At 36.7% G+C, this 72,089-nt stretch overlaps 1 protein-coding gene across 3 annotated transcripts; it reads left to right on the top strand.

Annotated features, from left to right (window-relative positions):
• The first annotated feature begins 12,053 nt into the window (after nt 1-12,053).
• Nucleotides 12,054-70,996, top strand: LOC126366527 (carbonic anhydrase-related protein 10). 3 transcript variants are annotated; one of them, XM_050009671.1, is made up of 11 exons: nt 12,054-12,262; nt 45,587-45,831; nt 52,532-52,582; nt 60,639-60,775; nt 61,140-61,331; nt 62,778-62,873; nt 64,186-64,252; nt 64,882-65,036; nt 68,946-69,077; nt 69,833-69,881; nt 70,148-70,996. In XM_050009671.1, the coding sequence occupies exons 2-11, from the start codon at nt 45,768-45,770 to the stop codon at nt 70,168-70,170; spliced, it is 966 nt and encodes a 321-aa protein (XP_049865628.1). In that variant the 5' UTR covers nt 12,054-12,262; nt 45,587-45,767; the 3' UTR covers nt 70,171-70,996. The 3 variants fall into 3 exon arrangements, with proteins under 3 accessions (XP_049865628.1, XP_049865627.1, XP_049865629.1); XM_050009670.1 differs by lacking the exon at nt 12,054-12,262 and adding an exon at nt 41,099-41,336; XM_050009672.1 differs by lacking the exon at nt 12,054-12,262 and adding an exon at nt 45,350-45,432.
• Nucleotides 70,997-72,089: the final 1,093 nt, after the last annotated feature.

Here is a 72,089-nt window from a genome sequence, read left to right as displayed (position 1 = left end):
TTTGTTTGACGTGACTTATTTAGATTTGACATTATCTATTTGGCCGGACAAATAGGAAGCGCTGAGGATTTCAAACGGTAAAAATAATAATTAGACCTCGGCTTGGAGAATTATGTTTGAAAGAATTAATCAACACTAGTCGGCCGATAGCTACGCTGAATGATCGAAATCGTTAACCACGCCGACGGGGTCGGTATCGTGGTATGAAGATAGTTGCAACGCCGGAACATATTTGTTGCCGCCTTAAATGTGAATATGTCACTAATCATAACAGTGATATGGTACATAAAAGGGCTCGATGGGTATATATTTATTTTATATGTGCCCCAGAAAGTTATGTAACACCAGAAAAAAAAATATGAACGTAAAAAAGCTGTTCCGTCGATTGAGTTAATTTTCACCGAATCGTTTTTACGGGTTTCCTCACTTGCTGTTACAGTTTATATCACCCCGTGGTATCATCTCAGCGAAATTGTTTCCGGAATCCTTTTTCAGCTCTGCGAGAAAGAAGCCGTGGATGTTGTTCCTGCGTGGGTAGTATAAGGTAGTATAAGTGAATCATTTCAGAATTTTCCTTTTTCGTGTGGAAAACTTTTTAGAGGCAACATATGTGATGCTAATTTTAGTTTTAGCCTTTGTAGCACAATGTAGTCATGTCATGAAATCTACTCCAGTTATTATATGAAAAATATGTGATATAAAAAGCTGAAGTAAGTAAGTTTTTTTTTTCGGATGTCGTCTGGAGTCTATTTCTCCTATCAACCTAACCAAACCTAACCTGTATTGGGCTGGTTTTCCCTTCGCGGGTTGGAAGGTCAGACAGGCAGTCGCTTCTGTGAAAAAATCGGACCTGTCAAAAAATTGGTGAAAGACTATATTGTAAGACGTACTCAGTACTTACTGCACACTAGTTTATTATCTAGTTTATGTAAGACCTTCGATTAAAGAGTTACAGTACTATACAATTTGATAAGATATTACAAACGCAAAAGCTAGGTGTTCTTTTACCTCACTGCCCCAGATTTTTTGAGTTTCGTTTTCCCCTTTCAACGCCGCGCGGTGCAATGTCGCGCATTATCAAACTTTGTTTACGGTATCACGTACTGCGGATATCAGTTGAACAAATGAGCGCGCCTCCAGATAGCAGGAGCGTTGCGCGCGAATCATTTCCGAGTGTCAATCAACGTCCGCCGTCGTCCAAGCCCGTTGACGTGTGCTCGTCGACAGGCGCTCGTCTGCCTGTGTGTGCGCTAATGAGTTCGCCCGAATCGCATCTAGATCGAACTTGGATAGTTAATTATTATTTCTAAGATTGGAAATGCACTGGAACACTGATACAAGAGGTGAGCGCCGGAACGGGAGGCCCGGTTCGAACCCCGGTACTGGACTTGCACCAATGAGTTATTAATTTATATTATGTGCACTTTCACAAACACAGTTGACTCGAGCATTATAGATGGCGATACGGCTCACCACCTATCGCGTAGGTATAACTACTAACGTACAGTCATGAGCAATATAATGTACCCACTTAACCTCTCATCTGCCGAGATACCAGACACAATAGATTTTACATTGTGTCTGGTCGAGATCCGCGTTCCGGCAGATGAGAGGTTAAGGACTCTGTCGCACTAACATATTTGACATTTAGTGAGACTTACAGTTCAATTTGTCAAAAAAGTTAATGTGACATGGTACCAAAGTGTATACATATTAGTGCTCGTGACCGTACTACTACGTACTTTATCTAGCGCTACTACCCCAAATGGGACATAATCGTGTGTTGTGTATTGTTAGAAATGCAAAGCAGAAAAGTTGGTAGGTAATCATTATAAAAATAAATAATATAAGGCAACTTTTACTAGACCGCTACTACACCGTTTATTTTTGAAAAAAAAATGATATAAGTACTTAATACTTAAATTATTGTAAAGTTGAATTTAACAATGTCATATTTTCTAACATAAGCAACTTTCTGCAAAATCCATCTAATGCAAAAATATAACGTATATGATAAAGGTGGGTCAGTTTACTGTTAAATAAGTTTTTTTGAAACATTAATGTGTATACACAAAAACAATAGTTATAATAATAATTATTATATAATATATTATAGTTATAATAAAAAATAATATAACCACCCACAACCCACCCACACTCAACTGACCCACCTCTATCATACACGTTACATTTTTGTATTAGATGAATTTTGCAAAAAGTGGCTTACCTACGTTCGAAAATATGACATGGTTAAATTCAACGTTACAATAATTTAAGTAAGTACTTACATCATTTCAAAAATAAACGATATAGCAGCGGTCTAGTAAAAGTTGCTTTTACCCAAGTAATAGTAAAAATAAAAACCCTAACACACTCGCCCGAGATAGTGTCGTGTCCTATTTGTCACAGTATTATTGGAGGGTAAGTTTTATAGGCAACACATCGAAGGCCCGCTGGCCGCAAGTGGTGGGCCAAGTCGGAAACATTAAGGTTCCATCAGCGGCCATATTTTCCGGCGGAATTTTCACGTCGGCCGGCGCCTGTCGACCGACACGCCTTTGCACTCAGACACTGGCATCGGATGAAGTGGAATTGTGTACCCTAATGCCTATCCGCGCCGATATTTTCCCAACTTTTAAGAAGTGCAGTTTAAGAGATCGAACTGCCTAGATCACAGGTTTCAATACTAAACGACAGACTAGAAATAAAATCATAAAATGTTAAGTTAAATACTAAACATTTTTTTTTTTCAGAATAAAAGCTTGTCAACAAACGTAATATTATCACGAGGCTGTGACATTCGCACGCCATAATTGACATAACCGTAATTACACGACTAAAGAAACCTGGAAAAGACTTGAAGAAAGTAAAGTCTAATATAAAAAAATAAACATCTCATGAGTTCGGGTAGCTTTCAGTGAAATGACACCTCTGGGCATCTTTGTCGCCCAACAAACGCCCCGTGAAATTGAAACAAACTTTGGGCCATTCCTTCGAGAAATTTCGCAACGTCAAATACTTTCTTTTTGATCTTTTAATCCAGACAAAGAAGTCAGGTTTAAACCGTAATAATTAAATTTAGAACAATTAACATAAGCTGTAGAATGCCATTGTTTTGAAGGTGCGCAAAGGGTTAAAGAAAAAGATTTTAAAACAGGCTAATCATGAACTACTTAAAATTTTATATTAATAAATTAATGTACTAAAGTACATGCTCCATACCTGGTTGATTAAGTTGAGACCTGGCTGTTTATAATAATGATAATTAGCACTAAGTCAAATAAAAATGTAAATTTCCGCACTTTAAATTGCTTTTCCCTCAGTAGTCAGCAACTAAACAAATATGAGGGCCGCACAATCACACGTAATGAATATGTCTACGATCTATCAGAATTAGAGACCCCTTCTGTCGGCGATGATCGATGCGCGGAAATGAAGACGATCTTTTTCTTAGAAGCCCGAGATGTACGGAATCGGCACTTCATCACTTGTGACGTCACACGAGGCATGATTGCTCAGGAAATAAGCAAGTACTTTGTAACCAATGCTTTTTACGACCTGGTTGAGTTTGTTAGAGGAATGGAATTTTTATCTCAAGATCCATATTAATATTATAAGCAAAAGTAGCTCTATCCGTTATCTTTTAAAGAAACACAGACAAAAATAGTTAGAGTAATACCCGAGATACATGAAATATGTATAACTTCCTACTCTAACAATTGCTACCTGCCTTATTTTGTTTATTTTTACTGAACTTATCAAATGAAATAGAATCCATTATCTAGCACTTAGCACACCGTTTTGTAATGGAGCAGTTCTGAAAGAAAAGTAAAGCGGAAAATTTCACCTCCCACGAAAAATAGTGAGAGAAATTGTTTCTTACGCTCTCAGCCGTTAGATACGTTGGGAATAATTTATTACGGAAAGGATTTTAAAAACACATATCGCCTGAGCCGCCGGATAAAGCTGTTTTAAGAATATGTGGGAATTTCTCCAGGTGCCTCGAAAAGTATTATGTGTGAATGGAATGTAATATAAAGTTGCGCTAATATACGATACTGCGATCGCGACAATATTTAACTAGGGTGTGTCCCGCGAAATGTACACGCACGTAATAACCGAACAATATCCGCGTAATATTTGTCGAGAGCGGCACAAAAGAAACAAAATATTATTTACCCGATGCTCTCATCTCCCCGTTCGCGGTTCGATCGTCCCATTCAAGTCCGCTGCAGTCGCTATTGTATTTGCCGAGGGCTCTACCGCTCGTGTCCATTGCCAATCGAACGGAATGCGAGTGCCGGCCGTTTGCCGCGAATGAAAAGCTACATCGATTCACCGCTAATCATGATCCCGTCACGACTCCTCTAATGAAAATGCCTGCGAACCGCGAACGAGAATCGGAAGGATTCATCTTTGTAATTAGAAAATACTACCACAGCACTTTAGTTAATTTAAAAAAAATATGCAGCTCGAAGTGAGCAAGTAGATCCTGTGAGAATAGAGCGTGACTGCGACTGGAGTAATTGCCTTCACATCGTAGAGGTATCTATCTACGTCGGATTAATTAGCTGGCTCGCAACCTGCAGGTTTTAATCTTTATAATGCGCCTGTACCTATACGCAGAGGTGAGTGGAATAAAAATACAACAACATTTTTCAATCTGGCATGCAGCTGGAAACTGAATCGAATGGGGTATTTGGTCATCGGCGGGCCTATTCCGCGAATGCCACATGTAATTGAATACACTATTGAACTGATGACAGCTCTCAGCGTACGAAATTGAATAACTAAATTATTTGTGCGCCTCTTTCGGTCGGGCATGTTTTGATAAATGATTCATAATACGGGAAAGTGATTGCATGCTGAGCGCTCTTTGAAAATTCGATTATGTGTGGCTATAATGTCTGAAATGTAGACATAGGTAGGGCATCATAATGGGTTCAGGTAGAATATAATAAAAGGGTAATTTATGTGTAGGTTTTGGCCGCAAGTTTGCGGTGTAGTGAAGACGCAGCACCTCTCCCGGCCGGGAACATAAATCGCGGGTACTGCCCTCTGCGGCGGCGGCTAACTAGTAACTACTGCCATTTGTTTTCCGCCTCCTTGATTACAAATTGCCATTATCAAAAATCACTGGAAAGTTATTGACATAATCAGAATGCACGCTCAGAAAGTGAATTCTAAAATGGAAATACCATCCGCATCGGATATTTCACGAATTTTGTTTTTTTGCGTAAACTGCGTGAGAGATCAAACAACACAGAACGCGGTAGTTACCAACGTTTATCCGCGTGGAAAGTAACAATACAACAAATATACTATGCTGGGGCACGTGCCTTCTCTATGGATGGATAGGGAGATCGGGCCTTAAACCATCACGCGGGCCTAGTGCGGATTGATAGTTATTAACGACTATTTATTATTTATTTATTTATTTATTTATTCCAAAAAAGGTACAATTTTTCTTAAAAAAATAATTTCGCCAAACTTATACCAGTTTGTTGGCGGGCGCTCTTATAACTAAATGAGTATGCACCTTTTGTTGCTTAAAAGAAATTGCTAAATACTTAACAACTATTACAATGGCACAATGGACTGCTAATGCAGCCGGGACCAATGGCTTAACGTGCCTTCCAAAGCACGGAGGAGCTCGAGATGAAAACTTTATTTTAGTGGTCACCCATCCTATGACCGGCCTTTGCGAAAGTTGCTTAACTTCAACAATCGCAGACCGAGCGCGTTTACCGCTGCGCCACCGAGCTCCTCTATAAATGATTAAAAAAATATATACATATTATTAGCAATCAACTATTGCAGAGCAAATCTCATTTATTTACTAACAACTCACATCGTTTATTACATTTCATCATAGCAATGTTTCAAATTAAAATTCGGTTAGCTGTAGAGCTTGCAGATGCAGAATTTTGTAATTTATTTGTAACTCTACAATTGTATTATTTCTGATAATAAACTTATTTTTAATTTGATTTGATTTGAAAGACAATTTAGACAAAATATTACAAACAAAGGCATAATTTCTTGAAAACAAAAAATCTTTTTTATGATCTTTTATTAGTGAATGTATGTTTATCGATTCATAAAACACATGTTTATTCACTTTATAAATAAAAGGTACATTCATAAAAAAAATGTGACGCACAACCTCTAAACTTGTTTGCTCTGATCTGTAATGATAGCGAGGTGACCTTTCAGAGCGCAGCGAGCAAATAGCGGCCGGCGCGGGTTGACTCAGCTCTTGAAGCCGCGTGTTGTGAACGCGGAGCTCTCGAGCGCTCTCTTGTCGCTCGTCCAATAGCCCAGTTGGCTATCCAATCTGATGTATTTAATCATATCATTCTCTCTTGTTACCCGCATTCCCGAGAAATGTGTTTCGGAGGTATGTGACCTAAACTGTATTGGGCTGGTTTTCCCTTCGCGGGTTGACAGGCAAGACAGGCAGTCCCTTATGTAAAAAACCGAACCTGTGAAATCTTTAGATTAGGTGGGGATGATGGTTCTTTCTTGTTACTTACTCCTGTTTAGGCGATTTATCTTGTTTTATCGGTGTACTATATTTTACCTAAATTTTACTGAGTCTTCATATTTATTTATTTTTTCACTCTACCCGCTTGATCGACTAGGCCTTGGCCGGAGCGTATTCCATACTTTATTTTCTTCTATTGATTTATTGCCTTTCAACTTTAACTGTACTTTGCCTAATAATGCCACAATTTGACTATTATTTATTTCTTAATAACGTAAGGAAAGTTACTAATAAAGTAAGATGTACGTGTCTAAAAATCATCGTGTATGAATTGGTAAACAGGCGCTGAAAATAAGGTTATAATTATTCATAGAGATCTCTAGATTCAATAACTTGAAAGAACTTGGCAAAGATAGCAGGGAATACTTACAATATCATCATCTTTTCACGACACATTAATATTTATTTGTGTACCGAATTTATCGTTACGAAATTCAATTTAGCCGACGACAGTCGAACGTCCTTTATCTATGCACAGAAGGTCTTTTTATTTGATGGGCCCTCTGGGACACTGTCCCAATGAAATACGAAACGTATTGGAAACATATGGATAAGGTGGCAAAAGTATAACAATATATTCCGTGAGTTTTAATAATATTTAAAGGCTAGTTAAAGAAGATAATATAAAGAATGCTTTATCATTTAACTACTTACATATATTTTCTACGCGGCACGCTTAAAATATTATCAAGTTATTAATTTATAAAGTAAGTAAGTAAGTACGTATATACATAAATATACTGTAACTGAGTTTGTGTGTACTGTGTATATGTGTATAAAATAAAAAAAAATCATAACAACCATATATAGTACAAACAGTAGTACACACAGAACAGTAGTAGTAGTGGTGTATACGTATAGTATATACAACCATTCCTGGCCAGCTATAAAAATAACGTTACTTACATTCCAAAGCAATATATTTATAGACCACACTAATAAACATTTCAACTTTGGACAGTCGAAGCGTATCATTGCAAATCCAACGCGTTGAATATTCATCACATTTAGATAGTAGCGCGCGATAGACCCACATCAGAAAAACATCAAAAATGCATCAAGCGGAAATATTCGACGATATTGTAGAACAATATTGCGTCTCACGCGCCGACACTGGGTTTATTCACGATCTATGTCGTCTTACATTCGGGATCATCTCTACACTTAGCAACATTTTTTTAAACTCTTTAAATACTTATAATCATAAGATTCATCAATTCATGATAAGATTTCGCAGATTACTTATGTCATGATTCCCTTCTCCACTCACAATTTCCAATAATTATACGCAAACTGACAAATACTTATTTCCGGCCAAGTAGTTATGCCATCTGCGGCAAATCTACAATAAGTCACGTCCAAAAAAAAGAAACACAAATCCTAACACGGCAATATAAATAAAAAAACAACTTAAAATCGCTTTAAATAATAACTTAGCGCAAACACCATTAACAATTACTTTTCTCAACAGTTGAAACCCGAGATGCCCTAAATTACAAACACACATTAATCGCACTCAGTGCCGTCATTAATGTGTAGCGGAACAAAAGTGGCGAATTAAATTAATTTATGAATACAATGTTGACCCGCCACACGCGACGAAGTATTGTCCGTCCCACACGCGGCGAGATGACCGCCGGTTTGCGAAAGTATTATAATAATTTATCTATATTGTATTCCATGTGGGCCTACCTATTTTTTCGTGTATTACAACTCATGTTTAAATATAACTGGCTGGTTAAAAAGGCCACATCTAACAAAGCAATATTGCAATTTGACATTTGCGCATATAAAAGTAAACTAAGTGCGCAATGCACACAAATTTCAAATAATCAATACTGCTTTTTTAGATGAATTGCTTCGATGTGGCCTTATTAACCCCCCTGGAGAGGAGTGGATGTGTCTACTATGGGGAATACGGGCGTGATACCACGTTATATTTTTATACATTTACATATTAGTATTAGGTAGTTATGTATTCTACTCATATTTCCGTGGTAAATTTACTTATCTTTGTCACAGGATCATAAATATAATATAAAATTAAACAATACATAAAACTACACAAAACAATCTAATCAAAAAATGTACCAAATCTGATCTCCTTCGAATAAATATTGCTAGGTCGCAATATTGTTTTGTGGCGAGTCGGGATACACAATATCGTACGTAGCACTTGGCTACGGGCCGCAGCTACGGAAAGCGCACTATTCAAAATATTCGCTACGAAACGACTACAAACACGTGTGCACGCCCCAATGATTATTACTTCTTACGGAGATACCGCGAATATCTACAACATATGAAAATGGAAAACATTTTTATTTTCAAACACAAAGTATGTTTTATTATTAAAGTATCGATCATTCGGTTTGTATTACACTTTTATGCAGTTTATTTCTTCAATAAAAAATAGTCCAAAGCATTAAGTAAATTTTTGGGATAGCTAAACACACTGTTCCCTACTTGTTATTAATAATTTAAAGCCGTCATTTGTCGATGTAGCCCACAGTGCGGTTGGAGGGTTGATCAACTAATATTAACAAGCTTGTATCGCAAACCGCAAGATCATGAAAACGTACCCGGATCCCTCCCAGTATGGCATGGATAACTTCCATGTTTGGCCTCCATACATTATTTATGTTAGTTGTACCTTGTTTACGTTGGCTTGGCCTTTTACTAACCTACCTAACCCCAGGATATGGGTAAATAATTTTGTATTCATTACTGATCGCATCTATTGATATCATGTTTCGAGGTATGGCTAAAAATATTTAAGCCACTCGACCGCCTAATTTTTTGAAAATAATTATGTATTTATGAATATTTATGAAAGTTTTAACATTTCAGCATCAAAATTAACTGCCTCCGTGGTCCAGTGGTTGAGCGTTGGCTTCAAGATTCGGAGGTCCGGGTTCGAATCCCGGTGGGATTATCACAAAAACCACTTTGTTTTTTTTTAATTACAGGCTGATCACCTGATTGTCCGAAAGTAAGATGATCCGTGCTTCAAAGGCACGTTAAGCCATTGGTCCCCGTTAACTATGTAGTCGTTACATGAGCCATGTCAGGGGCCTTTGATGACTCAGTAATAACCCTGATGGGTTGATGAGGTTCGTTCTCCACCTCGCTACCCATACGATAAATGAAGAGTATCACCAAAATAAACGTTCAAACTTTCGGTTATAATCTCTTTCAGTCTAAAGCTTCATCTATCTACTTTTAATAATCACAATTCAAAATAAGATTATATTCCATGGACACGTTTTGATTCATCGCCCATCATGTTGAGCACGACATTATCCCTTGTACAGCTCGTACGACATGTCTGAGTAATTAGTAACATGGAACTTCCATAGACCGTAATACAAAAATAACATAGGTACAGTCATGAGCAATATCATGTACCCACTTTAGAACCCTGTCGCACTATCATATTTGACATTTAACGAGACTTACGGTTTAAATTGTTCAAAAAGTTAATGTGACATGGTTTCAAAGTGTAAACATATTAGTACTCGTACTTGTACTCGTACATACATATATAAGATCACGCCTATTTCTCGTTAGGGTAGGCAGATACCACGGAATTCCACTTACTACGATCATGACACACCATTTTCGCTTCCTCCATTGTCATCGAGGACTTTATGCATGCTCGCCGGTTTAGAGTCCTCTTGACCTGGCTTTCTTTGAAACATCCTGGATCTGATCATGGTATGTACGGTCACGAGCATTAATTCGTATACACTTTGATACCATATCACATTAACTTTTTTGACAAATTGAACTGTAAGTCGCACTAAATGTCAAATATGTTAGTGCGACAGAGTCCTAAAGTGGGTACATTATATTGCTCATGACTGTACGCCTAGGGTTTCCACTACTAAAATAAACCAGGATTTTAATAAGTAGCCGCCTTTCTCAGATTAAGTCAGTCAATTCTGAAGTTGCTGTGTCTCAAGTTAAGTGGTTACATTTTACAAAGTCCACCATGCTCGCAGGGCACCGACGCTTGGCTGGGTACAAGCTGTCGTTCGGAGATATTCAGGTTACCTTTGTAAAGTTAATGGTGTCAAGCAAAAATGCGGCTAAAAGGTAAGAGGAAAGAATTCTTCTTGTACGGAAACGGAAAATCGTCGACATATCGCGGAACATGTATCAAGGCCTACTTTTAAAAGTTCGCTTTGTATGACAAGGTGCTTTAAGTGTTTTATTAAAATATTTAAATGCATTTTATGGAATCAATTTATTGTTAGATTGAAGTTTGATTTTGATTTTAAAAGATTTATGGTCTATTTGAAAAACGAATGCATATAGCTACCAGTATTTCTTAAGCCATTGAAGAAAAAAAAATTACCAGTATTTCTAAGACAAATTTGCCTTCAGACAAGTCTTCTTTTGGTAATTGTGTCGCACATTTAGTCCCAGGTGTCCAATACTTACACCGTGTATCTATAATTAATATATCTATCGATACAAACCCGTTAATCGTATTCCACATGAATTGCTTAAGTAAAATACTTCTTCGTGTCCTACGTGTAACGTGAAATTGATTGTTCTCTCAGATAACATTTGCATTTTATAGGTAAAGCGCCATCATAAATTCCGCAGTAGGAAAGTCTGGATTGTAAATCAAATTGTATCGTGAAGATTAAGGCCGTAATAGACCAATACAAACAAACTAGAGTGCCGTATAAAGTGATTAAAGTTACATTTCCAAGAGTTGTCGGTGTTTGAGAGAATTATAACGTTGTTATCGGTCAGCACAAAGCGGCTGTCCAAATTATCCCAAGCCATGATGGTGCTTCATTGTTGCGATTACAGTAGTCATAATCTATTTCTAAGTACGAACAAGTTCCCAACAACTACCAAAATAAAGCAATTTTTACAATAACAAAGCCAATTTCTAAGAAATGTTGCTCAAAGCCTAGAAAGTTCCTGAAGTTGTTCTTTCGATCAAGTACACCTTTGGTTTTTACTTACAAAACAAAGTTCAAACTAAGGCTCATACCAAGTAGCATTACAATTTACGGTACAGTGAACGCCGCGTAAAACTCGTAAAAGTGCCTCATATGTCAATACCTTTTTGAAATACGATAATGGAAATGCGAAATAAAACAGAAAGCAAAGTATGATTAGTGAGTGCCATATGTCCCATTGGCAGACTTTACTGCCCCCGCCTCAGCAATATCCATTTCGATGCGAAACACATTTGAACGTCCACTGAAAAATGCTTAAGATTTCATATTCAGGTTATTACGAGCTATATTCAGCAAAAATAGAAAAGTTCATAAATCTGTCGCACGTTATTTACGTTATGCACCCGGTGTAATTTTGAAACTCATATCCAATAACAAAAGGCAATCTAAAAAGTAACCACAACGCAATCAGACGGCAAATAGAAATGTCTGGTTAGTATCCACTTACAACAGTTGATTGCAAGACCGGAGTATAAATTGGAAGTAGGGAAAACTCTAAACCATACATTTACTGAACACAAATAAATTGGAAATAAACAATCGTCATTGCAGATCGGGGTGCATCATTAGTTATACAGGTCGGAGTGACCAGTGCACGGCGGTGAGAGCTTTCCGTGTAGATAGGAGAACAAACGCGCGGTGTGAGTGTAATGCGGTCGGCGCGCCGCGAGCCAGGGAGCATGTGATCACGGCAGCGACGCTCGCAACCGCAAGTCTCCCGTTCGGTGCTCAGGTGAGATTAAAAGTCCGGCGCAGTTGTTTGCGGTGCAGCGGTCTGCTGAATGCACATGCACTCGCTGCACCACCCGCGCCTCCTGCTGGCGATGATTAATGCTCGCCGTATTCACCTAGTGCAAATAAATGTAGCCTACACGAGGGATATTGCACTGTAATTTCAGTTTTCATATTCATTTGTCTGTTGTACGAGATCAAAGCATGAACGTTCGCAGTTGGATTGTTTTTACGTTTGCCTTGTAGATTCATCTGTGCACGTTCGCTCTTTTAACCGTTTTAGGTTAATGATAGTTAATTAAGTGTTCATTACTTGCTTCAGCCGTGCAGAGTACACAAGTCAAAGAACACAAAGGTTGTGTTTCTGTGAACTCGAACCGTTTGTGAATTGTGCTAGTAGTTTGTTTTGGGCAATTAGTGATTTTGTGGTAGTATTAATACGGAAGCGATCATTGAACTGTTTTATTGCCGTGGCGTCGTGAAGGTGGCGCGGAGATTTATCGGTGTGGCCCCGACCGCTAACGACGCCGGCCCGCCCGCTGACTGATGCCCCACATTTGTTTCAACTGATTTACTTTCCGCATTCCCACACATTTGCACGACTCGACCCCCGATTTATCGATCCAAGTACTTATTAAGTCACCCCGAATTAGGTCCGCGTCTGCGAGGCACATTTTATGTAAAAAAGAAATGTGAAGTAACGAGAGAACACGTCGAAAAAAGCGATTCACTGAACTAATGACCATTCTCGTAATCGTTTTAGAAAGATGGATCGTTCAGATAATTACACATTTATTTATAACATATTTTAAACAGTTTTGTTTGTGAGTCAAGATTTCAAGATAATAACGAAGAGGTTTTGGTGAATGAGAATAGTATAAAACTGTGTGGGGAGTGGGTTCACCTCCGACAAAGTTTTCAATAGCAGTGCGAGTGGTGCGGCGGCGCAAGTTCGCGGCCGGGAACGTTTGGCACTCGCTGATAACACAACAAACAACTTGTTACAAACGTGTTTAGTTTTAGTTATTGCCCCGAGTTCGACTGTTTAACTCATTGCTCTAATAATGAACACAAGCTGCCGTAATTAAGCCCGCTCCTACCCGGCTTTGAAAGTTTAAACGTAATGACATTTTGAAGATCTATTTTGGTTTGCCTATATTATTTGTATTGAGTTATGTGCATCTATATTTTTTATGGATTTCAAAGCTGTAGGCACCCATCCATACGTGAGTTCTAAGCCTGTAAAACTAGGTATAACTTAATAACCGTCAATAATGACAATTTAAAGACAAATATATTTCACACTAGTAATTCGTTGCTGACATTCTCATCGTGGTAGTTGCACAGAAGCTTGTCACGTGAAAATTCAATTGTTTATTCAAGTAATATAAGGGGCTTAGCTAAGTTGCAACCGATTATGACAATAAAAATGTATGGGATTGACATAGCTGACATGTCAATCCCATATATTTTTGACACTGTCGCTGTCGATTGTAATAAATCGTTTGCAACTTGGCTAAAGCCACAACAATAGAATATGTATTGTACGAACACGGTGCAGTTTACGCCGGTGTATCGTATCCGTCACAAAGCTCGGATCACTTGGACAGAAGGCTATGTCAAAGTGACACAAGATTAAATTACGTGCGGGCGCGTCCGCGCTGTCGGCCTATCTTTTTTTTTTATTTCTATTTTTCCCTACATTCGTTTCCGGGCATCAAACAGTTCTGTAAGCCGATTCCGAAATCGGAAAATTTGAGTGGATTGGAATTAAGGTAGGTACGGCTGGAAAAAATATAATGACATCGCGAGGATAGTTAGGTAAGGAAATGATTTTGTACCTACTGAGCAAAGATGTGAGAAGAGCTAATCTCGTACTTGATAATATTATTAACAAGAATAAAACAATTTATACGAAGTATAGGTATACTTTAAAGCAGCGCAGACAAAAAATGTAGAATTTAACTTTTTATTTTTTGTTATAGGTACTTACATGTTTCGCAATATCATAAAAATATAAGCCAACCTGAATATTTGTTGTAAATGTTATACACCTTAAAACACTCACAAAGTTGTATGTCCCAAAGTTGCAGAATTTATGTCATATGAACTTCGCAGTAAAACAAAAAACTTTTCATTTACTACTACTTTCTTAGAGCTATAAAATATTTCTATACTTACATACCCACGTCGTATTTCTTTAAAACTACTTGCCTCATAACATATTTTATTTTTATTTTTTTTTATTTTATTTTGTTTGGGGAGCTTACAGCTTAATTCGCACAATGTTACACTTAGTAGTAAATAAAGGCCAATTACAAGCTACCACAAATAAATGAAAAAGAGTTATACAACAAGACAAGAGAGCGGAGATATAGAAAAAATATAAGAAAAAAAAAATTGGATGAAAAATAATAGCAAGAATACACATTAAAACACTAACAATAATTAACAACTATTACCAATTACCTCTAATAAGCTGACTCTTCAGCGAATTAATAGTACTGCTAAACAAATCACATTGAGAGGCATTAACCTCGTTAAATTGTTTAAGGGAACGAGGTAAATAACTATTGCTTCTATATTTGGTGCGGCAACGAGGAACATGAAGCAAACGATTGTGACGTAATTGTCTGATTGGAACCTGTAGCTTAATAGCGCAGAGGAGATCCGGACAATCTAATTTGGATTGAGCAATTTTGGCCAAAAAACAGATATCAGCTATCTTTCTGCGAAAGTGCAGTGGTAAAAGGTGGAACCTAGAGCATAAATGATCATAACCACAGCCAGATAAAGACGGGATAAACTTTTTACATAAAAATTGTATGAATTTCTTTTGGATAGCTTCAATTCTGTTCACGTGGATATCATAACAGGGATTCCAGATCTGGCAAGCATACTCAAGGTGACTTCGAACATAGGCACAGTAAATGGTCTTTATAGTTTTCATTCGCTTGAAGTCACCCGAGATACGCTTGACAAACCCTAGAGCCCTGTAAGCCTTATCCGCACAGGTTTCGACATGCTGGTCAAATTGAAGTTTGTTGTCCAGAATGACACCCAAGTCTTTGGCAGAGTTACATACAAGCAAGCACTGGCCCTTAAGAGAAAATGTATGGTTAAATACCTTCTTCTTTCTCGTAAAACTTACTACAAAGCATTTTGAGACATTCAAATCAAGCTTGTTTGCTTCGCAATAGGTGTCTAGTCTCAGCAAGTCCTCCTGAAGAAGCTTTGCATCATCAGAATTGTTCACAACCCTAAATATTTTCGCATCATCCGCAAATAAAAGAAAGTTTGAATTAGGGAAACATGAACCAATGTCGTTAATAAAGATGACGAAAAGTAGGGGACCAAGCAAAGAACCTTGTGGCACCCCAGAAGGTATGTCAACCCAATGCGATGTATAACCACCCAGTACCACAGCCTGCGTTCTATTGGTGACGTAGGAGGTGAACCATCTGAACAGATCACCTCTGATACCTAATGCATTGAGTTTACGCAAGAGTACATCATGGTCAATACGGTCAAACGCTTTAGCAAAGTCTGTGTATATTGCATCTATTTGGTTTCCATTTTCCATATTGGTCGTGATGTACTCATTCAGCACGACAAGGTTAGAGACCGTCGACCTGCCCTTTAAAAACCCGTGCTGTTGGGCTATAAATGTGTGTTTGATGCTGCAATAGAGCTGATTATAGACTAAACGTTCGAACACTTTGGCAATAGCACACAATTTCGATATAGGCCGATAATTTTGAACCTGGTTCTTGGCGCCTTTTTTGTGAATAGGCGTTATAAAAGCTGACTTCCAAACAGCAGGCAAAATTCCCTCCCTAAGTGATCGCTCGAATAGAATGGAGATCGGCACTGACAGCGGTTCGGCGCAGCGGGCAAGAAAAATAGCTGGGATATTATCAGGCCCTGCGGACTTGTTAACGTCCAGACGCTTGAGAAGACCATGTACTTGTGACTCGGTAACTTCAATTGTGTGGATGTCACAAGGAGTGCCTGGAATATCGTTATTGGTCACGGCTATGGCTGACACTAAGCGTGGGCTGTTACATTGAAATGTAGAAGAAAAGTATGAAGAGAACAGCTCACTAATACCTTCACCATTGTTACTGGTAATGGGACCATACATCATAGCGGCTGGATACGAACTACTATTGCGCTTACTTTTAAGGTAAGACCAAAACTGTTTGGGGTTTTTGGCTATGGCTTCTTCAACAGAACTTATGTACTTCTTGTAACAGAGACCTTCGTTCAATTTCACCCTATCTCGTAGTAGACGAAACGTGTTTTCATCAGACTTGTTACCATAAATTCTGTATTTAACATAAAACTTAAACTTTTCTTTAATTATTTTAATAAGGTAATTACTATACCAAGGTGGAAAAGCACGACGCCTGGTAAGTCTAGTGGGGATAAACCTATCTCTGAGTTCGTATATTATTTCATAAAACTTGGCGACCGCACTTTCAACCGAGATTTGACATAAGATGGTTGACCAATCGATCTCGGAGAGATGACTACATAGCTTATCATAGTCCCCCTTGTGATAAGAAAAAATGGTACGCTTAGGTGTTGCAAGCGGGTCCAAATCTACAAAACAGGGAGTAACAAGTAGAGTTTTATGGTGGATATCCTCAGGAGTAGCCAGAGAATCAGGACATTCAAAAACCGATACCGTATCAGTGCATAGCACTAGGTCCAATATAACACCCCGATCATTTAGAATTCCATTGTACTGTAATAAGTTGCAATCGTAGATTGAATCAATGAAGTCCGAAAAAGTTTGATTTTCTATTGAGAAAGATGGTTGAAATCCGACATCTGAGGGCAACCAACTGATGCCAGACATATTAAAAGTAAAAATAGTACCTTACTTTTACTACAAAAGGCTAAAAGGCCATAAAAACACATAAAACGAGGTGAAAACTGGTACATTAGGGGTGTATTTATACTTTGTCTTTTGTAGTGTGTCCGTTACACGATGTTAGGCAAAGGGGCAGGAAGGGGAAGCGGTTTATCTGAGCTCCGGAAGTCAGGAAGACGCACGCTCGCCGCGCCGCGCCGCTCCGCCCGCCACATTCCTTTAAGCTTTACATTCGGATTCCAATTACACTGATATACATAACATGTGCAAATATACCAGTTTATAATATTACATTACAGTAACATAGCGTTACGACAAAGCAATTAACGTTTCCGCTACCCAACAACGGTTGAGGGATTTTCCACTTCATTAGTTCTTCGCCATACTTTATAAAGTTTCCTTTAGAATCTGGACAGTCTAAGTTATTTTTTATAAGTTATTACAAAATAATCCCGAGTGTCTAAACGGATGTTTCCAAACCACTGACTTAATATAAGAAAGATAGTATAAGAAATGTGGTTTGCGGAATAGAAAGTATTCGTGTGCTTAGTTCACCGTTTTATTTTCTTATCTGTTGGAATGTACGGGCTTTGTCTCCTTTGTACTACAAAGATGCAGAGTAGTCGCAAGTCGATCTTTGGGGACCCATTTGACCGGGAACCTTACTGCGGGATTCTCCTGCACACAAAACATTTTTAAAACTTGTAGTGGTTCACAACCGAAGTGGTAGATAGTGTTAAAGATAATGGTTTTAGGTAATGGAAATCAAGTACTTACAGCAAAAAAGGTCATTAACCTGTGCAGAAAAAAAGATAAGTATGAAACATTTTAGACTTAGTAAAAATGTTCAACTTTGTAAAACAAAAGTGAAATATTGTTTGAGGTGTGCAAGGAAACTAATGGTAAGGATAGATATAGAGCGGTAGGTAACATTTTGTTGGTAGGTGTTGTAGTGGTTCTGTATGTACTCATCAATAAGTAAATACACAAAAATATTATTTTCCCTTAAGTAAATAAAATACCAAAAATATATATATTTTATTTTAATTTTATATTTTTTTTGATTTACGAACATTAAGAATGACTTCATTTCTTTTTATTGAGCTCGATAAATAGAACTGAGTTAAAGTGTGTATGAAAGAATGGCGTGCAGTTGCTTGCATTATGAACGATAAAAGGCACGCAAAATGCCATGCTGCATGTGTTGGTTTATTATCTACACATGATATACTCGAGGCTAACCAGAATGCTAAAGAGGTTACTACATTCTGCAAAGATATAGTGTGATGTATCTACAACTGTATCTCAAGAATAGACTACCAATCTCCGTAAAAAAATGTCCGCGGCGAATCTTGTCACTAGGCGACGTCGTGTCAAGATCAAATTTAGTCACAATGGAGGTAAATACGCCACTGTACAACAGACATTGTTCTTTATTTTAACAACCATAACATCTTAATTTAAGGGAACGAACTTATACTACCTTAATGTATACGTATTTACACAGTTCACACGATTCCGACGCTTTTTATAAAAAATACTTAGCGATTGTTAGTCTATTTTTTTATAGTATGTCAGTGCTCAAGAAGGAAACTTTTAAATTCGTAGCTAAAGGGAAAAATATTTGTTAGGAATATCAATTTCGCTTTCGAAGTAGGTAGATCGTTAATTAAATATTATCTATCGCCATAAAGCACTTATCAAAAGTGGCTGACATAATATGTCTTGTAAAAAATGTGTCTTTATTGTAAACTTGTTCACCAAAGTTCATGACTTTGAACGTTAACGGCGCTTAGAGCTTGATGCTAAGCGCGATGAATTGAAAGCCCGACCACTTGCGGCGATTAATTATACATATTTGAATGGTGTGCTCACATGTTCAACAACAACAAAATTGGCTAAGACACATTCAAACAAATGAACGTCGGAGTTGAAGCAGTCGCCGTAGCCGTAATCGGCTGGATCACATCATCATCATCAAACTTGTAGTCGAATTGGATTTCAGAAAAGGATTTCTGCGTCTAACTACGGATTTCTGAAAGGCAAAGTAGTGAATAGCCGCAACCCTCACAAGGTGCGCGTAAACGTCTACAGTAAGAAATACGAGAAAAGCTAATGACGCTATTTCCTTAAACCCGAGCCGCACTGCACCAACTTCAAATATAATTTCAAAGGTGGCTGCCGATAGCTAACACATAAATTTAAACCCCGATAGTAATAGGCTACTGAGAGTTTGATTTAAAGCAAGCCACTCCAAATGTGGCCGATAAAGATCTCTGTACTACTTAGTTACGAAAATTGAAATTGGACAAAGAATGTGTTTTTTTATTTATTTAAATAAACGGACAAATGCGTGATTGTAACTCTTGTCTGCTCACAGGAATATACGATTATTAAACAACCATTTGAAAGTATTTTAAGTGCAGTTAACCCCGAGAGACATGCCGGAGGCTTTCAGTCCCCGAGCGACATGATTTGTGTGCCGTGCTAAATTGTACAACTGGATGTGTGTTCAAAAACTACAAACAACAAATTACGTTTAGTGTTCGAAGTGTATCGAACTATTCTGATTTCAAAAATAGAATTTTGTATACCTCAGCGAATTCAAAGTTTATCAGACATATGCGATAACGGACTTTTTGGGTTCGGCCAATCACGCTCGCGCCATTTTAGGCGCAATATATTTTCTTGTATATTTTCTAAAGCACTTATTGTTAGGTTAGCAGACGGCTTATTCGCCTGCTAACACATTGCGCTTACAAGGATGGTCGTAAGTGGTGTTTTGTTCGGCAAACAAATACCCCGTGAAATTAACAGCGCCGCGCCCGGACCGTTTTGGACGCCTCGCTTTCCACCAGCGTAGATTAGTTTCCTAACTAGATATGACTAGAAAATCTGAGAAGTATCTTGGGCATTTTCGTATACTTATACGAATATGCATAGTTACAGTGGTTGTTTGCTATAAAAATAGGATAAAACGCGTGTCGTAAAATTTCAGCTCTTATTGTTTAGGTAGCTATATTATAGGTATAATTATCTAAATAAAATAAGTTACTTACTTGATAAACCTACTTACGCTATAAGTAATGAAATAGTATGACAGTTTACCACTTTTGAATCTAGACCGTGTTAGCTAAAATGACCTAAACAATGATTCAAACTAAAATGTACTGTATTTTCAATTGTATTTCAGACTCCTATCACTTTTACTACAGATTCTTAGTAAAGTTTGGAGGAATCTTTTTGAGGAATTAATGGAGGTCTTGATTTTTACCACAGATAGTATTTATACGTGAATGTTGATACCAATCAGGTTACTACTTATTTAGGTACACACAGATCGTAATGTTATACAGCGTGCCCAAGTCATATCCAGATACCGTACATTCATAACACATTTTCGAGAAATAATGTATACGAAGACGCTAGTCGTAAGCGTGTAGATATATTTTGTGTAACTAGCCGGCGAACAAAGGAACGGATCTGGACACGGGGTACTGTTAACACGTTACCGACTCCAGTTAGTGTGGACCTAAACGAACATTGCTTAACGTATATTGTTAAATTTGAACTAACAATTAGGCGTCGAGTAGAAGTACATCTTTCATTGATTATCGAGTACTTACAATTTGATATTTGCGCATATAAGTAAATGCGCAATGCACACAAATGTCATATAGCAATATTGCTTTTTTGGATGAAATAGGCCACATTTATATTTATTGGCTTTTGTAATCAAGTTGAAGTATAAAATAAGTTTGGTTGTATGTTATTGTAGGATTGTTCTTTTCTTAAATCTGTGTGATTTATGGCCAACGATAATAAATGTCTCGTGATCTGCCCTCGCGGCATGGCACCGTGCCGCGCGCGACGCGAATATTATATCGAGGGCTTCGACCACTAGTCGTACGACATCTGTCTACGTAGATAGCATTCGCTACGTCTATGGGTGGAATCCATCGATACAATCAGTGCCACGCGCGGCGCGTAGACCCTGCTGGTGATATAAATAATTATACAATGGCCTGTTGATATAAAATACCTACTTCAATGTTTTTTTCTCTTATTGCAGATTTGATTAGGTTTGACTGCCTCATAAGTCTAATAGTCTATCGTTATCTATCCAGCAAGGAATACCTACTTACTAAATGGATGCCTTGTGTTGGCGGCACTACACTAACATCCTAAATTAAAATTTATCACAGTTGGACGCCATAAAAAATGTTGGAAACTTATTGAGAGTTGAAAAAATTATTAGCAAAATTTTACCGAAAACGTTTTCATTTCTGAATTGCACTTACATTTCCAATGAGAACTCGTATTTTAACCCCTGGCAGAGCCATGGTGTGAGAAAAATGGACGTTGCAATAAATTAAACCTCCGAGGGACGGACCCGTCTCCAGCTTAATTAACTTTTCAACCAGGAATTTTCAAATAGAAAAAGACAAAGATAGCCACGAGTTTAGGAAGCACGGACCGAGTTACAGGCAACTTGATTGGAAGGAGAAGTAAAACACCTTCGGGCTCAGCATTAGGTGCACAACACGTCTTTAAGACTCTTAACATTAGATGCAATGTAATTCATGTGGATTAGTTACATATCTCCCACCAAATCTGATCGGGAACCCAAATTGTTTTTTTAATATACTTAATGAGTGAATACGCAATGAAATACGACGCGTACTATACAAGGCACAGATTCCAATTTTAATAGTCGTAATTTTCTAATGATTAAACGGAAGCTGACAGTAGAACATATGAGTCGGAAGGGTACAATGTGACGTCACGGGCACGACCCAACAGTGTTATTAACCGAAAAATGAGGGCTCATAATAAAAATGTCGGTAATATTGCACCTGTACGTTATGCCTGACGTGGGTCGACTTGCATGTATCACTCTGACAGCCTGAGTAAATTTCTGTCGTTTGAATAAATAATCTTGTCTCTACTGTCACTGGAATTTATTCAAACTCGGGTTGCAAAAAGTTATAAATAACTAAAATATGTTAGACACTGGTTTGCTAGGTAAGTTCAATATGAAACATGTTATGCCATATGAATACTACGTACTAAGTATACATGTGCCTTTTCACACTGCGAAGGCTTTAGTAGTGTGAACTCTAAGTCTAATGATCTAAGTCTAATGATAGATAAAATTCGAAATCAAAATCGTTAAGACGCTAATGATTAGTTAAGTGACGTCAGCTTACATAGTTGTTAATTTATTTCGTATTATTTTTCTTAAACATGTTTCACGATATCATCGATCATAGAAATGATACGCCAATTGTTTAATCACACATGAAATCTACGCGTATATGGGCCAATGATGCTTGTTATATTTGTTCTATTTATTAAGCTTATCAAAACACCGTCTCACTTAAATATTTTAACGATACTGTGAAACGAAGATTACATTTGCTATGCTTAAGTTGTTTGTTTGCATAAACTGTTCCAACTGAAGCCAACTACTACACAATACTATGCAGTGCCTCAGAGTTTTGTAGTAGCACTATATTGGTTTAAGCTACATAAGTAGTTTGGAGAGTGGAAACCAAGTACAAGGATAGTTCAATGGGATTATACAATATAGGAATATTATTTTATGTAATCGCCTCGAATATTTCCTGATAGTTCTTTTAAAATTCATGAGAGAACCTGGTTTACGAAACATAAATAATTTCTGAGATTGAGATCAATCAATCTTTATTTCACAAAACATATACACAGGGCAGCCTAATTGCTAATCAACAATTTCTGCCAGGTAAGCTCAGGGTGAAAGAAGAAGATCTGAGACTGCTTTAGTTTTAGGTGGAGATTTAAATTTTGATTTGATCTTTATTAGTTGCATGTTGATTTATCGAAGGGGTGGGAGACTTTGAAACAATATCCATAAAAAGTAGCTAATTATTACTTTCTGACCTTGACCAGTAATAGTAACATTTTACAATATCGATCTTGTAATGAAATGGGGCGTATTTGTTAGTAAACAGAGAGGGCAGTGGCAAACAAAGACGTTTTGGCTAAGGCCCCGTTATATATTAGGTGCGAGCACGCGACTCCGCAATAATTCTGCCTCGCCTAGCCTGCTAGATAACAATTATAAATCTCGCTAATACTTCTTACTGTCCACACCAACTATTGTAATGCACTTGTAATTTCACAGATAATCTCTAGATTATTTTGGACACTTTCTACATGATAAGGTAATTGATTTTTGGCGAAAGCCGGACTGCGTCTGTCACATATCGTTGCGTTTCAAACGTAGATCTAGGAGGAACAAAGATTTTCTTTCCAAGTTTTAGTTCAGTATTGTGCCAAGATTAAATAACGTGGTCCTCTTTTCCCTCATATCTTAAAACTTATCCATTATTGGAATCTTATTTTAACTGCCTATACGCCTATTAACATAAGTTATAAATGAAAAGTACAATAAATGACGAAAATGACGTTATAGTTACGGAATCTAAATAAAAAACTAACCAAAATACGTAATGTCTTCAGAGTCAGGATACGGCTGTGGCGGCGTTATAGCGTGTGTAAGAATAAATAATAGTAAGAGGATAAAAAATGATATAACGTTAGAGAATATTCGCATCCGTTGTCGTGGACACGACATCATAAAGGCATCAAGAAGCCATCAGAGGTAGTAACAGGTTGTCCCACACGAGATCCTTTGTACTTCCAGCCATTTTCTAAGGATGAATATGGATTTTTATGCTGCCGGCATTTCATGTCTAAACAAGTGGCTTCACAAAAGTTGAATAAAATTTTAAACAAAATAATTTTACTGTAGGTTTGATTAAGGTGCACTTTAGGATTTGTTTTGTTAAAGGTCTGCGCTCAGACATGCGGTCAAATTAGGAAAGAAAAACGATACTAGGTGTACCGCGGGACATAATTATATTAGGCTGCATACTTGCAGCCAAATGAATTTTGTCTTAGGCAGATAATGAAATAGTTATCAAAAACAACTCAAAGTTCGATTAATGGCTTTATAATTATAATGTATACCACGTATTGATCCGATAATAATAATGTTCATGTGAGGTGATGACATGAGGATTGAATGTATTGATGAGAAGTGAATGTTTTGAAATTGGATTTTTTATTTGGAATCAGATTTATGGAATGTCAAATAAGTGAATATGTTATTTCAGAAAAAGTTGAACGCAATAAAAGGCTCATTGATTCACAACCTAAGTGCACTAAGATGTCAAAGTTTGCGAGAATGTTACTTTTCATTTGAGTAAATATCTGGAGTGTCGTGCTGAATACTCCGGCAGCCGGCGCTACTGCGGCCTCCCAAGAGGACGGCCCTCCAACATTCATGGAGCACGCAATATTAAAAGACGTATCACTTTCAATAAATGCTGATTCAAATAATAAGTTGCTTCAGAGTCTTTTTCTTACGAGTAAGCTTATCTTTTTCTGCAGAACAGCTTTATTTAATAACCTATATCTTAACTACTGTATATATCTAATCTCTGTTGTAGGCTTTAGATAAATTCCTATACCTATGATAGTAACATATTATTACATATCAATGTAATTTTGTTTTCTCGGTGAAGACTGGATACTTATTTCATCATCCGATGGATGTACCTCTGACAACCCAATTGGGTTGTAATCAAGAACATAAAAAGAGCTTCTCTCTCTTTGTTTAAGAGCTGCGCTCTTGTCGGTGGAGTAATCGCCATTCCACTCAAAAAAAGAGAAGGTCGTATCAGGAGGTAAAGTATTTGGCGGGAAGAAAAAGAGCTTATGCTATGGTTTTTTGTTATAATTGTTACAGATAGATGAATATTGACCTTATAAGGAAAGGTAATTGTAAAAAGGAGCTTTTATTTATAAGTTATTTTTCTGTATAAATTATTGATTTTAATTGGTATAAAAGTATCCACATTTAGCACAAGGTGCCTGCCTACATGATTTATAGAACCGTCATGGACTCAAGGTTATCAATTTTCCTTGTTTATCTTGTTACTTTTAAATCAAATGAGGAAAATCCTGCGTATCCTCGAAAATATATTTAAAATATAATGTAATTTAAAGTACGCAGGTATTTTGTACGTTCTTTCTAAGTAGAAAGTACATAAAAATCATAAATATGTTTAACTTACTACTGAGCCAATTGCAACCGCGACAAAAATAACATAAAAAAGGCGCAATTGAAGTAGGGTAAGGTGGTGCAGGAGTGCGCACTTGAAGTTCGATTAGTTCTAAAAATAAAACAAAAGAAATTAGGAAAATCAACTCTATTAAATTATTATACAGTAACTATTAGCCTATTATTTGGAACTAGCTTTTGCCCGCGACTTCGTCCGCGTAGCGTGTTATAAAAGAGAGACCTTTGTGTGTGTGGGAGTGTATGTCAAATTTCAAGCATCTAACTTATGCAGTTTAGATTTTTTCATATGACATTTTTTCCCCGCTAACTCCCATTTTTCAAAATACAGCCATAACTAAACTTAGGTATGCATGCATGCTAGATTAAAAATATCTACTCGTATCTAACGCGGTTTAGATTTTTTCATACAAATGTTTTTTCCCGCTAACTCCCGTTCCCGTGGGAATTTTGCAATACCTTGTTGCAACTAAGCTTTAAGTTTACTAAGGTACCTGCATGCCAAATTTCAAACGTCTAACTTGAGTGGTTTAGATTTTTCATACAAAAGGATTTCCCCGCTAATTCCCGTTCCCGTGGGATTTCCGGGAATTCCTTTCTTAGTGCACCTTTACGGTACCTAAGCTACGTCTCTTCCAAATTTCAAGTGCCTACGTTTAGCCGTTTAGGCTGTGCGTTGATATGTCAGTCAGTCAGTTTCTCCTTTTATATATTTAGAAGATTAGATTAGATTAGATTTTTTTTATACAAATGTTTTTTCCCGCTAACACCCGTTCCCGTAGGAATTTTGCAATATCTTGTTGCAACTAAGCTTTAAGTTTACTAAGGTACCTGCATGTCAAATTTCAAACGTCTAACTTGAGTGGTTTAGATTTTTCATACAAAAGGATTTTCCCGTTAATTCCCGTTCCCGTGGGAATTTCGAGAATTCCTTTCTTAGTGCACCTCTACGGTACCCAAGGTACCTGCATGCCAAATTTCAAACGTCTAATTTGAGTGTTTTAGATTTTTCATACAAAAGGATTTTCCCGCTAATTCCCGTTCCCGTGAGAATTTCGGGAATTCCTTTCTTAGTGCACCTCTACGGTACCTAAGGTACCTGCATGCCAAATTTCAAACGTCTTGTAACGAAGCATTTCGGACCAACGAGCCTTGTAGCGACATCTTGTGGTTTCTGACGATATATCGTAGTTTTTATATTTTACCCGCAGGACATCACAGATGGCGCTGCAGGGTTATCGATGGGCCCGAACATTTTAATAATTTTCTTTTCGTTTTTTTAAATTTGGTATATTTAATTATCTGCAACATTTATTGAAATTATAATTATATTGTTTAAATTTTGGGATCAAACAAGTCGATCGATTGTTGTCGTTGATTCGGCGAATTTATGGTTTGGTAGATTTTTTCTAGTTTGGCAACTTTGTTCGTGGTTCTTGTGTCAGACTGACAGCTGGCTGAGCTGAGAGACAGGTTATGGAAAGTGGGGACGTCGCGAGAGCGCCGGAGACTCCACTGCCGTAACAATAATGTGGGCAAATTAAAAGCCACGATTTATCGGCGACATCAAGAGCCGATGTCTCGATTTAAATAAACAACTTAACCGAGATGGTGAGTCCTCGCAATTCTTCGTGCATATTTTTGCACCAACTTTGTGATAACCTCGAGGTCCTTGTTTTCAGCAACATCATTGAAATCCCATCGCCTAAGGTCCAGTGGGTGGGTTTAGGTTTCATCCGAGCGATGCCCAACTATCCCGGATGAACCTGTAAGTTATTTTCTTTGTTTTACACTCGTGAGTTGCCTTGCCACGCTGTCAGCTGAACCACATGCTAATCATTGCCATTCCTTGTTGCAGATGGGGTTTTTTTTGTTTTCTTTAAAGTTTTAACGTTTTAATTTTCTAACGTTTTGCAAGTTTAATGGAAGAAGAAGTTTATGATTGGATCAGATGATTTCAACAATGTTTTGTGAATGAAGATTCCTACTGTTTTCTTCTGCGTTTGCAAGTTATTTCAAGCTTCTTTACGGCGGAGCTTGCCTTGGTTGTTTGCACGTCGAAGCTTTTCTTTGTGCGGCGCGCATGTGGATGTGCCGCGCCTCTCCTTTTGTCAACACACCGGATAAGGCCCGGTGAAGGTCTGCGAGGTTGACCGGTGGACGTGCAGCCCGCCAGCTGCGTAACAGTTGGCCCACTGCGCCGCCATCGTCCAGCACGCCCTGGCCTGAGCCGGCCTCAACTCATCACCTGTACGGTATTCCGGGACGCCTCAGGTAGGCCTGATAGTCGGAGGTCCTCAGGTAAGTGAGGTGCCTAAAGATGGACGGAAAGATATTTTTAAAAACAGTGCTATCTTATGGTCATGTCACAGAGTGATACTTTACCTAACGGCCCACTAGTTTTCTTTGAATTCCATTCTCTAAGTAAAAGATTTTGTTTCAGTGGCGCCCTTCTTGGTGAAATTGTCGCTCTGTACAACCATTTTAGAATATAAGTGGTGTTGGCATAAACTTTAAGAATAAATTTTGTGAAAACAGTGTATTTTTTTTTTATTATTAAAAGTGATGGGATTTTGTGTGAATTGTTTGTGTTTATGTTGCATCCTAGGTTAAGTTGTGTCTGTTTGTCTTAGTATAAGTAAAGTTATAGGCCTCCTATTAGAGACCTAACTTATATACTTATTTTCTGCAATAAGATTAAATCCAAATTGAAGGCCTACATGGTTTATTCTAGGGCTTATTGATATTTTACTACTACATTTATGTTTTCTTTATTTTTTTTAACCTTGTTTATATAAATTACAGGTTAAAACCAATTTAGAACATTATTTGATGCTTACTAGCAATTATTATTACCAGTATTGTGTTTTTTTTGTAAATTTTGGACTTATAATAATTTACCAACAATAAAATTTTCTTAACATATTTAATTAAAAAAAAAAACAATTTCACATTTAAAAACAATTATAACATATTACTTTCTAGTTATTTTTTTTTTACATTTACAACAGGACATTGAGTGGAAATTGATATTAAGTAACTTAGTTTCATCATCATCTTGACAGGTTGTGCCGCTGCTTGGCAAACATTTTGCTTATTTGTTTTTGGAAATAATTTTATAGAACTGTCTGTCAATAACAACTTTATTGAGAAATATATAGTAGTACACTTGCTTTACAATCTTTATATAATTACAACAATATATTTACGTGACAATAAACATTTAATATATTTAAAACATAACCTCAAACAAAATTAATTAAAAAACACTGTTGTTTCTTTTATTGTTTTGAAAATTATTTACAGGGATAGACTGAGAATTGATGTTGTGTGATAATTACACTTATTTGGTTTATATTATATGAAAATTTTGTACATATTTTAGAAATTAAGTTTTGGAGGCAGACGGGTACATTTTGAAACATAAATTTACTTCAGTTTACTTCAAACCACTTTTCAATCTTAAAATTATAACTCTGAAACACAACCATGGATATCCAAACTGTTTATTTACATTCACTGCTCCGTGATGAATTAATATATGAAGTGAGTATTCGTGCAGAAGCACCGGCTGATACTGTTCTCAATTTGAAGAAACAGCTTAGGGAGTTGATCACTGGTTTCTCTCCGGATGAAATAATGGACGATGAACGAAAACCACAGGCAGAATTCCCAATCATCACCGAAAAGCTGAAGGAGCTGCAGGCAAAACTTGATTTAGCAGTGAAGTCTAGGGACCGTCATCACCTTATGCGTGCTAGGGCTTTATATAATCATCTTCATCACCGTCTTGAGCGTGTAGTATGCACGGAGTCTGTCGATAGGGACATAAAATTGAAGCTGAATAAAAATCTTATAGCTTGCGGTCACTCATTGGAGAAATTGTTGTCAACAAAAAACGTCATCGACCCAGAAGAGGAAAACAGGGGAAAAGGGACAGATGGTTCAACAATTAATTTAATGAAGTGGAACATTAAGTTCGACGGCCGTATGAGTCCACATACGTTCTTGCAATCGATAGGTGAACGCGCCTCAGCGTTCGGAGTTAGTGACAATGTACTTTTCAGGTCCGCCTTTTGTTTCTTTTCGGACCAAGGTCTTCTATGGTTCAGAGGTGTTAAGGAGCAGGTATCGTCTTGGCAGGAATTAAGTGAGCTTTTAGTCCAAGAATTCGCACCCGTTGATTTTGATTATCGTTTGCTGGGGGAGATTAGAGCTCGCACCCAAGGACAGGAATGTACCGCGACGTGCTTGATTTTGTCAACAAATGCCGTATTTGTTCCGCTTATAAGCACAGGACCAAACTCACTCCTGGGATCATGGGTCAGCCTAAGCAATGCTATAGGCCGTTTCAAGCTGTATCCGTAGATTTGGTAGGACCTCTTCCACGATCACGTTCGGGTTACATGCACCTTTTAGTAGTAACATGCTGTTTTTCAAAGTACACCATGTTATTTCCACTTCGTCGAGCGACTAGTGCTGCAGTAGCTAAAAACTTTGAGAATTATGTGCTTCTAGCTCACGGGATTCCTGAAACCGTAATTACCGACAATGGGGTTCAATTCACGGGATCAGAATTCAGTGGCCTTCTCAAGAAGTACAATATTCCACGAGTTCACTACGGGCCTAGGTATACGCCACAGATTAACATGGTGGAAAGGTACAACAAAACAGTCATGACAGCTGTTTCGTCTTATGTAGCTGACGATCATAGGGCATGGGATGTTAATTTATTTAAGGTGCAATTTGCAATAAATAGTGCAGTGAACGAAACGACTGGTTTCAGCCCATTCTTTTTGGTCCATGGCCGGGAACCGATTATTAACGGTTCCTTTTATAAAAACGACGATAGGGAATACGAGGTCTCTATGCCAAGGGACGAGTATGCGGGTGAATTTGGGGTCCTTCAGGATATCTTTAATAAGGTTCGGGTTAATATCGAGAAGGCTCACACGACGAACGCGAAGTACTACAACCTGCGACGCCGTAACGTTAATACTTTGCGCGAAGGTCAAGTAGTGTGGCGGAAAACGTACGTACAGAGTGACGCCGCTAATTTTAAAGCCTCGAAACTTGCCCCGAAGTACGAGCAGTGCGTAGTCAAAAAAGTTTTATCACCCTTGGTGTACGAATTAGTTTCATTTAGTGGCAAGAACTTAGGTTCTTGGCATATAAAAGATTTAAAAATTTAATTTCCAAATTGCCCTGTGTTCCCCTAGTCATATTTTTTTTAAAAAACATTTTACCGGCTTGGATCTTTGTTTTTGGCTCAATTTCTAAATTTACATTTACAAAGAAAGCTACAGTATTTTTCTTTTTCATAATTAGCTTTCATAACATTTTTTATTAATAAAAATATTGGTGTGTTTACTTGTGTCATTAGGACCTAGTAACAACCTACTTGTAACTGTCACGTTTTTTTTAAGTAGTCTTTTGATTTTTAAAATCACTAGATTTACTAAGATTTTATAAATGTTTTATGTTTAATGTTTTTTGATTTTAGTGTGTTTATGTGTGCGCTGATAAAGGCCCATGCACACTAGCGTCTGCAACGCAGCGTTTTTATGAACGCCCACTTAAGCGTTTCATATTTTTATGTTTTTTGTTTAGGCGGTTATAGCCAAATATTTAGTATAGTTTTTTATTTTTCATGTTGCTCGTGACAACATTTTTTAGGCTTTATGGTAGCCATTTGTTAGGAATTAATTTTTAGATAGGGAACCTTATTAGGTTACTCTTTGTTTATTTTTTTTTCTCTTTCGACGGAGCGGGTAGTGACTCCTTAAATAAGCCTCTAACAACTGTTGTTTTGTTTTTTTTTGTCTTTGTCTTTAGAATTGGGGTATCGAGTGACACTAAGATAGTCGTCAGCTCATCAGGGGTATGAATGTGGGTGACACCCAGTGAAATGGATACTGGGTGCTACTTTATGAAAGAAGTGAAAGGTGATCAATGAATGGTGAAGAATAACAGGTCGGGGTAATTGTTGTGCTTGGGGTTGTGCTGTTTATATGTTTGAGTTGTGCTTCGTTACGTTTTTTTTATAAATTGTTTAGTTGTCTTTTGTGGCAGATTTTTTTTAAATCGTTAAAATTTAGACTGGTTGTGCGCTCCAGGCTCTATGGCTGAGGGCAGCCGTGTTTCTCACCCAGTTCGAAACCTCTCGTGGTAGGGGGGTATTGTAACGAAGCATTTCGGACCAACGAGCCTTGTAGCGACATCTTGTGGTTTCTGACGATATATCGTAGTTTTTATATTTTACCCGCAGGACATCACAGATGGCGCTGCAGGGTTATCGATGGGCCCGAACATTTTAATAATTTTCTTTTCGTTTTTTTAAATTTGGTATATTTAATTATCTGCAACATTTATTGAAATTATAATTATATTGTTTAAATTTTGGGATCAAACAAGTCGATCGATTGTTGTCGTTGATTCGGCGAATTTATGGTTTGGTAGATTTTTTCTAGTTTGGCAACTTTGTTCGTGGTTCTTGTGTCAGACTGACAGCTGGCTGAGCTGAGAGACAGGTTATGGAAAGTGGGGACGTCGCGAGAGCGCCGGAGACTCCACTGCCGTAACAATAATGTGGGCAAATTAAAAGCCACGATTTATCGGCGACATCAAGAGCCGATGTCTCGATTTAAATAAACAACTTAACCGAGATGGTGAGTCCTCGCAATTCTTCGTGCATATTTTTGCACCAACTTTGTGATAACCTCGAGGTCCTTGTTTTCAGCAACATCATTGAAATCCCATCGCCTAAGGTCCAGTGGGTGGGTTTAGGTTTCATCCGAGCGATGCCCAACTATCCCGGATGAACCTGTAAGTTATTTTCTTTGTTTTACACTCGTGAGTTGCCTTGCCACGCTGTCAGCTGAACCACATGCTAATCATTGCCATTCCTTGTTGCAGATGGGGTTTTTTTTGTTTTCTTTAAAGTTTTAACGTTTTAATTTTCTAACGTTTTGCAAGTTTAATGGAAGAAGAAGTTTATGATTGGATCAGATGATTTCAACAATGTTTTGTGAATGAAGATTCCTACTGTTTTCTTCTGCGTTTGCAAGTTATTTCAAGCTTCTTTACGGCGGAGCTTGCCTTGGTTGTTTGCACGTCGAAGCTTTTCTTTGTGCGGCGCGCATGTGGATGTGCCGCGCCTCTCCTTTTGTCAACACACCGGATAAGGCCCGGTGAAGGTCTGCGAGGTTGACCGGTGGACGTGCAGCCCGCCAGCTGCGTAACAGTTGGCCCACTGCGCCGCCATCGTCCAGCACGCCCTGGCCTGAGCCGGCCTCAACTCATCACCTGTACGGTATTCCGGGACGCCTCAGGTAGGCCTGATAGTCGGAGGTCCTCAGGTAAGTGAGGTGCCTACAGGTGTACGGACAGTGTTTTAAACATAGTGATATCCCATGGTTGTAATGGAGTGACAATTAACCTGACGGACCAAAGCGCGACCTGTCTCCCTCCATAGGGTTTTTGACCTACCTATGGTTAATGAAATTTGTAGATTTAAAAATATACATTGTACAAATTCAAGGGAGTTTTCTTTGTCTCATGCTCACCGGTCTATAATACTAGCTGTGCCCTTCAGGTAAACACCACTTTATAAATTTCTGAAACATATCAGTATTTTAACACCATTTCCTATTTACCTACCTTTCCTATAGGTAGCAAAACTCTTTTGTTTCAGTCTAATTTGAGTGTTTTAGATTTTTCATACAAAAGGATTTTCCCGCTAATTCCCGTTCCCGTGGGAATTTCGGGAATTCCTTTCAATCAATCAATCAATCAATCCTTTCTTAGTGCACCTTTACGGTACCTAAGGTACCTGCATGCCAAATTTCAAACGTCTAATTTGTGTGTTTTAGATTTTTCATACAAAAGGATTTTCCCGTTAATTCCCGTTCCCGTAGGAATTTTGCAATATCTTGTTGCAACTAAGCTTTAAGTTTACTAAGGTACCTGCATGTCAAATTTCAAACGTCTAACTTGAGTGGTTTAGATTTTTCATACAAAAGGATTTTCCCGTTAATTCCCGTTCCCGTGGGAATTTCGAGAATTCCTTTCTTAGTGCACCTCTACGGTACCCAAGGTACCTGCATGCCAAATTTCAAACGTCTAATTTGAGTGTTTTAGATTTTTCATACAAAAGGATTTTCCCGCTAATTCCCGTTCCCATGAGAATTTCGGGAATTCCTTTCTTAGTGCACCTCTACGGTACCTAAGGTACCTGCATGCCAAATTTCAAACGTCTAATTTGAGTGTTTTAGATTTTTCATACAAAAGGATTTTCCCGCTAATTCCCGTTCCCGTGGGAATTTCGGGAATTCCTTTCAATCAATCAATCAATCAATCCTTTCTTAGTGCACCTTTACGGTACCTAAGGTACCTGCATGCCAAATTTCAAACGTCTAATTTGTGTGTTTTAGATTTTTCATACAAAAGGATTTTCCCGCTAATTCCCGTTCCCGTGGGAATTTCGGGAATTCCTTTTTTAGTGCACCTCTACGGTACCTAAGGTACCTGCATGCCAAATTTCAAACGTCTAACTTGAGTGGTTTAGATTTTTAATACAAAAGTATTTTCCCGCTAATTCCCGTTCCCGTGGGATTTCCGGGAATTCCTTTCTTAGTGCACCTCTACGGTACCTAAGCTACGTCTCTTCCAAATTTCAAGTGCCTACGTTTAGCCGTTTAGGCTGTGCTTTGATATGTCAGTCAGTCAGTTTCTCCTTTTATATATTTAGATTACATATTTAGAAGATATTTCCGTCATACATGATTTCTATGTAACTTTAACCATTAAGGCTGCTCACGCGACGGAAGCTTAAAAAATAGAGTAACTTCTCCCGTTTTCCTAAAACTTCCCTTCACTACTCTGCTCCTATTGATTATAGCGTGATGAATAGTATACTATAACCTGCCCAGGAGTATGAAGAATAATTGTACCAAGTTTCATTAAAATCCGTCCAGTAGTTTTTGTTTCTATAAGGAACATACAGACAGACAGACAGACAGACAGACAGACAGACAAAAATTTTGCTGATTGCATTTTTGGCATCAGTATCGATCACTAATCACCCCCTGATAGTTATTTTGAAAATATATTTAATGTACAGAATTGACCTCTCTACAGATTTATTATAGTATAGAAGATATATTATTTTAATCTATAATAATTATCTTTGGATGTATTTCAATTAAATTACAAAATGAGATTTGCGCACTCTTACACTCGTGCGCAGTTTATTTGTCCACGCAAAAGTCACATATGTAAGCTCCTACGCCTGTATACGCTGTACATTTTTCATGCCACCAGTTTTTGCATCCGGAGCACTCGGTTTTTTTATTATATATTAAGTCGCACCCTCCACATATCCACTTTTTTATTTTGGGAGCATTCTTAGGCTTTTTAGGCGTCTTAAAATGTAATCGAGGTTTTTTTGGTTTTTTTGTTCTACTTCTATCGGAAATGTAAGGTCATGTCTTCCTGATTTGGTTGCAATTGAAGTTCTGAGCAACCTCTTTCTTAAAGTAGATACCGTCATTCCAAGAGATTTAGCAACCGATCTCTTACTTCACCTCCATTGACGCGTTTATGAGCTTCTTTTTTCTAATAACGAAAGTGGACAATTTTGTCGGTTAGTTTTTCTTTCTCTTCTGGCCATGCTGCAAGTCAATAAAAGTTTCATAAAAATTAGAAATGACTAAAATATCCACCGATGTGTAAGAGTACGCGCGCGCCATCTTACATACCCTCGTAGTGCGCACTCTTTCATTTTTTCTCAAATCGCAGTAATGACTTTACTAGCACCATCTCTGCGCAGCGATTTTAATTATTTCTTTCGAGCGGCAAGTTGACAGGTTAGGTTGTTTAATAATTGTAATCAAATACTTGTAGTGGGTTGTTTTTTGAAACAATCACACATTGAAATAGTTGATATTTAACATAAAAAGCATTAAAAAACTTCGGGCTTACCTGAGAGACACAGTTTTCACTCAATCGCGATTATTTTTGGGGAGCGTAAACCGGCATAGTAGGTGTTCAAAACATGATTGAAATTAGCAGCAAATATCTTTCAGTTTTTGCACAGACCCATATGCGCACTCTTATCGCCTGCGCACTCTTGCACCACCTTACCCTAACCTCGCTCCTCTAAATTTAGAGCTCCCTCCACATTGCTCTACGATGTTTATATCAGTTTAAAAGGCGACTTCACCGATCGGAACATTTCCTCCGCGCCGGCATAAAAGAATTTTCGAGAAATAACTGCTCCATTTGAATACCAACGATGTGTTCGGAAACGCTCTCTCAGGCTTCAAAGGCGATATCGGAGGTCTAGTAGTGTAGGGATTACTTACACGTTTACTGCATATTAGGAGCGAAACGTGTATGTACTTATTTATAGAACATTGAATAGATTTACGTCTATGGCGAGTTGTATAGTAGTATTTATTTATTTTTGTAGTGGAAGAATGTTTATTTATAAGCTAATGCATAGATTATTGTATCGACAAATAAAGTAAATAATCAATTCACCCTCAAGGCTTAAAACTATTTAATATTCTATAAATTAATACAAGTATTGCAAAAACTATGAAATGACATTGCGTTGACCAACCAATAATAATCTCAATTTCTAATTATCGCAATAATATACTTGCTGTACTAAGTACATATAAAATCAAATGGTTTAAAATTGAAAACAATGGCATTCATCCAAGAAAAGTAAGTACTTTTTGCTTGGAACGTTTTTTACGTCGCTGTAAATCTTCAAAGAAGAATAGGTTTTTGTCCCCTAGCAGAATGTTTGCGAACGCTCGGACTATTGAACTCGCAGTCCCAATGCAAAACGTTCCTTCAAGATTCCATTGAAAAATCAAAGTCGTCTTAAGCCATCTTATACGGCTTCAAAGTTTCCTTTAGTTTATTTACGATCAAAGTAATTGAAAGGTTGTTTACATCAAACTAAACCTTTACTTTTAAGATTGGGAAGCCTAAAAAGTGTTTGCTTGTTAATTTTAATGCCATTATCAAAATTCGCTGAGTTAGCCTTTTAGTGGAGAGTGCCCTTCTTAAAAAGGTCTATGGAGTGGAGGTACAAAGTTCAGCTCTCATGATAATCACTCCTGGCCCCACTTCAACTCTCCGCAAGATAAACGGGGCTGCTCATACTTTTTCTGCAATATAAGGTCAGAAGAAAAATGTTCATTTGACATTGTTAAGATATCTCGTGCTTTATTATTTGGGGCGCACTTGAAACATTGAAGGGTTTTTGGTTTAATCAGATAGGTTTTAAAAAGTATAACATTATTTTTTATAGAGGTAAAATGTACAAGAATATACTGAAATAATGAAATATTTATTTTGTTTACAAGCATTTTAATGTTCATTTCTTGTTGTCCGTACTTACTCGTTGAAAATCGAGAGGAAAGTCGAATAGCAATCGCACTCGGCCGATATTGAATTATTTATAAACAGCCTGAATGGGCCTGTACTGACACCTATTGACTGCTCGCTTACTTCTGACTGATGGCTCCCTTTGTGCAATATCTTCCTTATTCTCCGTAAATGATCTGTACTTCGAGAACGTTATTATAACGACCGTTAACAACAATGCGCTGCCTAAATCTAAAGTTTCATTTTACTTTTAAAATATATTATGGGAAATAAATCATTTAGCAATGTCGAATAAATACAAATATATTCTTTATAAATGTATCCATTTAATAAATATACTTCCACTGACAATAATAAATAATAATAAAAACACTTTATTGCACACAAAGAACATTGGCGAGAAAATATTAAAAAAAAAGTTTGCGTCCAGAAATGCGACATTTACTAATCTTCATGAAATAATTTTGGTAAATTTTTCAATATATCGTAATAAATAGTAAAACCCGGGTATGAAATTTATATTTAATTTCTGTCCTAGGGTTTCTCGTGCGTTTATTTTAAGACTAAAATATTTAAGAACACATATAGACTCATTTTAGTTATTTTTGTTGAATAGACGCTGTAATTCGGACTTAAATAAAAACTTGTATGGGCGCTCGCCATTGTTTTTTACAAAACATTTACAGGATAAACTGACATTGTTTTTACTTGCACAAACAGGTAAGTACTGAGAATTTACCTTAAACTATACAAAAGCCGAAGTTGCTTGCAGGCTATGTACAAAGCGTAGCGGTTGTACCGTTAGGCAAATTCGAGTAACGTTTCGAAAGCTCTATTCGGCAGAAACAATTCATCTTCCGCGCGCTGCATGCTGAAAAAATCCGTTCCTTGCTCGAATACGAAAGCAATCTAGCAAAAACGTGTGAATGGAGGCAGGTGTTTTTCATATTTTTTCTTCGGCCTGCAGGGTATGCGCGCTAAACTGAGTTCAAGCGCGCAGATAAGCGTGGCTTATTCCGACGCATCCTTGAGTTATCTACTTCACTAAACAACGGATACGTGGCATTTTCTAGAGAATATGTACTTTTAAGATCCCTGAGATAAGGTAGGTACTATACGATGTACCCAGAATCTTTCGTAACCAAACAAGTATCTTGAAAGTATAATAACATGATTCCTACAGAAGTCACTTCTTGATTTTAAATTACATAAATATCGGATTCGACCGACACGTTCCATTCCTGGAGCAGTGGCTGAAACGATAAAAACTCGCAGCAAACCGATACACAATCCGCCCCTGGATATTTGCATATCTACTCCGCAAACAAATCTAGCGCACCGTAGCTCTATGATCGAACGAACCACAAAATTCAATTACGTGGCAGACAAAATAAAAACGTCCCAGACCGTCCGTATCGTTGATTTGTTTTCACTGTTGCGTCATATTCTGCCCTACACTCATGTTGCCAGTTTAGCTAGATCTCTTATAACTCCGACCGTGTTATTTTGTAACGGTAAAGTAAAGGAGACCAAAGCTCATAATTGCCTGGTCACGCGGTATGAAATAGCCGCACGACATGCGACATGACACTTTATTGTTCCGATTTCATGAAGTTTAATTAAACATCCTCTCTAGATGACACTGAAGATAGGTCGCTGATGGTTTGTTGTTTGATTGACTGGAGGAAATTAAAGGAACACGTACGCAGTACTTACTTATTACATTTTAGGTTGTGTGATATTAATTTGAATCCTTTTGACGACTGATTTTGACGCCGTGTACCTGCCTACACAACAAAATAAGCTTCTATATGAATGTTGTATGAAAGTATTCGAGGTGTATGTAGCTGTTTGGTCAAGGTTTTATCGAGGAAAGTGTTCTCGTCGTAAATTAGACCTCTGCCGCAGCAGAAGGTACGATCCGTGAAAATGTTTTCCCCTGGATGCATCGTGAATTTTGTACGGGATAAAACGTTTCTACAGTGCTCTGCCATTGTGAAATATGTCAAGAAAATAATGGCGCGCAACTTTCGTAGAAGCGGCTGTTTGGTGAGATAATGTCTAGAGATAAACGCTGAACGTTGGGAATGTTAGGTACCGTGACGGACGTTCTCTTCTGTCGTAATTTGAAATTTGCATTCACTTGAAGGCAACCTTGTGTTTCATACCCGCACCAGGTTTCACAGTCAGCTTGCCTGTTCCTGTTGCAGTGTGATCTAAGAATAATAATGATTTTGTGTAGTTTAGAAACATGTCGAAATGTAGTGTAAATGTCTACAATAATTAATGAATTGGGTATACAGAAAATAGGTATCAAGAGAAAATTATCCGCTAGTTTTGGAATACAACGTTCACATTAGACATTTTTGTCTCTAGTCGTTATATATTTTAGGTATTCTTTTTGTTGAACAAAAATATGAGTACTTAATAAGCAGTGATATTCTAAGCTGAGAAGGCTTGAAACTTTTGACTTGTTAGGCGCTATTAATGAACGCGTAAGTTCCACGGCGCCGCGCCGTACTGTTTCAAGAGGGAAATGAATTAATTCTATTTTACACAAGAGCGCTCTAGAACAGTGCCGGTTTCTTAAAGCAGGAGAAATACCCCGTGAAATTAACTTCAGGATTCAGTTCGCACTGGACACCTCAGGTACGGAAGACAAATGGCTCAAGGGGCAACGATTGCAGCGTACTTACACAGCCTTAACTCGCTATTAGGTAATTGAACTGTGTTTTTGGATGACTCTCCTTTTTAAGTTTGTGCTTGCGCAATGATAATTATTGTAATCGCATCTCCTACTACAAGCTTTACTCTGGTATAAGATATTAATAATTGTAATTTAAAAAAAACTTTTATTTTCATCCCAAAAGGAAGCTACTTACAAATATACTAGGTTATCTACAATACCAATATAACTAATGTAACTACCAACAATAGTACTTCGTAAGTATATGTAAAATTCTTCATAAAAACTAGAATAAACATTTATCTTAAACCATACAGTTTTTCTCTTTTCTGTGTAAAAAAAAAAGTTAAACTTTAAATCCAAACAGTAAGTAGTAGAGTAGAGACACCTTGTCTCGGTGAATACTTTACGTCGTCGCCGGCGCGCGTTCATAAAAAAGACAATTTCGCTTATTGCCGCAATCTGTTACACATGCTTGCACGGTTATGTCTGCAGCCCTCATAAACGACAAACTAAACCATAATTTATTGCACAAATTTAGGGTCAAACGCAATACTCATAAATTGCTTTAGTATATTATTGTTAGCGCACTTGTGATAAGGACAAGAAATTTTGTACGGTGAAATAATGCTTATTAGGTTTACTAACTTTATTTACGAAGTTGCTTTGTCAAAGTTGAATAAATTATAAATAGAAGTACCCTGATTCTTAAAATTTTTCGTATAATTATCTTCATACTACCAGTTGTAAATCAAAATAAAACTCAAGAGAGTAAATGACAGTGGAAATAAGTATATTTCTAATTGTTCGTCGTGTAGTAGTTTACAGTAAGTTATCTGCGTGTTGTTCCGCTCGCTAACGACCAAGTTAGACATGAGAAATGTCGGTATCGCTTAGAAAAATATGAGCTGAACTTTTGAAAGTCTGAAAACATAGCTCTTCTTTTATTCATGTTCTGACATGTGGCGTTCTCTGCTGTGTACAAGGCTTTCTTCTCTAACAAAATAAATAACATTTGCTTCAACTTTAGGTCCTTTGAGAGGCTCCTCCTGTATGTATGTTTTATGAATGAGCTCCGATGCACTCGCTATTCTTATATTTTATTTTTATTGATGTCCTTTTCAATATTTGTCTTGATATGATTCTCGTTACCATGTTAACCACTTATTTGATCCTTTTTGTTTTTCCATTGGAAACCCAATTTCGGGAATTCCTATTTAAGAGTATTGCAATAAAATTAAGAATACCAATACAAGATCTGATTCTATTTAAAGCACTATCTTTATTCTGAGGCAGATTCTAAGAACGTTTTAAGATCATCCCCTCCAAAGCGTCACGTAGGCCGTTCCCTTTATCAGGAAAAACTGTATCTGTCCCTGTCGCACATGGAAAAATTTCACGCGTTTTCCAACGCGCCGCATCGTTTTCATTCCATTCTCAACGACGAAAAATAATCTTTATTTCCTTAGGAGAGAAAGCCAACATTGGGTACGTATGAACTTTGAATATCTTACGTTACGTATCTAAGCTGGTACGCCTTGCAGGCCGGAAAATCTGTGGAAAACGTAAGATCCGGGAACGTAGGTTGTAATATGGGCATTATTGTTGAGGAAGAAGGCTTGATTTTGCGAGAGTCAGGTTGCGGATTTGTGATGTTTTGTGGTAGGGGTTGGTGGGAAACTTGAAAGGTAGGCAAACAGAGTACCGGCGAGTGAAGCGGGTTTCAGTCGGTCCGCGCACGTGCCGGCGTGAGGACGGCTTCGGAGCCACAGCTTACCTCTCGCGTCCACAACTTTACGATAACTTTCGAACTTTAACACGAAACATATCTTTCTCCAAACAATATCGCTTATTTTGAATCTAAACTACAAAATGCTTAAAAAAGTTACATAATTTAATATTTGAGACTATTTAAATGAATGATGTTATAGAAAAGGTGTTTGAAGACTAATTTACTTATAGAAGAAAAAATATTCCAAGTACGTATGTTATCTTATTCTTCTCCAATTAATACTTATTTATCTAGGTTATTTCAGGTTGATATCTACCAGTCCATCAATAATACCACCCAATCAATAAAAATATACTCATTGTTACACGCGTAAAGGTGAAACAAATATGTAGATTATTCAAGTTAATTATACTGTAATTAACCAACTTCATTTTAGTTCCAAATTTATTTACAGTAGAAATCAAGGAGGTGTAATTACGTGTCTGAACACTAAAATTATTTTACTAACCAATAGAAGACATCATGAAAAATATACACTTACTTAATTCTTTTAATTGCGGTCTATAAATTAAAGTAACCATAGGTTAATGTAATATGAATAAGTATTGAAGAATACTTGTGATTCTTTCCACCTTATTGGGGATTACAGTCGCGAATTAATGTGTTTATCCATAACTCAAACTCAAAAGAATACTTAAAAATACTTAATATACCTACTTAATAGTTATATATTCCATATAAAACTGTTTTAATAATAAAGCACTAGCAGTTTAAATAAATCATATTAGGCTTATAGAGACCTGTAAAGTGTAATTAGCTCATAGTAGTATAATATTAAACAAGTCTCTAGCCGACACAAACAAAATTATTTTTGAAATCCGTACAAAGCGTTCATAACTAATCCAATTTTATTTTAGCAGCGAAATCACAAAACGGGGCTTGCATAAATTTAAACAAGCAGCGAGCGAGTGCACAATCCCCTCTGGGAAATAATATTCGGACAAATGAAAATTTCAACCGATGCATTTGGATTCACCGACGCCGCTCCAGGTTTTAATTCCCTTGACGGTTGCGAATCGGCGATGTTTTTTCATTAAAACGCATTCAATACGACGACGTAGCTTTGAAAAGCGGACCTTTTCAAAATATTTTCCATGACATTCCACTCAGCGCTGCGCTCGTCCCATTCACCGTTATTTGTATAAACTTTTAAATCGGGTCTTTTTATGTCACCGTAAAACTGGCCGTGCAAATATCCAGTGATAATATTATCGCGTGTCGCTATGCAAATTTTATAACACACACAGGGATCGGATAAAATTGGCGTCAATCTGAATTAATAATGTAATTCCGCGTTTTAAACAAAATTCACTGCGTCCCACAGAGGAGTGGACTAAATTAAATCACCGTATACAAACTCCTCTGTATTTTTTGTCCTTCAAGTTATTTTGTGTTATTACCAGAATTCTAGCCATAAAAAAGATTTTACAAAAAATTTAAAGCGTTATAAAATATGGAATATGTTTCAACAATATAAATCTTGACAATAACATCCCGTAACCCGACCATTTCCAGGTCAAATAAATCACTCATCACTGTTCAATATTTCACTCCACATACGAGCCTTTAAAATTCACATTTAGTTTCACTGCAGTTTACTGCACACAATATTAGTACAATGTGTTAGTAAATATGACTTACTAATAATGTATCCACGTGGGTATTATAATAGTATTGTATTTAATTTTACAAATGATGATAACATTTGCTATTGGGATGAAAAGGACGTCTCTGCAACACTTCTGTTTGTATTTATTAGCGATGGCCGATAAGCTGTTACCGGACACCAGAACCCATCTTAGGACTTCAATGTCCACTGTAGCTGCAAGTTGTCTCCAGATATCTTATGGCTCTGGTCACCACGTTAATTCTCATGTACTGTAGCTTGATCCAACCCCGAAAATATTTGTTTTAGATTCGTGCTCATGAAATTGACATGAATTTGAATGAATGATTTTTTTTTAAATGAATTTGAATTTGACATTATTATAAACTATTTTGGCAATTGGCAACAATATTTGTCAACAAATTCCATAAGTCCAGTTATTTGTAAGTTTGTTTTGTATATGTCCATTTAATTTGCGTGATCTTTACTACATTACTCACTGATCAAGTAGTAAGGTACCGTCAGAGATCGATCGATCGAAGAGAAACCTATTTGATTCAAATCTGCACCATACTGAAGAAGTCCTTAGTTGTGAACGGAGACTACTGCCTTTTTAGTACTCGACTTCAAAAACCTTTACTTTCCAACACAAAGGTTGTTAACCCGTATCCAAATAAGCCCTGGAATAAATTTTATCTTTGTAAATCAAAACTAAAGCGTACCTAGTTACCTTGTGATCATCATGTATAGCTAATCCTTAATTACGCATTTTATTTCCAACCAGCGTTCCGCCTGCTACTTTATTAATATTGTTTTTCAACACATCGTAAAGTAGGTCTTGTTACACCAGTTTTAAGTACATTAGATACCCTTTTAAATACGCGTGTCTTTTTAATAGCACTAGTGTGATAATACTACTGCTCTCAGTTGGGGAGGTGCTCGATGTAATCAAACTTCAGCAATTATCTTGAATAATCTTATATTTTGTAAATTAATGTTAACTGTCCAGCTATTCGTTCCAGAATGCCGCAACCGACCAAAATTCCCGCCTCCGACTTTTTAAAAAAGGCGGGAAAAACGTTCCTCTTCGAAAATAAGAAATCAAAAGTCAAACAAAAGAAATGAACTGCCAGTGTCAAAATACCAATAATAAAGTCGTGACACAAATTCACGACTTTATTCCGGCTGTTATTAATTATTTAAATAATCATAAAATAAATATACGGACCCTAACACTAGTAATTTTTATCATAGTTTATAAATTTTTACCAATAATCCCTGGAACGAAATAATGATGTTGATTGTGAATAAATGAATTGTTATAATTTAAATATGATAGATGTCATTTTATGAAAATATTTCGTTGGCACTATGCATACATAATTGTATACAAATTCGTACATTTTTGTAATTTTTATAGTTTTTTCCTCACAAATGAACAACGTTGCAATTTTCGCGTGAGCATTGGTCGTTACACTCTCGTCATATGAATCCAACCACCACTGTTATGAATGATATAGCTCAATCGCATCATAATGTTATCATAATATTAATGTTTTCAGCCACATTTAAGAAATATTTTATTATTAAACATTACTCTAATCGCTTTGCAAACTGATTCTTAAATCGTTCAACTTTGTCTATTGATAATTAATGTATTTTTTTCAATAACGAGTTCGAATATCTAAATATTGTAAATACCTACTTTTTGTTCCAAAAATCAAATTACCTCGTCTATCGCTAACGCGTCTATCGTTATGTAGTTATCCTGAAAATAATGATAATAATTATTGCTTACGGAAAATAATTGTCCCGATTCTTTATGTAAAATATGACTGATATGAATCACGATGACTAGTTTGCGGCGTATAATAACTGTCTGTTAACTTGTTTATATTATTTACCGTCGTCACTACCTAATGTTGATTTTGAAATTGAAATTATTTTATGGTTCAATCATATTTTCCTTTTAACAAATCTTACCAACCTTACTAAAACTTATACGCATACATAAGTATGTATGCGTATAAGTTAAGTAAGTACTTACATAAACTAACGCCTGCTTTATAATTCCGTGAAGAGACTTGCAATCACTTTTGATACGAAGATCCAAAATAGATATGACAATCTTATGATGATAATCAGCCATTATATTGTCCATGATATTAGAAATTACACAATCCTTCTTTATTTCGCTACATAACAGACTACATACACACACACACACATACATAGAGGTCATACACATAACCCTTCTTTTGCTTCACCGCAGTCGGGTAAATCAACGTTCGAAATTCTCTTTCACTAAACTTCTTTTACACGACAAAAATACGCATAGTAGACATGTTATTGAAATGATTACCATCTTTAGTGCTGTTATACAATTGTCAGAATAGACAGCTATGTAGACAATGAGGTATTTGGAAAACAACAAAAGTTGTTCGACAATATTGTTCGGCAACTGATAATGGAAATTTGATATGTCGCGCCCCATATTGTAACTGTGAATTTCTAGCGACATTTAAATAACCGTGAAGCGGCCACCCTCACGCGAAGTTGTCGTTAACCCTTCACTAATGGAGAAGTGAGGGTGCCCACGACCAAACCACTCAAACGCACAACAAATGTCACCTAAAGAAGTGTAATTAACAAGCCCATTGTATGATTAAAGACACAGGTGTGATAATTACTGAAACTTTCTGAACATCATACTTGTCTCATTATAAATAGATTTTAGATTTATCATTTGCGTTGTTAACGATAAAAAATAATGCACTCACTATAAATATTCTCTTATCCTTTGTAATTAATTAATTTTGTTTTTGTTTCAGATATATCGTAACAATGAAGCGTAAAATAAGTCGTCATTCTGCACACATGCAGTACGTTGTATCTTTATAGATTGCATAAGAAATATAAAATGAAAAAGCTAAAGGAGAAGGGATGTGTAAACTCTGTGGTGTAATGAAAAAATTTCCAATGTCGGGCCCAGAAGCGAGCGTTTCTTAGACAATGCACAGCCTCCTTGAAGCGGCTATAGCGTCGGCTGTACTACAAATATTATTGTCATTTACAGGTAAGTTTCAGTACCAATTTAGCACTAAATTTAAATCAAGTCAATACACTTAATTGTGACTGTAGAATTGGCAACTTTAAATTAATAAAAAAAAACTACCGCTTTGCTTAAGTACTTATGTCAAAATTAGTAATGTGAGAAAGTGTGACTACACTTTCTACATAACTAACACACTAAGTAACTAACTACATAAGAAATTTGTTATAAATGTATAAGTAGGTAAATCGAAAATGACTAGTTTTTAAGTTTGTATTTATGACGTAATGTTATATTAATATTTACAATATTCAAAAATATATTTATTCAATAAGTAAATCTATAACAGGAAATTATCTGAAAAAACCAAAACAAGCAAGGTGCAAGGTTGTAATTACTATTTTATCGCAGCTTACTTTCCTCTACCTGTGACTAAGCACCAAGTGAAATATTCCTCCATGAAATAAAAGAAAACGGTCTCTATGAAGCGGAAAATAAAATGTATTTTCAGTCTCCTATATTAAGTAACAGTTTTAAAAATGGCTGCATTTAATGTTATTGTAACACGATTTTGTTGGAAACCGTTTTAAATTAGATAGTCAAAATAGGTAAGGTTTACGGGCGGGAGATTTTCTAGCTGCAAAGAATTTTAGCGAAAGAATATTGTGTGGCGGGCGTGTAAGCAGCAAGTTTATGAAGGCAGGACAATATTGTGTAGTGCCACAAGACGGGCGCCTAGCGTCTCGGCGGCGGGCGGCGGCGCGGGCGCGTTGAAGACGGCCGCCAGAAGGCAGGAAGCAGCTGCGTGGGTCGCGTGCTGTTTGCCAATTTATCACTAAGCTGATTATATATAGGCTCGTTCCTGTGACGTGCTTTATGACCTTGTTTGCTCTCCTCCCATTGTTTCACACTCCTTTATTTACACACCTTTTAAATCGAAGACAAAAGGTGTCGGAAAATTTTTCCGTCAATAACACCCGAACTAGCATTGTTTGCGGAGAAATATTTGTTTCTCGCTATCTATTGAATTTGTGCAATGTTTCGAAGTTATTGGTTATTGGCTCTTTTATAAACGTTACTTTATTGTCGAGCAATTAATTTTGTTAAATCTTCGACGGAAATTCTTTTATATATATAGTTATACAAGCATATCAGAAGCTTTCAAAAGCGAGGCTGGGTGATAATGGAGTGTACAGGTTGATTCGTAATATAATTAGTGGATGCGAGTGCTGCATGCATCGCTTTACAAAAACAATTATTAAAACAAGTTATATTTCCATGACGGTTTTTGTGAGAGAGCTCTCGTCTGGGTATGTAATCGTGGCATATATAATAAGTGGGTATAAAAATAAATTGTATAAAGTAAAGAGCAGTGGGAGAGGCGCACCGCAAATTGTGTTCCGAGTGTCGTGCTCGGGGTTCGGGGCGCAGGTGCCGGCCACTGTAAGCCCGCCGCCGCCGACAAATCCGCATGCGACTTTAATTTAACTTCGCCTCACTGAATATTCTCCATACACCAAAATTTAATTTATGACATCTAGCGCAATTATAACAGACCGCTGTTTTCCAGTTAACTATTTCAAGAAATAAATCTGTACCGACTAACAGTACTGAACTTAACTTTAGTGTTCAAGTATTGTCCCAAGATTATACCTCTACAAATAGACACATCCATATGCATTGGTAACCTTTTTAATGATTATTATTTTTGACAATAAAATAGGTACTATATTTTTCATGATTCTTGTCGAACAATCAGTAAATAAAAACATAGCTCTAATGGAGGTCTTATAAAATAATACTGGAGCACATATTCTACGTTGTAATTCGTGGACTCAACCGAAATAATCAGCGATAAAGATACTTTACTGGAACAAATGCAATAGTGCAAAATTTGCATAGGAGTGCGCTGGTGCGGCCGGTGTGCGATACCGTTTGAATACGTAACAGGCTGCATCAATGTACCGCCGTGAAAACACTGTTTCATAAGCCGCCGGCATATTTCCTGGTATCTCTACCACTGAACAGCGGAATGAGATACAAAACCCAAACTAAATTACACAGGTAACAAGGTAATTTTAGAACAACGAACCCTCTTTTTGTCGACCTTCGACCCGTTGAACCTAACCTGTTATTTTCAGTAGCAATGTTACGCCGTAGCAAATGCTACGGCCTCGTGTACCGGAAAAAATGAACGTAGATTGAAGGACTTTACAGGCTACACACACAAAAACAATATAGATAGCGTTGTACAGATTTGACGTTATAATTAACTATTTTCTCATTACTTGAGTGCATTGAGTAATTATCCAAAAATTCAAAAATATAATGGCAGAAGCACATATAAAAAAAATCAAGTTAAACATTATGCTAAGTACCCTTTTATTTCGATCAGTATGATACTGGGTGGAAGATGTAATTGTGCCTGGGTGTAATAAAAAAGGTTATCATTTATACCTAAATATAAAGATAAAAGATGCATATGTCTGTTATCCATGACAAAGAAAAATCTTAACAGCGCCATCTATCCATATTGTATTTGAGGAACGTAGCCTGGGAATTTGCTTATTCTATAACAAAAGGTTTTTTGATTTTAGACCTTTGTTTATACGAACAATTACTTTTTATGTAAGTAACCATTAAAGTATAGAGAGGTACTACAGGAATATAAAAAGCCACGTGTAAAATAACGCTATCAAAAACAGAAATATTTCATAGATATATTTACACTCGCAAAATGAACAAAATTCGTTTCACAAAAGTGAATACCCATACAAGATCACTTCTTACTTCACAACGTACATTATTGTTCAGACCCTATTTCCTTTATTTTCCTAATAATGGCTCAATAAGTGCCCAAAGTATGCTTCAATGGATAACCAATAATCCTACAATACAGGCCCAATAATTTTGTTAAGGACCAGCGCTTATGTATACATCGAAACAATTTAATATAATTCGGTGTTTAATTAACAGCTTCGCCTTTTAACTTGTAATGCAGGCCGTAATTATTTAGGTCTACTAATTTGCGCCCGATTTCGCCATAGGCGGATTTTAGTTTGTAAACTTACTTTATATTTTATATAATATTATTTTTGAGACGTATTTATTGAGATTACAGTATTATATATTTTAGGTAAAGTTCGGAGATGAAAATGATTCGGATCATATCTGATTTAATACGTTACCAATTAAACGTAATTATCGAGTAAATACAAACAAATCCCCGGAGCAAAAGTAATATGGACATATATAAAATTTGCTACTTAATTAAGCCATTTCATTAGATACCCAACACGGTGTTCTAGGAAAAAAAAACTTCATCGGTTTCCTGGATGGTGTCACATCGAATTTAGTGTGACGTCACATAGTCTATATAACTAAGTGATTGAAAAACTAGGCGGGAACAGACGTACTAACATACATACATAATAAACGAACGCAATCTTCCTTTTTGCTTTGTCGTAGTTGGGTAAAAATATACCAGATGCTGACGACTATTAAATATTGAAACCTTGAGGCGATCAATAATAATAATTATTATAATTGAATCTAAAGTATCGTATAAATTTATTTATTTATTTATTTCAAAAATTAAGTACAGACTTCCTGAGTCAATCTATCGAAACATCGTTAGGTAATCTATAGCCTAGTTAATAATGTGCGTACTTTATGTAAGTAAGTTACCCGTAAAGCATCATTGTTCGGGTTCAATGTTCAAAGTTATTGCCGAAGGCTCTCAGGTGGAACTTCAAGTTCCCGACTAACCCGTATATCATAACTATAAGCGACTACAGATTTATTGAAACTTGCGGAAATCTGTTACTGTATATGAATGACTAAGAGATAATTGCGTTTACATTTCGAGTAGCATTTCCCTTGAACTGAGTTAGTCGTACAACACGAAAGACAGTAAAAAATAAAGATAAAAATCGGGGGCGCGATTAAAATTACTCGCGCCAACGAAGCTTTTGTTGTCGGCGCTGAGTGCGACGCTTTCAGTGCAGGCTTGCACAAATGCACACGCCACGCAAAGAACAACCAATGCACCGTGAAATTGCCTATTTTCCACGTGATTTTATTTATTTATTTCATACACCGATGACATTTCCATTCGTTCTATTACGGCCCACTGCGTCGGAAAATCGCTCGCGTAGTCGACAGCCGAATCTGCTCTTTAAAACGTTAGCTAATTACGTATATATAGTATAGATAATTATACTATGTGGGAAGCCTATCTATAGAGCTTAATGTAATTAGTTATAAATTTAAATAAGACGAGTTCTGGAAGATTGAAAGTTTAAGTATGAGTTTATAGGACGCGTGGAGCCGGCGCGACGCAGGGCGACGCGGCGCCGCGGTGAGCGGTCTCGTTTGGAATGCATACGCAGACAGAGATATATCATTTGGCTCACTCAAAACGGAAACTGATTCATTTCCGATGCATGGTTGCAGCTCTTTGTGGAGTTCGTCGGCTGCGAATTGCTCACGTTTTCAACATTTGATTGCGACATCAATACCCTTTTAATATAATAGTGCACTGTGTTATTTGTCCGCTTTCATATTTAAATGTTTGTTGCTTTTGGAGTTAAAGTGTTTCAAAACTGTTTGATAGTTTGTTGCATTTTACTTGGTTTAAATATAGAATTAAGAAAAGTGGCTCACGGTATGGTTATGTTAGGTTAGTTGGGTAACAGATGGAACGGTTAGCGTAGGTAAGTCAAGGAATTCTATTCTTTTCCTAGAATTCATGTAATATTCAGTCCTTGTTTTATTAAGATTATCCATTCAGGCGAAACAATTTTCTCGCTTTGTGCAATATCTGAATGCATTCAGTTGATCCGTGTATATTCTAATTCCTTATTTCCCCTGGGCTGCTGACTCGCCGGGGCTGCACAGACTGTCTTGAGCGCCCTACACGTAGCCATAGCGTCTGCAAAATGCAACAATGCATAAGAATTCAATCGTACCCGCGCTCCGAACAGAATATATCCTACAGAATACAAACGAACACTCATAATATACTTGATTTGTAGTACTCTATTTCAACCCAAGGAGATTACAAATTTCGATCGGCAATTAAAGCTTTATTCAATGCTACACAATTAATGCCCATTAAGTAAAACTCCATGCACTTTAAAAGTGCTTCCGAATTATTTTCCTTTATGAATATAAAATTATTGCAGTGTTATTTGCTTTGCAGGCATAAGAGGCATTTTTTTAAAATCTTCGTGCAATGTGAATGTGGCAAAGATGTATTTGAAACATAGAATGCAAAGGCATCCAAAACTACCGATAACTAAAGATTAGATGCGATATAAGCAATTTGGGAATTCGGTATTTCACAGATTTGATACAATGTGCGCTGCCGCAGGTGTTGTTTTCGCCGGCAAAGTTAGCTTAAGCCGCACTGAGCTGTTGTTAGCGTTACATGCAGACCTGCTCACTTAATGTTATCCCTCAGCCTAAGTTCCCAGGCAATTGTTGCTTAACTGCTTTCTCATCAGCAACAAACACAAATATGTGAGCAAACTTTTTCATAACTTACTACAAAATATAATATAATAATAACATTTGAAGAGATTAAAGTAGCTGCCCTGCTAAAAGCCATTCTCCAGTAATAACTGAAATAACCGTATAAAAAAACATTTGTAATAAAATATGAAAGCCAATAGACAGGATCTGTCGATACAGTGCAACGTTCCATATAAATAAGCGTATTCGAGACTGAAGTTTGTTGAGTAGCATTAAAAGATTAAAAGTCGACAGTTCGCTCAAGCCGTATCGAATCGAAGCCGAGAGCGATCCGGTTCAGTTGTAACATATATTTGCTATGCAGGCGGCGGCGGCGCGTCCGCGGGAACTTCGCCTGGCGAATGCAAAAATTTAAATTAAAAGCATAAATCAGGCGTGTATCGAGTAAGTTTCGAGATTGGTGGGTATTTCCACTCCGCGTCGGGATTATGTATTTCCGCTGTTGTTCCTTGTTTATTGACTTTACGGCGACGAAGTTGGGTCCTAGGTTACAGTAACACCGGCTCCCCTAATAACTACACTTTCGATTTATAAATGTGTAGCAGTTTGCCTAAATATTGCTTTATGCTTTTTTTTAGTTTCATACGTTATTTTAATGATGATAAGGACGGATTTAGTCGGTAATGCAAATGTAATCGCTAAAAATAAAAGTCATAAAAACCGTGTTATAAAGTCGCTTCTCTAATGAAGTAAATATCTCGCTACTCCTCACGATCCGATACTTCACAAGTAATTATGAGTAAGAATCTGTAGGTGCTTGGAAATATTCTAAGTAACATAATTCCATAATCTTAATTAAGAGGAGTGAAGAAGGCTGAGATTGGAAATTTCAATCTGCTGCAAATCTGACTCTTCAACAGGCCCGTATCGTGGCCGAGTCGAAATAATTACGGCTTTGCTTAAAAATACCTTTCAAAAATTTTGCTTCACTGGCAATTTCAGTATTGGTTTTTTTTGTTTCAATAAACTTTTGTTTTCTTTAATCTAATTTGGTACTTATTAATATTCTATTAATATACATCCTACAAATTTAGTGTAACCATAACACATATTAATTGTCTATGATGTCCGAACATCGACCGGGGTCATCGACCTTTGTTAATCATAATAGTTATGAATGCATAGTAATATTACGAGTAGTGCTCATAATGTTAATCGTGCAGACTTAATTAGAATTGTGTGATTGCAGCCGTGAGTGGCGTCAGCTGGGAAGAATGGTGGACGTACGACGGCATTTCAGGTGAGACCGTTCATTCATTACATATACTTGCTAAACCTGTACATTATAAACTGGAGAATCTGGAGTCTAGTTACATTCGTGGTTAGGATACGATCGGGAATATAAATCGGATTGAGCTCCACATCGGTTGCGGCTATTGACACATAATAATAACTACTTACATGTTTGGTCAGGGTTTGTCAAAGAGCAATGGAGCGCAGCATACTAGGTGTAAAGTGAATTGATCGAGTTAAAAACACTGTGCTGCGCTGAAAAACCGGTATAGCTGACGTTGGCAAGAATACCGCCAGGCTAAAGTGGGACTGGACTGGGCTGTACACGTGTGCCGCATGCATACGGAACGATGGGCAAAGATCATCACGCACTGGGTACCACAGGACGGACACCGTAGACGTGGTAGACACCGGAAACGATGGCGCGATGATCTCGACAGTTATCGAAAAGACTGGATAAACCGGGATACTTGGAAAGACATGGGGGAGGCCTTTGCCCAGCAGTGGGATCATACAGACTAACAATAATAATACCTTTTTTGTTTATAATATATAAATACGTATTATATATATGTGCAAAAAAATATATTTATTTATGTATACGTATTCAAGTACTTTGCTAGAGGGTTCTACCTCTCTAGGACACCACCATTGCGCCACCAACATATTTTTTGTTGACGTGACTTATTGTAGATTTGCCGCAAATGGCATTAACAACTTGGCCGGACAAATGGGGAGCGCTGAGGGCTCTCACCCGATACAAATTTTAAGACAACAGGCCTGAGGGTGCCCAGTTGGGCGCGAACCTCTCGCCGCAGTCTCGCCACCAACAAATTGTATGCAGTTGTATAAAGGGTATCACCCTGGTTGCGTAGCCAATTTATTGCAGGCAACCGAATTTTCGTTGGTGGTGCAACCATTATGGTGTTCTAGTGAGATAGGACCCTAAGTCACACGAGCACTGCTAAAACGCGTCCAGTCTAGAAGTTTGTAATCGGCTTATTTGCTATCGAGTAAACTGTTTAGTGACACTTAGAATTGAAGCTTCGATTTCAAGGTGTTTTCTAAAACTCTTGCGGTTTATGGCCCAATATTCGTACCTAATTGAAACAAAGAACGCACATGACAGTTCCATAATTAACGTAGATAAAAACATATTAGTACTCATTCATAATTGTAATATGTTTTCGCCTATGGCCCTGTAATATTCTAACAATAAAACGTGAGTATAATCGTAATCATATATTACATTTACGGGCCTTTCTACCTACGGTCCGGGGAACCGATTCGCATATTTCTGCTTGATTAACTTTCCTTAGATAATGTCACTAACTCCGGTCAGTCTGTTTTAGCACTGGCTGAATACGTGATACCTACTTAGCACCTGGGAGGTTAAAAAGGCCACATCGAAGCAATTCATCTAAAAAAACAATATTGCACTTTGACATTTGCGCATTTAAAAGTAAAAAGATGTGGCGGGACGAGAAATTTAAAACGCGTGATGGTCTCGCCAACGTCTGGGGACCAAGCGTTTCTTAATGAACACGCCTGGTTTCGGAATCTAAAGGTTCGAGAGGTCGAGATTCGGTTCCTTGCGTATATAGAATATGAGTCGTACCTGGGTTGCCACAGCAAATCGCTCCGGGGTGATGGAATTCCTCTTCAGCCGGCCGGCGCACGTATGGAGCTGAGGCTTCGAATTAATGGTGAACTCCAATGCAGGAACAACTTTTATTACCAATTGTTCATATAACACGTAGAATATGCTAGTTTATTAGTTTACAAGCGGATTTACGGATTAAATTAGGACAAAATGATGTATTTATAAGAGAGCGCGCACACGCGTGTCCATAGTTTTTTCTTCACTAATGTTAATAATACTTATATAATTTATACTAGAATATATATAATATGTTACATTAATTGTTAAATAGATAATTGGTTAAAGCTTATTGTATAAATGTAAATTCTGACCACGTAACAAATGTTATGCTTAAGTTGCTGTGCCCCAACGGGGCGTCACAATGTACCTACCACATCCTGTATACCACCTATGTAAAACTGTGACTTGCAATAAATGATTATGATTATGAATAGTGCGCAATGCAACTAATGTCAAATAACAATATTGCTTTTTTAGATGAATTGCTTCGATGTGGCCTTTTCAACCCCCCTGTTATGTATAACTATAATTCGTATTAAAATATTATCTGACAGTATATTCAAAGAACTATTATAGTGTATTGTTTCTTGTGTAGTGCTCCGTCAGAATTGTCATAAGTGAAATTCTGTGGTCTCTCCCTACCAGAACAGTAAATGGGCAGGAGCTTATGTACGTATATATTGTTCCTACTGCATATTTGCCGTCTGTGTAGCGGTCAATATAAATCATCTATCTGTGTTTTTTTATAAACTAAAATAACGAATCCATTTCTAAAACTTTGTACCATAAAACGTTTAACCGCTATATAATGCTGGACATTGCGTATATATCAATTAAAGGATCTCTAACATCAACAAGGACGTACTAATTAATATCCGATGGATGGATTTGATTACGGCTCACGGTTCTCTATCTTGAAACCAGAGACTTAAATTGGCTGCAGGCTCAAATACTAAACATCTTGTAGCTCTGCTCATCCCAGTGTATTATATAAATCAATGTTTAAAACCTAACTGGATTATAAACACTGTATTCCAAAATTGACGAAGGTTTTCATATTTTTAGTTCCCTACTTGTGACCTCCACGCTAATTGCATTAAACGCGGCAATAATTTTAGACTCTATCAACGTAATTAATTGACTTTGCACTTGGTAACCATGCAGAGTGCAAAGCAAATAATCATTTGCGAAATATGTCCGAAACAATTTAGTTTACTTTACAACTCAATGGTACCGCATAAAGTTTTAATTTAGGTGTTTGTGGTGTATAATTTATGTTTTATAAATATAATATAATATGTATCTACTCTTCTACAAGATGAAAAACTCTATAAAGATTTTTATGCCAGTTATTGTTGCTACAAATAGTTTCAAATATCTTGGAAGTATAGTAAATAGTGACTCTAGATGCACACAAGACATGATAGCCAGAATTGCAATAGCTAAACAAGCATTTAACAGGAAAAAATACATTTTGAAAACCAAAAACATATCATTAAAAATAAGGAAACGGTTTATTAAATCATATATTTGGAGCATTGCACTCTATGGAAGTGAAACGTGGACTATGACACAGAGAGACAGAGAGAGGTTGGAAGCGTTTGAGATGTGGTGTTGGCGAAAGATGGAGAGTATAAGCTGGACTGAAATGGTGTCAAATGAAAAAGTGCTGGAAAGAGTTAAAGAAAAGAGAACCATATTGAAGACTATAGAGAACCAGAGAGGAAATATGATTGGCCACCTGATACGACACGATTCATTTATAACAAACATTATAGAAGGAAAAATTGAAGGGAAGAGAGGAAGGGGTAGACCTAGGATACCATTTAGGAAACAAATAAAAGAGAAGGTGCAGGTCGTGTCGTATCGGGAGATGAAGGTTTTGGCGGGAAGAAGAGAGGAATGGCGGTTACTCCACCGACAAGAGCGCAGCTCTTAAATAGAGAGAGAGATTGTTGCTACACCGCAACTTTTCTATATATAATATTTTCTATAATTTAACTTTTTTATTTACATTTTGTGATCCCCAAATTTAATTTATTTTATATTTCGCATGCAACAAAAAATGTGTTTATATTTTACGCACAACGTAATTAGTTTCTCAACGGACTATTTACTTAGTTAGCTCGATGCCTATAATGTCATTACATATTTTCAGATATAAGTAATCCATTCTTTTCTATCCTGAGCGAACTCTCTCCATCCCATTTTAAAACGACAATATGTCACATAAAAAGCACCAGATTATCGGCTAAAATTAGACAAGCTAAAGCATTCAGCTGACCCGCTATGAATTGAATAGCTCCAGTTCGTCCGTGTCAATATCTCACTCTGATAACATTTTTACCCGTTTTACGTGACACAAAATTTATTCAGGTGATTTATCTGGCATTCATATTGCGTTACAGCATTTCATGTGTGTTATCGTATCATTCGGTTACCGGTAACAGACACGTTTCTCCTGTCTTAGAATATTATGTAAAGAACATCTCTTTTTGTGCCTTATAATGCCAGAGAAAGAAGGCATTAGGATAACTTTATATAACGTTTGTCGGAATTTCTAATTGAAATCTATCGAACTATGTGTCACTGTAAGTACTCATTTAACTGTAAAAGTACTGTAGGCATTACTACAAAACACGTAAAGTTTTTCTCATAGCTCTCTTTAAAAGATAAAAATATTTTGTAAAGCGCCTAACATGAAATATTCCCAAATAAAATTCTTGTTCACTATCAGAGGCTTAAGTAAAGGTTTGGTGGTCTAGTTAAAAATGTATCTGGCGTGTTGGTACTCGGCGAGAGTTTAGGGCTTGCGTGAGGCTGTGCCAAGGCTTGCCGCTACCTACTGCAATATTCACGACCATTAGTAATCACCTTCGCCACTCATCTAGTAGTTGTTCCATCTAATAATGTACTTAGCACACAAAGATAAACCTACTGCTACATATATTTATTACCACGTATTTTTGTAAATAAAATATAGATTTTACTTACTTACTAATATTGTTATACATATGTTTGTTATACGTATTTCTTAAATGAGGTAAACAGAGCCACCAAGTACCTAATAAGAAAACTTCTGATACGAAGTCATAAGGTGGATATAATGAGCCATATGGTGACTGGTAATCAAGCCATCGTCCATGTAATGGTTCAAAGTAGTAGACAATGAAAATTGTCTAGTTTCCTAAATCAAAGATACATTATGAAATTCTGATTAAGTACTTCATAAAGACAGATCAAAGGTGACAAAAAGTTTTCATTTCTCCATTTAACTTATTTTTTGTAATAAAGAAAAATGTTAAAATAAGTGCGACATTTTGTCATGTTTTTCTATGACGTCACAGGTTGCTTTTTCATACAAATTCCGTAGTAATTGCATTTTTTGACGTTTAGTAAAAAGTAAATGATTTGGCTAGTTGGTGACTATTGTCCCATGATCTCTCTTTCGTTTTTAAACAGTTGAACAGTTATGTTTTATAAAATTTTAAAGTAGTATTACAATTCTTTTCTTGGTTATTTTTACAGGATATTTTTCCCAGAATTCTTACGTAAAGTCAAAATAGAAAGGAAGGAAAACAAGCTGTTTAGCATGATAAAGCGCCTTACGGTTAGCTGAAATTAGAGCACAGAATAGCGAAAACTTGTTTCAGACCGTAATAGTATTTTGTTCAAGATATAAGAATACATTTAGTAGTTTTAGGCGGATGAGACGTTCGTTATGTAAAAATTGACGATTCAAAGTGTAACTATGTTACCTACTGAATAAAGATATTTTTGAATTTGAATATATATAAACTTAACAGAAATCATAACAATGGAAAATCTTCTCTTCAGTTATAGATAAATTATGTCGATAGTTTGTGTTATTAAATGATATTTACATTACAAATAAGTACGTAACTAAGTAAGTTCCACCTCTGGTCTAGGCTGTCACTATAATGAGGAAAGCAAAGATCACCACCATAGCATTGCAGTTCTCTTTTCGTTTTCTAAACCGCAGTGTTGGCACTATTAGCCGTAAACAATGCCAAAAAAGTATTCACTAAAGAGTTTTCGCTTAACGCGTGGCCATAAAGTGGGCGTGACCACAACCACCGGCGCTGGCTTACTCATGCAATTTTCAAGGCCGTAAATAATAAAACCGGCAACGCGATCCAAAGCACTTTGGCTACTTTCGCGCCGCACTTTTCTCACATATTGAAATACCTTGGGAACGCAAATGTTTAAGCTATGTACTGAGTTGGCACAGCGTCTTTCACGCTTAGCTTCAGACCTGGTCCCTTGAGGAGTTAGTTGAGAGAGCCGATCTACAGGCAACGCCATGCTCTTCGCTTCTTCCGCCTTATTCAAATTCATTCATGTGCTTACTTTATGTAAAACCTACCTGTTTATCATCGGAGAGACTGTCATATCCTGTTGATATGAAATGAAATAAAATTGTGATTGTTCCTTCTATATTATGTCCTTTTTAACCCTAAATTTCCATTCTACCTCAAAGATCGCTTCGTCCTTCATTCTTCCACTCTCGCCCGAAACATCCGTTCATCCAACAAGCTGTCACTAAATATTCCTTTCCATTCTTCAATCTTCTACTCTAAGCCAGTCACGGTGGAAGCTGTCCGTCTGTGGAATTCTCTGCCTGAAAGCATTAGGAGAGCTTCGTCATTGGAGTCCTTTAAAGAGCAAGTCAAGGTGCATTTCCTTAGTTCTGATTTCTCTATATTTTCATAAGTAATGAATCTACTCCTTTCTTTCATAGTATGTAGTAGTTACTATTGTTATGTAGTTATATACTCGTAAGTTTATTTTTGTATTTCATTTGCATAATATGTACAAGAATTCCTATACTGCACTACATACTTAATACTATATTTGAAAAAGAAAGAAAAAAGAAGAAGGATATTATTCTACTCTCTCTATTTCTCTTTTGTTTGTATTTCCTGTGTGTGCTATTAAATATATATGTTATATACGCTTATTATAAGCTCAAATATTACTACTAGACTACTGCCAGCAGCCCTAATTCCAACTAGTGTTATGCCATTCAATTTCAATGAGTTTAAATATACATTGTACAGTTAATTATCGTACATTCGACAGGAAAATGCGTATTAATGAAACATGCACCGATTATTTCGTGTTCGCAATAAGGCCATTGTCACAATGATAATTAACGTAACATTTCAGTTCCATCGGATAATAATGAGCTACATGTGCAGCCCGTCCATAAAACATGATCCCAAATGTTTTGAACAAGCCATTATTATAACAACTTTTGTGAATAAATCCACAACAAATTGTTGTCTGCGTTTGTAGTAAAATTAAATTGGAAAATATATGATTTCATATTCATTAGTACGGCTTCGTCAACAATGCAAAGCCGACAGCGTGAAATGAAATGAACATTACATATTGTACTCGGTATCTACACGGTGTACCATCTCACCTGAATAAAAGTTTGATAGTAACAATGTACAGATAGATTTAAGTGCACTATAGTGCTAATTCCTGCAGACGCCATCTAATTTTAATTTAAGTTATACCTGTCATTTTCTTATCCGTTGGAAAAGAAAGGGACAGGCATCAAATTTATGGAATACTCGTAAATTTTAAGCAGAAATCTAAAAGAACCGTTTAAAAATTTTACGTCAGCCACAGCAAACAGCACGTCAAATTGTTTACAATACCTACCAGCGATCTCGCCTATTTTATTCGCTCGGGTTATTCGTTCGTTTTAAAATTAACTTGTCGACAATCATCCGTCCCTTTCCATTTCGGCGGATAAGAAAATAGCAGGCCGTATAACTTAAAATAAAATTAGGAGGTGGCTGCAGGAATCGGAGCCTATGTTTTGATAGATAAGATTAAGTAACCTGCTGCCAACACATCTGTTTTATTATAACTCTGGTTTGTTCAGGTTTCGAAAACACAGAATCATGATTAATGACTCTTTAACATTACTCTTGGCAAGTTGGCGCCGATTCTAGCGGACATAACTTTATTTTATAGTCCGATAGCATTAAAGATGGTCCCGTTCTTCACTTACGAAGGATGTAAGACAAAGAAAAAAAATATAAAAATAAAAAAATAAAATAAAAATACTGGATAAATCTACTTTTACAACTGTCAAAATAAAAATCAAATTTGTGCTGCCAAAATCGGCACCATTATTATATCTACTAAGTTTATGCCAAAATATTATACCTAAATCAATCATTCCTTACATGTGTCAATAGCCGAATCTAGGTTATATTACGTTTCTTACATTTCATAATCCAACTGACGATAAAACACTAAACCAATTCGTTCATGCTTCATATACTACTATACAGAGGGAATTTGCCCCTATCGTCGTACTCGAAACAAAGGGTCTTTTATATAGCAAACGGTTGTTTAGGTCCAGCATTCTGGGGGTTGATCAACCCGGAGTGGTCGCTCTGCAACAAAGGCCGGAGACAATCTCCGGTCAACTTGGAACCAGAGAAACTACTATTCGACCCCAACCTACGGTTTTTACACATAGATAAACATAGGGTAAGTTTTTTGTTTGTGTAAAATATTTATTTTACGAGTTGAAGACACTCCCTAAGTAGATGCTTTTAGCCAACTGGACTGTATTAAATATAATGTACTGTACTTACTGTATTAATATGATGCGATTTAAACGGAAATTACGAGTTTAACATACATATTATTGTGATTAATGTGAAATTTTATTTTGAATTAAGATACTTTTTACCACATAACTTTTATTGAAAAAATAAATAAACATAAAATTCCAATTTAATGTAGTACCTAAGTATGAGAAGAATTACATGTAATTTAAAAAAGGGGTAGGTATCTAAAAATTAAATAAATAAACAGTCGCAAATATGAATTAATTTTCTTTTTTAAACAGATAAATGGTTTGATAAGCAACACGGGTCATTCGGTGATCTTCACGGTAGAGAATGAGACGCGACACCACATCAACATCACGGGGGGACCCCTCTCGTACAAGTATCAATTCCACGAGATCCACATACACTATGGACTGCACGACCAGTTCGGCTCCGAGCACGCGATCAACGGCTACTCCTTCCCAGCTGAGGTTCGTTTATGTTTTTATTATTAAATTAAATTTAGTATAGTACTAGCTTAGATTCAAGGACTTTTAACGGTTCAACTGACCTAAAATGTTTTCTTTTAAAGAAGTAACATAATGCAACTATGTCAAGAATATAAATAATGAAAATAATCATGTTGTGCAAAAGTTTCCGGAACGACAAAAGTTCGGTGCAATCGTTACACAATTTATAAAGTGCCTTTATTTATATTCATATCAACGAACTGTGTAAAGTTTAAATAAACACGTTTGTGCAAGTTTGAAAGGACTGGCTCACTTTATTTACTTATAATTTTCCTAGCCGTTTCACGGTAGACGGAACCAATTTGGTAAATGGATTAATTTCATCGTAAGCACCTAGTTATTTGCCGTTCGCGAGTGAGTTGAATCAATTAGTGCGTCTATCGAGATGTTTGCAGACTTACTCGGCTGCATGCTGCACTGAACTAAGGAGTTCCACTAATTAGATGTTGTAATAACGGCAATAACATTGTTAATAATGCATTATTACAGCATTATTATAATGCAACGCATAGGTGAGGTAGACGCTTTGCTTCGGTAGGTAGCTTCAAGAGGTAATTCATAAGTGTCGCCTACTGCGATATTGTTATTTTAGTAACCTTACCCCCCAAATTCTAATCTAATGTAAATCAGACGTCGTCAGGCACGTCGTGTTGTGAAAGACCACCAATATGACCGGTTGCCATATAGATACAACCATAAAGTTGAAGTTGAAGTTGACCACCAATATAGTAAAGAACTAGAACAGCTTGCCGCAGTCTGTGTTTTCAAAACATAACAAAAAAACAATTAAATAAAATTTTACTAACACTAGCTAATAAGATAAATTTAACTAAGACAATATAGTTATAGTATATTTTTATTTTATTTATTTATTACAATATTGAAGTTATCAAGGCTATAGTGGATACGCATTTGCTAGGTGCACCAGGTCATATTGTGGACAAAAGCGAACCTATAATAGGTACTAATATATAAAAATAAATCAATAAAATAAAAATAAAATCTCGAAGAAAAAAATAATGTTGAGAAAAAGTGAGTACTTACATTAAATTGTTATCACAGATTTCTTTAGGAAGGCCCCAAAAGAAAGCGTAACAGATGTTTTTACACGCATCGCTCGTCGGACCGCCTTCCTTGAGACGCTGAAATCCCAAATGTAATCCCGACGAACGACTGTGAGCCAACTCAACCGTGCCTCCTGTTTATTTATGTGACAAATTCTTACGCAGCCGCGTTAAATCTAAAATCACGTGCTTACTCTTCTGTGGATTCTTTTACTTTTTTACTTTTTCACTCAATATACATTCCGTCTCCGAAAAATACGGCGATTATTCTCTTACTGAATAACAGTCCGTAAAATCGTATAAGACTTACCTACATTAATTTATGAATTTCCTTTTGTTACAGATTCAAATATTTGGTTTCAATTCGCAGCTTTATTCTAACTTCTCAGAGGCTTTACATAAAGCTCAAGGAATTGTTTCCATCTCTTTACTACTACAGGTAAAGAACATTGTCATAATTTATTGTGAGTAAGTACATTGAATAAATCGTGTTTCGCAATACCAGATATTAAGTACCTAAGCGGTTTATACTTTGGCGTCGTTTTGTTGATGGAACGACAGTTGCCTGTTCATTTGATTTTCTATGGCGTGCGGAGCATTTCTGTTTACAGAATATTTTTTCTTAATTACGAAATATTACGATGTCGTTGAAAGGTGCGGCGGACGTGATTTCAAATCGAGTTGTACAGGCGCTTCGAAAAATGTGCGAGTGCGCTTTCACGTAATTGGCGTTATCGACGAAGTGTTATCAAAGCCACACCTATTCACCGCCACTACCCAAACTGAGCTCGGTTAATTAAGGAAATTGGAGTTTTCTACCGCCATTGGATTAGCCGCCAAAGCTATTAGTTCAAATTAAGAACTGTCTGACAGAGGAACGTACTATACTGCCAGTCACTTTTGGGTCACTCTATTATTGACCTTTAGCACTTATAGTTTTCATGTTAAACGTATATCTCGAACGAGTATGTCACTTTAAATACCAGACAGTATCGGTAACGACTACAGCGTTAAGTTGACTAATGCCTCTTTGAGCGTACACGATCACGTAGGCTGCAGTCTCACCTTTATGTTGCTAATTTACCATCAGCTCGTATGAACCGTGCAAGGATTGAAATTCTTTTCCGCGCATCCATTTCCCAACATACAAAAGTGACTAGGCACTTCCTAGGTTAAACACTTCACATTGTCGACTACATTGTACGATTAGGTGAGATAGTGCTCAAATGCTTCCTATCTACCATAAAAAAGTCGCGCTGTTTAATGAAGTCAAACTTAGCTCGGCGTGAATGTTTGGAGAGCTATGTTGTGCCAGACACAAGCAAGGTAACCTATTCGATCGTTTTATGACTTTCCTTAATGAGAGCCTTCACGTCGTCGTGTCCCGGCCGTGTTGTCCCAGGGGCCGCTTGTTTACCCGCACGTTCATAATATTTCGCCCGCCGCGCCGTCGCCGTATGCACTGTAAACTGAAAATTTGCAAAAGCAAGCAATTTCCACCAGACGACAAACAAAGACAGTTATTGTCCTGTCTACTTTATACTTCGTTATTTTATTAGGTAACGGGATAAACAGCTGCGACTGTCGTTCCAGCTCAACTCAGAAACAGATGTCAAAGTAATTTTAATAATAAAGAATAGTTTAGCAGACAAAGCACAATTTTGTAGTCAAATTAATATAAAATTAACAGAAGAACTAATTTGTGTAGTCTTGATTGTCGTAGGTAATTGTAATTTGGACTTTTGTTTCAGCTCGGCGATTTGTCGAATCCTGAATTAAGAATATTAACAGAGGAACTAGAGAATATTAAATATGGAGGTAATTAAAAATATACAAATTGTTAGTTTGCTATTTTTCATAAAATGAAATAAAATAGCACTATTATTAATCTATGAAATGGATCTATTTGCTCGTCTGTCGTAAGTTGATCATACTACGAGTAATAGGGTTACCAAGATTTTTAATACAAATACATATACTTTATTGCACACAACATACAAAACAAGTTTTACACAAAACATAAACGAAAGATACAGCACAATTTGGTGGCCTTATTGCTAAGCAGCAATTTCTTCCAGGCAACCGGTGGTAAAAAAAAAGGAAACATTTATCATATTTTTTTAGTGTGATTAATGTCTAATAGTGAGGCATCATAGATCCCTATACAGAATCTGACAATAATATTTTTTTAAATGGTTGATTACGAGTTAGCTAAGATTGCTCATTTTATTAAATAACAAAAGTACCTAAAACTATCAGAAAACTATTTTGATGCATACACACATATCACGCCTATTTGGGGTAGAGACAAAAAAAATTACTACTTTATTACTTATTTAATTTGTAACTCTGACACCAGGTTGTGGGTATGGGTTGTGGAGTAATCCACCCCACAACCCACACCATAGAAGAAGATTTAATTTGTATACTTACGTGTTATGCTTTAGGAGCTGAGATGCCAGTGAACAAGTTATCAGTGCGAGGGTTGCTGCCAGACACGGAGTACTACATGACGTACGACGGGTCAACGACCGCGCCCGCCTGCTTCGAGACTGTCACCTGGGTCATCATCAACAAGCCCATCTACATCACTAAGCAACAGGTAATATTGTCTATTCATTTAACTTGTATCTGTATCCACTGCAGGACACAGTCCTTCTCTCTTTCGTGTCGTTCTTTCTGGTTTTCTGAAAATATCTTCCGTTACTTTCCGACATACGACTGGCTGAACAATACGGCCTCCGTGGTCCAGTGGTTGAGCGTTGAGCTCACGATCCGGAGGCCCCGAGTTTGAATCCCGGTGGAGACATATTACAAAAATCACTTTGCGATCCCTAGTTTGGTTAGGACATTACAGGCTGATCACCTAATTGTCTTGTCTGAAGACACGTAAAGCCGTTGGTCCCGGTTACTACTTACTTGTGTAAGTATGTAGTCGTTACATGAGGCAATGTCAGGGGCCTTTGGCGGCTCAGTAATAACCCTGATACCAAGGTTGATGAGGTTGGTATTCCACCTCACAACCCACACGATAAGTAAGAGTAAGAGGTAGCCTTGTTTTCTTATGTCAATTTCTTACCCTATATTGTTACATTTACAAAATATTATACAAAAGACAAATTTTACTTAGTTAAAAATCTGCAATAATTTAAAAAAAGAAAGTATTTTTTATCTATGTACAAAATTTTACACTAAAAACTAATTTCAATATTTACAATAATCAATTATTTTTGGAGTCCCGTAGTAATCCCGTAGGTTTTGTAATTAATGCCAGTTTGTGTGCCAGCGGCATCGACTCCAATTTTTTTTTTTTGCTTTTTAGTTTTTGCGTGTTTTTCTAAGCGCTTTTTTGTGTTTGTTTTTCAGTTCATGTTTTTTTTTTTGAACGCGGTATTTTACGTTTAAAAAGCGTCAAGTTACTTCTTACTTTTTAGTGGATCGTATTGAAATAGATACTTAGGTATGCTGTAGGAACACCAAATCGCCACAGTCAATCTCATATTCAAATTCAAATTCAAAAATATCTTTAATCAGTAGGTAACATAGTTACACTTTGAATCGTCAATTTTTACAAAACGAACGTCTCATCCGCCTAAAACCACTGCAGCTTCTCACAACCTGTATAGCCGGGGAAAAGAAGCTGCAAGAAAACCTTGACCTTCCATCATAGTTATTATGCTTCTTCTTTATCCTCGCCACTCGTTATGCAGGGTCGGTTTTCCCAATCATGCGGCGCCAAGTATCACGCTGACAAACATCGTCTTCTTTGAGACCCAGCGCCTTCATGTTCCTCTAGACAGTCTATCCTATAGTTAATAAATTATTAAATCCTAACTCCTAACTTTTGAGGGTCACGACCTTCCTTCATCAGCTCACTTGATATTAATAACTATATGTCTGAACATGCGTACAGCATAGTGAAAGAATTATCCTTGAACTCCTAACCATTGAGGAGTTGACCTTCCATGATCAGCTTAGCCACATATTTTTTTACGATCACACGTAAATACTGGCGTAGCTTTGAAAAATACACTAAAACATTGCCTATAAAATTTGAGGGTTGCCCTCGATTTCTCTAGGATCCCATCATCAGATCATGACATGCTAACAATGAGACCACCTGGGCACCATACCCTTTTGAATAAAAAAAGAATTTTCCAAATCGGTTCAGGCATCTTCAAGTAATCAGGGAACATACATAAAAAATAAATAAAAAAAACCGACGAATTGAGAACCTCCACCTTTTTTGAAGTCGGGTAAAATAACTTTACACCGCTTTCCCATTTCAACTAAGCATTCTAAACACAAATATGGGTTAGTTACTAACTCAATCACAGTTCTCAAACTAAATAGGCAGACATAATTAATTAGAGGCACCGGTGAAGTTAAGAATCCATTAAGTTAGAAGCAGCAATCGATATGCGGTCGAGGCCGGCATTTGTTCAAGTTCACCCTATTTGCATTGTACGCCGCTTGGCCGGCACTTCGCTTAAAGATATAAAGTTCTTGGAAATACACAAATTGTGCTTGTATTGTTTGTGACACTTTTAATTTTATTACTTTTAAATCACGCAAAAGATTATAATGAATACTGCTAAAGATATATACGACCAATTTCGCCACGCCGCATTTTTTAAATTTTACCTTGCTTTATTCAACTTCTTCGTCTTCACACATACACGCCAGGGAATACCCTCGCATCGTAAGAGCCGGAAAAATACAGCTTTACTCAACCTAAGTGCTTCATGAGTGCACTACATCTAATGTTCTCTGCGCTATTTATAAAAATTAAGAAGCGGGAATGAGCGTAGGGAAGGAAGCGGAGATGGGCGGACGCATCTAGCTTCGTTCGCTCCGTGTATTCAGCCGTGGTGAGGGCAGTGTAATAACATTTTCATTTGTGCTCACGCTACAATAAACAACTCACGTCCCTCGCCTTTAGACAAAGACTCCGCCGTGAATTATGTACGTGTTAAAAGTAAACTGAAAGTGCCGCGTTGTGTGGCTGTTATTATAAATCATTGTTTATGTTTTCCGTTTGTGTTTGTGGGAAAATTAAGTGGTAGTGGAACTGCTTGCAATCTCACAGGGAGTTGAGTGAACGCCATGTGGTCGCCGCTTGAAGCGCAATATACTACTGCTGTTTGCCTTCACTTTAGCGCAAATAATAAATGTAAAAACAACATTTGTCCCCAGACTTTATAAAATGTAGCAATCATGCTACCAGATTAATTTCATGAATTTCACTTTCATTTTCGCTTTTATTTCGCCGCTGTATTTTGTAACAAAATATATGAAAGCGTACCACACATTGGGTCACTATCACCACTCCTATTTCAGGAAAGTAGATAACCATAAACAAAGCAAACTATTCCTCGCTAACCGAAAACCAAAGTTCAACTTTTAAATTGTTTAATACAGCGTAACGGCGATGCGAATGAGATAGCGAGTCGCGTGCGCCGGGCCCGTTAATCCCGCCGTCGCGGCCATACCACACAACACTAACACATAAAAGGAAGAAATTTCAATTTGCTGAAATCGCTCTACGCCATACTTGTTTACAACATTATAGGTAATGGAATCGGAACACACTCGGAGCATGCATGCGAAATTACGACAAAAATTACATTCGGAAACAAGCTCAGGTTATTACAAACGCTTGAATTACCACTATCTTCTAATTACTAAGCTTCGAAATATAAAATATTGGCCAATAAATTGGAAACTTAGAAGGAACTACTTAAAAATGTAAACAATAGTACCTTCCACTTTTTATATTTTCTGTGACTGTCAAAACACAAATGTCCACAAAAAAAGAAGATTAAACATGTTCATTACACAAAGCTTTGAGAAGAAAGGTTACAGACTGGTTCATCGACGGTGATTAGTGGCTATCGATCCCACTGCAGAACATACTTTTATGAACTTTTCGGAGGGCGATCTTTTTTTAACCGACTTCAAAAAAGAAGGAAGTAATAAATTCAATCCGTATGTTTGTAACATTGTTGGAATTGAGCAATACATATATGTATTGCCAGAGACTATGGAATTCCATTTTCTTCGACCCTGACACACTACTTTTGCTTAAGTACTCTTGTTTCATACAGGCACTCCGGTTCAGAGTAGATCGAACTGAACCTTTTCTAAGAACAACTCCAATTTGGTCAATGGAAATTACAAATTGAACAATATTTACATTCATTTATTTCATGTCACAAACATAAATTAAGGTGGAACATAGTTAGGAGGTACATTATGCCCTGCAAGGGCAAGGCAATATAAAAGAGATGATTGGCTGCTAAACACGTCTGCCAAATTTTACAGGTGTACAGTCATGAGCAATATAATGTACCCACTTTAGGACTCTGTCGCACTAACATATTTGACATTTAGTGAGACTTACAGTTCAGTTTGTCAAAAAAGTTAATGTGACATGGTACCAAAGTATAGTGACCGTATGTAGTCGAATTTTAGTTTTAAAACTTTTCGTGGTGATGTTGTATGTTGCTAGTTGCACGGTTTACGGCGGCTGATGCAGGGCGACGCGCGGCACCCGAAGGCGCCGCTCGGGAACAACTTCAGGCCGCCACAGCCACTTCACCACCGCGCTGTGAGAACTAACATCGACTTTGACTTGAGCAAGGTAAAGCTTTTTTTGGATAGCGTCTTCAGTGTACACGTTGTGACAAAGTTGAATGGAACCACACGTCATCGTAGAACGCAACTTGCAGTAGGCCGCACATGCGTTATTCATTATTCATCATTTTTCTTTGCGTTTTGTATAATTTATCATTTATTTATTTAACAGTTTATTGTACAAAAAACATAACATAAAGACAAGTAGAACGCGCGATACAGACAAACGGGTCAGCCTATTTCAGATTGTTTGATACAGGATGGCCCAAAGGTTCACGTTCTAAACGAAAAATTAGATAGAGAGGCTATTAGTTACCAGAAACACCCCTATGTTTTGAATGTGAACCTTTGGGCAACCTTGTATAATTACATAATATGTATGTTATATAAAACTTATTATAGTCATGAGATTATATAGGTCAATAATTGATTTCAGTTGCAAGAAAATTTACGGCATATAACATAACATAACAAATACTTTATTGCACAAACAGGAAAATACAAAACAAAAGAGAAATAGAATGAGTACAATAGGCAGCCTTATTGCTAAGTAGCAATCTTTTCGAGGCAACCATAATTCGTAATTATCCTTTTATCTTGCTAGTTATAATAATAATATACTTTATAGCACTTAACAACTAGTTACATCACAAACAAGAAATGGACGTTTACAAAGGTGGACTTAGTTATCTAAGTCACCATTATTATTAATCCAAGCCGTCACAGTAAAACAAAAATATTTATAGATAATTTACTTTTCAGTACCCCGGGAAAACTTGCCCGAGCATGCACCGGAACATGCATTACAAAGGTAAGTTGTCAATTACGTCATCAAATTATTATTAACACAATTGGCTACACCAATGTAAATGGCGATAGGGCTCACCACATATCACGTTGGTCTGACAGACAGCTCAAATGAAGCGCGAAGGTGCTCAATTCTTCTTGCGATGGATGTAGGTACCACTAACTAACCCCATTGGGAATAAAATAATTGTAAGCTTTAATTCGTATAAAATTTTGATTACAGTATTATAAAATTTCGTCACTCAATTCAGTTTTTTTTTTTCATTTCAGCCAAAAGCTGGACACAATATTGAAGATTAATTTACCAACGGTAGGCATTCGTGTACACTGTTTAGCTTCTATGTAGAAAATTATGTTTAAATAGAATACTAGAATGTAAGAAATTGTATATACAACTTGTACAGTCTTATTGAGATATCTTGCTTATGATAAATAGAGCTATAAAGTGTACTTTAAGTAGTTAAGTATCTACCCGTAATAAGATTGTCGTCTTAGCATTAAATGTTGAGTACTAATCCTTAGACTTCCCGGTAGAATTATGTGATTAGTCCTACTAGGTTTCTAATACTTATTTTGTAATGGCCTCATAAAACTAGGAATACATACATAGATACATATTTTTCGGATAGATGTACCAACTACATCGGTCGCCGTCAGTTTATAGTAAGTACATATTAAAGTAGTATAGTTATAGAGGGACGAAGAAGTATATGAACGGTTTTGTATCCTGTGTACAAGTAGATCGTATAAAATATAACATATCTGAGTGTTTGTGTTCTTTATAAATGTTAATGCTCTTGTTAATATATATGTCACGAGAGTATCATATAAGTTTTATGTATTTAATTTTTGAAATACAAGCTAAGATCAATTACTTAAAGTTAAAAATCATATCAAATTAAGAATTACGTAAAATAATTACGTAAAAAGTATCAACTGTTTGACTGTATTTCTAAATAAAAATATGAAACTATTGCTAACGGGCATCTATAGCTTTAAATAATGAATATTTTAGAAAGTATTGCATAGCAAATTAAAACAATTCATGATTGAGTGTATATCGCCGGCTTTCTTCTAAGATTTATTAGAAATAAATTATTATTTCATTAAAATAAATATCTCCCAAAAGTTGGTTCTTATTTACTTTTTTATTGTTAATTCCCTGTCTTACATTGGTTTACTTTTGACTCATAATGTCAGCCACCGTGAGTTTAAAAATCCACTTCTCAGGGAGGCAATGGAGTGAACCCGTCTGGTTCAGTGTTTCCTCCATTCTCTAGGAGTTTTCTCACGTTTGAATAAAAAGCTCATTTGAATTCCATGAGAATCGAAATTGCTCTGCTTTTCGCTGTAGTAACTTAATTTAATCGAGCTCCATCGCATTGTCCTTCACCTTTTAGATTAGATAGCTGTATGTGGAGGTGGACAACTGTTTGCAGTCTGTGTTTGAACTGAATTTAATAATGCAGATGAATGAAGATTTAAAATTTTAAATATGTTACATACTTACGACGAACTGGTTTTGCGTTGAAAAGACTGTTAAACAATTTTATGAGGAAGCGGCGTTATTTTGACAGACATCTAGGCATTAAGGGACTTATTATTTATTATATTATTATATATTATAGTTTAGTAGCGTTACCCAGTGTTGAGACAACTCTGGTATCAAACAAAAGTCAAAAACCATCATAACTTTTACACACTCCACGTATATAAATGCACATAACACGTTAATTAAACAATTTTTTTATCTCCCCTCCTCGCCCATCTGGTAAGCACGAGATTAAGATATCGTGAAATAAATCGCTCGATTTTCCGCACCGGATCCCGGAGCGCCGTTATTGGCAAAGTTTCCTCGCTAATAGACTTACACAAATTGACTTCATTAAAAATAATATAATCGCCGAGAATCGCTGCTAACCCGCCATAATGTTCAAACTTTACACTATCGAGTGTTACATCTCTATTCCAGCAGTTATTACCTGTTAAACGGTTTGATTGTGTGAGAACTTATATGAGGTGACGTAGACTCTCTTTACTCCACTTATTTTAAATAAACTCTTAAATCCTTAATAATAAATTAAAAGTAAAAAACTAAATACCTAATACAATTTACCATCGGGGTGGACAAAGTCACAACGCACGCAGAAGACAACAGGTGATAATCCATAACGTAAGTATGGCGCGCTATGTTGATTAACTCCCACATATT

Source organism: Pectinophora gossypiella, chromosome 4 (genome assembly GCF_024362695.1).
Source record: "Pectinophora gossypiella chromosome 4, ilPecGoss1.1, whole genome shotgun sequence".
NCBI classification, from domain to species: Eukaryota; Metazoa; Arthropoda; class Insecta; order Lepidoptera; family Gelechiidae; genus Pectinophora; species Pectinophora gossypiella.
The sequence above is the reverse complement of the archived record's forward strand: the minus strand, read 5'-3'. Positions and strand labels throughout refer to the sequence as shown.

What these genes read in the sequence shown, in the direction of transcription:
- LOC126366527 (XM_050009671.1), top strand. Translation starts at nt 45,768, where the DNA reads ATGCACAGCCTCCTTGAAGCGGCTATAGCGTCGGCTGTACTACAAATA. An exon ending in GACGTACGACGGCATTTCAG is followed by an intron (nt 52,583 to 60,638) that starts GTGAGACCGTTC and finishes ACGGTTGTTTAG; the next exon opens with GTCCAGCATTCTGGGGGTTG. An exon ending in TCTACATCACTAAGCAACAG is followed by an intron (nt 65,037 to 68,945) that starts GTAATATTGTCT and finishes GTATGTTGCTAG; the next exon opens with TTGCACGGTTTACGGCGGCT.